This window comes from Colletotrichum chrysophilum (assembly GCF_026319265.1).
Source record: "Colletotrichum chrysophilum strain AFK26 chromosome Unknown scaffold_134, whole genome shotgun sequence".
NCBI lineage: Eukaryota > Fungi > Ascomycota > Sordariomycetes > Glomerellales > Glomerellaceae > Colletotrichum > Colletotrichum chrysophilum.
Window position 1 is genome coordinate 61,555 of NW_026517421.1, and position 61,758 is coordinate 123,312.

At 51.4% G+C, this 61,758-nt stretch overlaps 13 protein-coding genes and 1 non-coding gene across 14 annotated transcripts; 10 read left to right on the forward strand and 4 right to left on the reverse strand.

Annotated features, from left to right (window-relative positions):
- Window positions 1-7,371: 7,371 nt before the first annotated feature.
- Window positions 7,372-9,762, reverse strand: AKR1 (palmitoyltransferase akr1; the record flags this gene model as incomplete). The annotated part of the gene is made up of 5 exons (XM_053183932.1): window positions 7,372-8,000; window positions 8,051-8,163; window positions 8,214-8,566; window positions 8,614-9,423; window positions 9,502-9,762. 5 exons carry the CDS (start codon window positions 9,760-9,762, stop codon window positions 7,372-7,374), a joined length of 2,166 nt encoding a protein of 721 aa, XP_053032135.1.
- An 855-nt stretch (window positions 9,763-10,617) lies between these two features.
- COL26b_011261 (uncharacterized protein) lies at window positions 10,618-11,505 on the forward strand (the record flags this gene model as incomplete). The annotated part of the gene is made up of 1 exon (XM_053183933.1): window positions 10,618-11,505. One exon carries the CDS (start codon window positions 10,618-10,620, stop codon window positions 11,503-11,505), a length of 888 nt encoding a protein of 295 aa, XP_053032136.1.
- A 368-nt stretch (window positions 11,506-11,873) lies between these two features.
- Window positions 11,874-13,496, reverse strand: COL26b_011262 (uncharacterized protein; the record flags this gene model as incomplete). The annotated part of the gene is made up of 2 exons (XM_053183934.1): window positions 11,874-13,170; window positions 13,231-13,496. The coding sequence occupies 2 exons, from the start codon at window positions 13,494-13,496 to the stop codon at window positions 11,874-11,876; spliced, it is 1,563 nt and encodes a 520-aa protein (XP_053032137.1).
- A 2,815-nt stretch (window positions 13,497-16,311) lies between these two features.
- On the forward strand, window positions 16,312-17,568 carry COL26b_011263 (uncharacterized protein; the record flags this gene model as incomplete). Its single annotated transcript, XM_053183935.1, has 1 exon — window positions 16,312-17,568. One exon carries the CDS (start codon window positions 16,312-16,314, stop codon window positions 17,566-17,568), a length of 1,257 nt encoding a protein of 418 aa, XP_053032138.1.
- A 3,766-nt stretch (window positions 17,569-21,334) lies between these two features.
- COL26b_011264 (uncharacterized protein) lies at window positions 21,335-22,656 on the forward strand (the record flags this gene model as incomplete). Its single annotated transcript, XM_053183936.1, has 4 exons — window positions 21,335-21,895; window positions 21,948-21,956; window positions 22,010-22,435; window positions 22,525-22,656. The coding sequence occupies 4 exons, from the start codon at window positions 21,335-21,337 to the stop codon at window positions 22,654-22,656; spliced, it is 1,128 nt and encodes a 375-aa protein (XP_053032139.1).
- Window positions 22,657-30,388: 7,732 nt separating this feature from the next.
- Window positions 30,389-30,976, forward strand: COL26b_011265 (uncharacterized protein; the record flags this gene model as incomplete). The annotated part of the gene is made up of 1 exon (XM_053183937.1): window positions 30,389-30,976. The coding sequence occupies one exon, from the start codon at window positions 30,389-30,391 to the stop codon at window positions 30,974-30,976; it is 588 nt and encodes a 195-aa protein (XP_053032140.1).
- A 75-nt stretch (window positions 30,977-31,051) lies between these two features.
- On the reverse strand, window positions 31,052-33,157 carry COL26b_011266 (uncharacterized protein; the record flags this gene model as incomplete). The annotated part of the gene is made up of 8 exons (XM_053183938.1): window positions 31,052-31,619; window positions 31,683-31,898; window positions 31,951-32,277; window positions 32,333-32,471; window positions 32,532-32,714; window positions 32,769-32,865; window positions 32,921-32,971; window positions 33,059-33,157. The coding sequence occupies 8 exons, from the start codon at window positions 33,155-33,157 to the stop codon at window positions 31,052-31,054; spliced, it is 1,680 nt and encodes a 559-aa protein (XP_053032141.1).
- Window positions 33,158-45,693: 12,536 nt separating this feature from the next.
- COL26b_011267 (uncharacterized protein) lies at window positions 45,694-46,061 on the forward strand (the record flags this gene model as incomplete). The annotated part of the gene is made up of 2 exons (XM_053183939.1): window positions 45,694-45,763; window positions 45,823-46,061. 2 exons carry the CDS (start codon window positions 45,694-45,696, stop codon window positions 46,059-46,061), a joined length of 309 nt encoding a protein of 102 aa, XP_053032142.1.
- A 1,920-nt stretch (window positions 46,062-47,981) lies between these two features.
- On the forward strand, window positions 47,982-48,563 carry COL26b_011268 (uncharacterized protein; the record flags this gene model as incomplete). The annotated part of the gene is made up of 3 exons (XM_053183940.1): window positions 47,982-48,074; window positions 48,141-48,438; window positions 48,523-48,563. The coding sequence occupies 3 exons, from the start codon at window positions 47,982-47,984 to the stop codon at window positions 48,561-48,563; spliced, it is 432 nt and encodes a 143-aa protein (XP_053032143.1).
- Window positions 48,564-49,863: 1,300 nt separating this feature from the next.
- On the forward strand, window positions 49,864-50,442 carry COL26b_011269 (uncharacterized protein; the record flags this gene model as incomplete). The annotated part of the gene is made up of 1 exon (XM_053183941.1): window positions 49,864-50,442. One exon carries the CDS (start codon window positions 49,864-49,866, stop codon window positions 50,440-50,442), a length of 579 nt encoding a protein of 192 aa, XP_053032144.1.
- A 2,540-nt stretch (window positions 50,443-52,982) lies between these two features.
- COL26b_011270 lies at window positions 52,983-53,064 on the forward strand. The gene has a single exon. It is a non-coding gene; the product is annotated as a tRNA-Leu (tRNA).
- Window positions 53,065-53,310: 246 nt separating this feature from the next.
- On the reverse strand, window positions 53,311-55,017 carry COL26b_011271 (uncharacterized protein; the record flags this gene model as incomplete). Its single annotated transcript, XM_053183942.1, has 2 exons — window positions 53,311-54,736; window positions 54,806-55,017. 2 exons carry the CDS (start codon window positions 55,015-55,017, stop codon window positions 53,311-53,313), a joined length of 1,638 nt encoding a protein of 545 aa, XP_053032145.1.
- Window positions 55,018-55,870: 853 nt separating this feature from the next.
- Window positions 55,871-56,849, forward strand: COL26b_011272 (uncharacterized protein; the record flags this gene model as incomplete). Its single annotated transcript, XM_053183943.1, has 2 exons — window positions 55,871-56,774; window positions 56,833-56,849. 2 exons carry the CDS (start codon window positions 55,871-55,873, stop codon window positions 56,847-56,849), a joined length of 921 nt encoding a protein of 306 aa, XP_053032146.1.
- Window positions 56,850-61,218: 4,369 nt separating this feature from the next.
- Window positions 61,219-61,629, forward strand: COL26b_011273 (uncharacterized protein; the record flags this gene model as incomplete). Its single annotated transcript, XM_053183944.1, has 2 exons — window positions 61,219-61,331; window positions 61,395-61,629. The coding sequence occupies 2 exons, from the start codon at window positions 61,219-61,221 to the stop codon at window positions 61,627-61,629; spliced, it is 348 nt and encodes a 115-aa protein (XP_053032147.1).
- Between the last annotated feature and the right edge of the window lie 129 nt (window positions 61,630-61,758).

Consider the following 61,758-nt stretch of genomic DNA (forward strand, 5'->3'; position numbering starts at 1 on the left):
AGTTGAGTCAGGTAATTCCAGAAGAATTTCTGTTCTTCGGATGCAGATTGCCCGGAGCCATGATCGAAGTGGCTTGGAGAAGTCCTTGCCTCCTTGCGATAGGGGATCCAAAACGCCTTTCTGGAACGAATTCTTGGTGGGGAACGGTCGCAATTGCAGGAACGCCGCTAACGCAGCAATGTCGTCAAGCTTGTTCTGAATTGGGGTTCCGGTGAGGCACCATCGATTACGAGCCGATAAATTAGCGACCGACTGGAATTGCTTCGATGCCACATTACGAATCCAATGAGCTGCTATTTATTAGTCATCGGAAATGGGTGAGGATATCATGAATGCCTTACCTTCATCCAGAACAATACGAAACCAGCTCAACCGCTGCAAAACCTTCTTTCCCTTCCCTTCAGAAACAATCGTAGCGTAGGTTGTTAAGACGATGTTTGCTGATTTAAGAGCGTCGGGGCCTTGAGGACGGCTTGGCCCATGAAACACCTTCATTTCGAACGCTTTTGGCTCAAAATGGCTAGTTCTTGTGAGATTTGAATTGTGACCATATGTTTGGCACTTTGTCAACTTACTCTTGGATCTCAGACTGCCAGCTCTCAAGTAGCTCTGCACCATTCAATTAGCACTTCCGCCGAGGCCTTGATATGTAGACAGCGAACTCACGGGCCGAGGATACGACAATCAAAGTTGCCCTTGTGCGATTGGTTCTCCCCTCTTGATTGTCAATTTTAGGACCAAATCTCTCGAAAGCTTCGGCGTGGGGAGTAGACTGTAAAATGGATGTGAGCACAGTCAGAGTCTTCCCCAGGCCCATGACATCCGCAAGTATGCCGCCGCAACTCACGGGCAAACGCGTATCATGCCCACGACTACAGAGCACGTAAGAACTTGCTCCATAATCGTTAGCGTGGTCCTCACCTTGACACAGCTTGCTCTTGCTCACGTTGAGCCTCTCGGTGGATTATGAAGCGGACACCCTGCTCTTGATGCCTATCATTCCAAGTCAGGGTACCAAATCTTAGGATGCACGTCGATACGCTGAGACTCACGGCTTAAGCTGTGAAAGTAGTCCTTTCGGGTAGACATAGTCAATGTTCCCGCCATCCGGACCCTCGGCGAGGCAACCAAGGATATTGGAGATTTCATCCGAGATTCTGGCACGTTGTGCCGAGGGTGAGTCGTTGGTTATGCCGATCAGAGCTGTCATATCTTCGCCTTCCGAAAATTTGAAGAAATGCGGGTTGTCGTATTTCTTGTCTTGTGACAGAGCCTTCGGATGCTGTAAAAATGTTGATGCAGTGGACAACCTGCGCCCGACCTCATCTGCAATGGACTGTATTCCATAAACATTGATCGAAAGACTGACAGGGGTAGGTTTGTCGTTTGTACCCCTTTTCCGCTTGCGCAACGCGGACACTTCTACCAAAGCTTCGAACCTGACAGTTTCTAGATGCTCGATCACTTCCAGTCGATTGCTAGACTGAAAGTCCAGTACGGCAAAGTCATCTGTACTGTGTGGCCAGCGAAGAACGTGTTGTGTATCCTTTTTGTGAATCTTGAACACGCCAAAGTCCCGGCAACTGGTGATCACTTCGCGGCCAGCTTGCTCGGAGGATGTACCGGCGACAATGGGAAGCGCAGCGCCATCGTACACCTAGCACTGATGAGACCTGACTTGCCGCGATTTGGGGGTGAGACTTACTGCGCCGAAGCAACATTCAGATTGCGACCCTATGCCCACGTCACGATAGGAAAATGCGTCGTCAAATGATCTTTGCATTGCGTGCCGATTCGTCGAGAGCTCGCGAAAAGTTTCTGTTGAAAGGCTTCGACTTCATGTTTTTGTGCATGGAACCAGGCTGTCGCTCAATGGTTGAAAGATCCTGGTCCAGCTGGCAGCCTAAGCCACCACGCGGCGGCAGGCTCTGCGGCGCAGCAATCTTGTCTCGACATCACCACCAATGATTCGCCCATGACTAACCGCCGACTCTGTAGGCATCTCAAAAGGCATACTTTGAATGGGTCGCATGCGGGCTCCATGCATGGGAGCCTAAGCACTGCTGGCTTCATTTGGCTCCACACGATAACTCTTAACCCCTCCCTTGTCCACAACAATACTCCTCTAGTCCTATGTCTTCTTCACGATATTCTCGTAGCCATGTGTGGGTAATAACGTTTCGAAGCAAACGAGATGGCCTCAAACTCGCAATTGAAAGATGGATACGAGCGTGCGGCGAATAATTTCAAGGATTCGATACCTGCAGACTTAGCGAAAAGATTCGCAAAGCAAACCAACGATATAGCTTCTCTCAGAAAGGAAATCAAGACCATCCAGGATGATCATGGGAAGAAAGGTTCGCTCCGCAACTTGCCGCGGCTTCAGAAGTTCGTCGAAGCTATGAACCAGCTCGGACAGGTGATCGAGGTGTTCGTCAATGCAAATGATCTCGTCTGCTTTATCTGGGTAAGCTTGCTGATCCAAGTAACATTCTGGATGGTGTTTTTGGCTAAATTGATGCCGCATATGATAAGGGTCCAATGAAGTTTTTACTAGGAGTATATATCCGATCAAGCAACGACATTAGCAATGTCATCTTCCAGCTGACAGTTGAATGACCAGATCGCAAAAACTCATCTCGACAATTTCGACAAGCTGCTTGACGTATTTGCCCAGATGGGGGACGTTATGCCTGGTCTTTTATTCTACCAAGACATGTTTATACAGCATGAGCCTCTCAGAGTCGTTCTGCAGGATTACTATTCTGACATCTTGAAATTCCACGAAGCAGCCATCAAGGTCTTTGCCCGTTCGAGTTAAGTTTTCCCTCATCTTGAATGAAGTCCTAGACACTAACACTTAGGAAAGAGTGGAAAGACATCTTCCATGCCACATGGAAGACTTTCAACACGCAGTTCGATCCCATCATGAAGAGTCTGGTGCATCGGGGGGAGCTATTGGAGAGTGTCAAACTCTCCGCTTCACTTGACCAGATCCACATTATTCGGAGGCAAATTAGCGATATGTACCAAGACCAAATCAGGACTGCCAACGAGGAGACACGGGAGAAGCACCTTTCTAGAATGGCGCTGATCAAAGATAAGCTTCGCGCGCCTGAATATTTCCTTGATCAAGAGATTGCAACCCAAAGAAGAAATGGAGATGACAGCGGCCAATGGATCTTTGAAGAACCGGAGTACTTGTCCTGGTCTGATGCAAACGCTCTTAACCACTCAGTTCTATACATCAACGGCATACCTGGAGCTGGTAAGTCGCCAGATGACACCGAACACTCATGGGTGACTTACTGACAACGGATTCATCGTAGGAAAAACGACACTTGTCTCTTTAATCATCAGCAAACTCTTGGAAGTCCACAGCCCCAATCAGTCACCCCCTGCCTCTGTGTCGTACTTTTACTTCAAACACGGAGATGACGAAAGAAGCAGTCATGAAAGCTTTCTAAGAGCCATTCTGACTCAGCTGATCAGCCAGAACATGACGTCTTCGCAGGAGTTCTTCGAAGATTTCTCAAAGCAGGCTGATGTCACTATTCGGTCGAGGGAGTCTCTAGAGGCACTAACTGAGAGATCTTTAGAAGAATATCGAGTCTCCTACTTGATTCTTGACGGCTTGGATGAATGTGACCGTGAACAAGCTACGCGTACGGTGGCGTGGCTGCTTTCGCTTCTCGGGCATGACAAGTACGTTGACAAGACCAGTCTACGAATAATTTTCTCTGGCCAACGAGATGGTCTCTTGGACAATGTTCTGTCCGATTTTCCGAACATTCGTCTGGAATCTACAAAGCATAATGCAGACATCGAGAGGTACTGTTTGCAGTACGCTTCGAAACGGCAGAAGAGGTTCCGGCTTAAAAAGGATCTCGAAGCCCACATTGCCTTTTTAGTCACAAAAGGCGCTCAAGGTACTAAATGCAATGACATCCCCGTCGTCAATACCTATGCTGACTTCATGTAGGAATGTTTTTATACGCTCGAGTCGTCTTGGACTATTATTTTCGCCAGGTGAGCCTCATAGAACTCAAAAACGCAATTAGTCCCGACGTATTTCCGGACAAACTGGAAACTGCGTAAGATACCTCATTCCACGATGTATCATTCTCTATAACTGACGCAGCTCAGATACCAAAGAATCGCCACATCTGTACTGGAAGCAGGGTACGAGTCGGAAACTGTCGCTGCCAGGAAGGTCATCTCTCTCATTGTTGCAGCAAAACGCGACTTGAGATGGAGAGAAATACAGGCATTTTTCTGTATTGACAGCAAGGAAGGGACGATCGACCCTAACAAGCAGCTATTAGTCGGTGCTAAAGAGCTGTGTGGATCGCTCGTAGACCTCCATCAAGTAAATGGACGGATGAGCGAGCCTGAGAGTGTCGTCCGAATTGTTCATTATACGGCTCAAAGGTAAGAGCTGAATGGAAAGCATAGGAGGACTTGATGCTAATGGCATTTGACAGATATCTCATCCAGAAGAAGCTCATCAATGACTGTTTGGAGAACGCAAGACTCCTATCGTTCTGCGCAGAGTATCTGATTTCTTCACCCTTTTGCCAAAGTAATCAGTCGGAGGTAGTTTTGACATATGCTAAACAAGCATGTTATTCACTGCAAGACTATACGGTTGCACACTGGTATGACCATCTTCGATACCTGGGAAACGTGGTGCAGACGACTCAGGCACTACACCCTCAAATCACACAAGAGCTGAGCAGGGCAACGCGTCTAACCCGAGCCTTCTTCGAAGAATACGCCACCTCTGTAGAGATTACGGAGCAAGACGAATCGCAATTATGTCTGAAAACGTTGGCAGACATACTTCCGCGAGACGGCTATGAGCGAACATCGATGCTTAATATTGAGCAGCGAACGTCTTGGATCCGACAAGAGATCGAAGATCTGCATGATCTTACAGATGAAGAGAGGGATATTTTGGACAGTCTGCATGGGCCCATTAATCGATACAAATGCCCCAAACCCGACTGCGACATGTTTTCAGAAGGCTTCATGACAAAACGAGACAGGACAAACCATATCAATCACCACAACCGGCCTTTTTACTGCAACGAGGAAGACTGCGTCAGGCATACCTTCGGGTTTGAATCTCACGCAGCACTCGACAGAAATCTGAAAGATCATCACTCAAATCTGCCGATCAAATTCCGCTTTCCACGGCAAAAGAGGCTTGATACGCCTTCGACTACTAGCCAAGCCCAAGAGCTTAGGGACGCAGCAAGTGCCGGGGACTTGAATGTTGTCAAAAAACTGCTCGATGACGGAGCTGACATCGATAACAATCAGCCAGATTACCCATCCTACTATCGCATCCCTTTGTGGCTGGCGGCAGATGGCGACCACTACGAAGTATGCAAATTCCTCATACAGCGGGGCGCAACCGTTGGGAAGCTGGCATCATTCCGGCTAAAAACCAAAAACTTTGCTTCAGTTGATTTCATGTCTTCTTGCACTCCACTAGCCCGGGCCTGTGCCAAGGGCAATATCAAGATAACAAACTTGATTCTTGAGACATATGTCAAAGCGTCAGACTTTACTGATTCGGGTATTCGGATTGGTATGATGAAGGCAGTGGCAAAAGGTCAGTTGGAGATTGCATAGCTTCTCGTCAACTCTTACGATTTCAATCAAGAGACAGACATGGAAGACGGCCCAAGTGATCCATTGATGGAAGCGTGTGACCGGCAAAACGCTTCCATGTTGGACCTTCTGCTTCAAAACGGGTTTGATTTTAAAGAAGGCAGCGATTACGTCTACAACTGCGTTGTAAAGACCTCTCCAACAGGCTTGCCAGAATTGTGGCAGAACGCTGAACAGACATTGAAAATCTTGCTTGCGACTGGCAGGCTGTAGATCACTTCGCATCTTGCATGCAACCTGGCAATGCAACGTCATCAGCAGCCAATTGCCCTCTTGATCCTGTCATACCCAAAAACAAATCTTGGGATAGAAAGCCTTATACAGTTAAGAAGTGCCGGAGAGAAGAAATCTTATACAGATATCGTCAAGCTCGCAGATAAGCTCCTCGCCGCCGCTATGGACAAAAAGGTACGTTTGCTTCGCCCAGCCTCTAAGATTAGCACTAACGTCGACTAGAGCCTTAATGATACTTCAGTTGAAGATGCGATGGCATATGCTCTCGAACCTTATGCTCTTGAACCTTATGCTCTTGGATCCAACAGAGGTTCACCCGACGTGGACTCACATCGTTCGGGGAACAATGTCCCCGACGATTACCCTGATCTGGGTTGGGAATGGCGTGAGCCCTATTGAACGGGAATTTCGTATCGATTGGCTGTACTTTCTGCATATACGCAGCTCATTCTCACTCTCTTTGGCGCCTGTAGCGTCTGTTTCCTTTCCATCTCGTCAGGGTTTAGCCTCCATCGCTGGCCATTCCACCTAGGCAGGCGTCTTAGGCTGTCAATAATCTTAACTTGGCAAAGACACGTTCGGTCTCAGTCTCTACACCATCTCTTCTCTAATCTGGAACTCTAAATGACCATACCACCCATATTCAGTAGAGAAATTGTGTGAAACCATGTCATAAAACATACGATCAATGAATCGTGGCAAATAACTCATTTGTGTTTTGATCCATGCATCTCACGGCAATCCAAACGTTCCATCTCTTGCATCCCGAAACCAAGCCAACATGAACCATCATTGAACATAGGTATTCGTTATCGCAAAGACAGAAACACGAACCTGAGGCAAAGCCCAATATATTGAAATCTACCCGCCCCATCATTACACCCCTCCCCTCATCCCCATGAAAACTCAGAAAGGGGGAAATGATACATACACCGACTACGCTTTACAGATATGGGTTAGAGAGATGCATAGACCACGCACCGCGATATACAGTGACTGGTCCATCCATCTCCAACCCATATCTGTAAAGCGTAATCGCATATATCCTTCCCTCCTTCCCTCAGTTTTACTAGAAATCTCCATCGCCCGAGACTCGTTACACCTCACCACTACCACCACCAGAAAACAAGTCGAAAGCCCTTCAACACCTATAACAGCATAGAATAAAAAACAAAGTCATACCTTCTACATGTACCCAATAATACACATTTCGCAAAGGAAGCCATGCAGCAGTGCCATTACGCCGCGTCTTCTTTCTTTTCGTGGGGAACATTTGTCTCACTCTTCTCCTTTGATCATCATCAATCCGTCTTTTCGTCCCGGCTCGCTTCTGAAAATGAACTCTCAACACCATATAAACCCCCCTCAACCCATGGGAATAATGGATTTGTTTATCCACCTTCTCTGAACTCAAATTTCGCGCGCTGGCCAATCTTTGAAAACGAGCAAGCAATTCTATTACACCTCCTCGCCGGCGACTGACTCGTAACCACCCGCTCTGCGTCGTCCACGGCTCATGTTCATGAGAGATGGGCTCTCGTACATTGCCGTGTAGTTGATGGGCTCACCAGCCAGCATAGCCGAACCGTTCTCGCGAGGACCAAAGGTAGGCGCAGGATCGCACCAGAAGTCGCGGCAGTTGACCATGCAGCCGTTGGAGTAGGGGTTCTTCTTTCTGCGCTTGTTGCCGGTGGCGGCGCCACGACCGCGGATGGTCTCGATGAAGGGGTCGACGCCGAGAAGACGGGCCCATTGCTGGAGGCGACCGCCCTTGTGCTTGTGGGCGTGGCCATGGCCATGGGTCTCGGGGGTTGCGAGGGACGGGTGGTTCGGGTCGAGGGGAGTGCCAGTCGAGGTGAAGGCGGAGGTGACGGAGCCGTCCTGAATACCGAACATGTTCTCGTAGGTAGTCATCGCGCGGGAGACTTGGACGAACTGAACGAAGAGCAGCATGCCGACCCAGGTGAGTTGGAGGGAGACCCAGACGGTGAGGATCGCGGTGTAGCCATCCGCGTTGACGACCTTGCAGAGGCCAGGGCTAAGGAAGTTGCAGCTGTCGGAAGCCTTGGCTGAGATGTCGGAAAGGTCTGTGCGAGAGTTAGATCGCGGATCTGAGGGTGAGGCATGAGCCACTTACAGTAGTAGACAAGGAAGTCAAAGGAGATGATGCCCAAGGTCAAGCTGATGAGGTACAAGAAGAAGTGGCGATGGTTGTTGACGCCAACACAGTTGTAGACCCAAGGGCAGTGACTAAGGAAGTCAGTAAGCAGTTTTACTACAAGACATATGGATAAACTCACTGGTCGTGCTTCGCGACACACTTCTGGCAACGCTTGCAGTGCTTGCTGCGGAGAGGGGTCCTGATCATGCACGTAACACAGAAGTTGGACTCATCGAACTTCCACAGCTTAAGCAGCTCATCAATCACGGCCTTCTGCTCGGCGATGCCATTCATCTTGGGGACGAAGCCGGGGTCGTAGCGCATAGCGGCGGCATAAAAGTAGGCAGTAAGGCCGAGGAAAGTTCCAAAGAGCAAGTTCAACCACCAGTGAGACTGAGTGGCGGCAGATCCAGTGGTGCCAGGCAAGACGGTCGTCAGCCATCTAAGGCCAGTCCAGAACACGGAAGCGGCAAAGATACCTGCCAACCAGGGCTGCAATCGTCAGCATTAATCTCGCATGAGAGACCAAAGACACTCACAGTCTTATGGAAGTGCTTCATATCAGGCGGCGCAAACTCAATGACCTGTTGCGCGCACCATTGGATGCTGTATCCCACTATCACCGCGAAGAACACGCCCGCATACACCGGCATGCTCCCCAGTATGGTGATGATAGACCACACCAGCACGAACGGCCAGAGGAACAGGAACTTGGTGACGAATCCCCTCTTATCCTGGCGGAGGAAGCGCGCACCAGGGAAATGCGGCTCGATCGGCTGCGCGTCCTCGTCATATCCACACTCCTTCAAGGCGCGATGCCACGCGTTGGTCGTGTTAAGCTCCTTCGCCGTCACGGCAGGCGTCTTGCCGGTCTGCGTCTTTGCGAATCGGTCGGCGCCGTACTCGAGTAGTCTCTGTATACACGCGGGGGAGCCCTTGACGAGCGCCCAGTGCAGCGCGGTGAAGCCCTGCTCGTCGGTCGTGTGGACGCTCGCGCCCCAGCGCAGGAAGAGGTCGACGCATTGCGGGAAGCCCTTGTAGGCAGACCACATCAAGGCCGTGTGCCCATAACTGTCGAGGACGTCGACGGGGATGCCCTGGTGGAGGAGGAGGACGAGCAGCAGCGTGTTGCCGTTGAAGGTCGAGATGTGGAGGGTGTTGTAGCCCTGGGCGTCGGTGATGAGGGGGTCGGCGCCATGCTGGAGGAGGAGGTTGACGGTGTAGTAGTGACATCTCTGGGCGGCCCACTGGAGGGGAGTGGCTACTGACTCTCCCCCCTTCCTGTTGATCTCGGCGCCGTTGTCGATGAGGAACTTGCACATGGCATACTGGTTGTTGATTGCTGCCCACTAGGAGCCGTTAGCGCCATGTGATGCGGTCAAAGGTGGCACAAAGAGTGGACGCTGGGAGGCTGCATGGAAACGTACATGGAGGGGGGTGATGCCCTCGTCGTCTGAGAAAGTCGCATCGTACTCGCCGGCCTCAAAGAGCTTCTCCATGGCCGGGACGTCTCCAACTCTGGCAATCTGCATGATGTCGTTCTCTGCGTTTGGCGCATCGCCGCCCATGTTTCCCATCTCGACCTCGTTGTTTAATGTCGGCGCGACGGCACTGGTCTTGTTGGCGGGCTGGTTTGGGGCGACAGAGGCAGCTGCGGCGCCGCCTCCTGGTGTCGTTGACTTGTCCATCGAGGTCGGGGGCCAAGCTTGGCGCGATTGTGTGGTTGTGGGCTCGGAAGGACGGGGAGATTATCGAAGGAGTGGACGCTGGTTTATGCGACGGGAGGACGGGGGGAGGTATCTATTCGGCAGACGGAAGCTTTTCGGATCGATCTTAGCGTCGCATTGCTCGTTAAGGTTGATGGTCCAGGCGACGACGGTAGTAAAAAAAAAGATACAAGGCCAGGGGTCTCGAAGGTGGGAATAAAAAAGAGACACAACGCAAGACGCACAACGGTCGAGGCGAAAAGAAACGACGGAGCGGAAAAGGCACCGAAGCCAAGGGGACGAGATTGCGTGTCGTCAGCTCCAGCAACACTTCACTCGGCAGCAGCGTTGAAGACTGGGGGCGCTTTCCACTAAGAAAGAGGTCAGAAGGAGATCGCCGGGGACCCTCCCCCTAAATCGGACTAGCGAGGCTGAGCTGACAAAGGAGGCGGCCCACCCGTCACCTGCCGTCGTAGCCGTCATTGGATGGCAGGGTGACAGCGCCCCAAAGCTTGGCATCGGTCACGCATGAGGGCCCTGGTTGGTCGGGTTCCTCGGCCACCCTCAGCCTCGTCACTCAGGCGCGCAAGTGTGGCTGGAGAAGACAGCTCAACGGGTCTAACCCAAAGGGGGACGTGGACAGAGACAAGCTCCACCAGACGCCTTCCACTCCACCGACGGCATGGCATTGGCACGCGATTCCTTCTGGAAATCTGTCAACGACCACGACTAAAACATCGTCAATCTTCCCCCAACAGTCGGCCGTTCGCGCGCCTCGTACTCGATACGATCCCCCTCCCCACGCCTCCTGTCCCCAGAGGCCAAACGACCGCAATCATGGCAGCCAACACGGGCTCCTTCGTCGAGTTCTTCGAACACATCATGACGCCCTCCGCCCCCGTCATCCTCATCGGCGTCGCCATCGTCCTCCTCTTCCCCATCCTGCTGCACTTCATCCTCGTCAAGTCGACGCCCTACACCACCCTCCCCTCCGTGCTCCTCCTCGGCCCCTCCGGCGCCGGCAAGACCGCCCTCCTCACCCTCTTCGAGCGCGGCGACACCCCCGCGGCGACCCACACCTCCCAGCGCCCCAAGACCGTCGAGCTCACGGCCTCCCGCGACAGCAAGACCAAGACCAGCTTCCGCAACCACGACGACACCAGCGGCACCCATACAAAGTTCCTCCTCGTCGACACCCCCGGCCACGGCAAGCTGCGCAACTTCGCCATGGCGAAGCTCGCCGGCAGCGCCAACGACAAGTCCAAGCTCAAGTCCATCGTCTACATGGTCGACGCCGCCGCCATCAGCGAGCAGGACGTCCTCGCCCCGTCCGCCAGCTACCTCTACGATGTTCTGCTTGGTCTGCAGAAGCGCGCCTCTTCGAGCAAGACCTCCAAGCCCCCCGCGCCGATCCCCGTCTTGGTGGCCGCGAACAAGGTCGATCTGTTCACTGCGCTGCCCGGCGCGCTTGTCAAGACGAGTCTGGAGGCGGAGATCACCCGCATCCGTGCTTCGCGCAGCAAGGGCCTGTTGGATTCTGGCGTCGGTATTGATGATATTGGTTCTGAGGAGCACGACGACTGGCTGGGCGCATATGGCACTGAGAAGTTCACCTTCGATCAGCTGCGCGAATTCGATGTCGAGGTTGACGTTGTCGCGGGCAACGTGTCTGGAAGCGGACCCGGAGCCGACAAGTGGTGGTCTTGGATCGCCGAGCGGGTATAATAATCATCGCCGAGAGGGGCACATAATAATACAATTACATGATTTTGAGCAAAAAGAGCGTCTTTCAAAAACGTGACAAGCATGATACGGAGAAGAAAGAGCTGGGTTCAAAAATGCGCATACTGTTATTCTATCCATTGATCAGGCTGCCCTGTTGTATGTAGATGTTGAGTCTACCCATCCGAGACTTCCAAGCCAATGCTGCCAAACCGGGGTCAGTTGATGCGACCCAACATTCGCCCCTGCCACCGCGATGCTCGCTTCCAAACGCCGTTAATAAAAACAAAATCCCATCATCCCTCCTCGCGTGTCTTTTGCCCCACTCTATCGAATCCATTTCATCATCATGAAGGGGAAAAAGATAACATCTACGCCTTCTTGTTCACAACCCAGGTGAGCAGGTCGACCTTGGTGACGACCGCCACAGGCTTCGAAAGCGCCTTGTTGCCCTCGCCCTTCTCGGTAACAACCGCCGCGCTGTTCCACTCGAGGAACTTGCTGAGCGTCGACAGCGGCGTGTCGAGCGTGATCTCGACAAACTTGCGCTTCTTGCCCTTCTCCTTGGCCTCGCCGCCGGCGATCTCTCTGGGATCCGTGACGACCTCGTCCAGGCGGCCAAAGTCGAACATGACGTCGCTGACGGGGCTGCTCGCGGACGCGCGGCCGGAAGACACGTAGCTGAGCAGGTTGCCGAGCGTGACCAGACCAACGAGCTTGTTGCCCGTCGCAGAAAGGACGGGAAGCTGATCGAAGCCCTTGTCGCGCATGATCTCGGACGCCTCGGAGACGGGGCTGGACGCGGAGACGGTCATGACGGGCTTCAAGCGCAGCGCGCGGATCGTCGCGCCGTGGTAGGGGTCCGTCGTCTCGGGCTTGTTCGAGGAGGCCTGCGTCTCGAGGCCGTTGACCTCGGGCAGGAGATCGTTCGCGGCCAGCCAGTCGTCGTCGGCGAACTTGGAGAGGTAGCTGCGGATGCTGTCGGGCAGCACGACAACAACGGTATCGCCCTTGCCGAGGCCGAGGTCCTTGACGGCGCGGACCATGGCCGCCATCGCGGAGCCGGAGCTGCCGCCGACCAACAAACCCTCCTCAGCGATCAGGCGGCGCGCGAGCTGGAACGACTCGCGGTCCTCGGTCTTGTACCACTTGTCGACGATCTCGCGGTCCAGCACGTCCGGGATGAAGTCGTAGCCGATGCCCTCGACCTTGTAGCCCTCGTTCACGTGCTCCTGGTTGAGCGACTCAGGCAGCGCGAGGATGCTGCCGTGGGGGTCCGCGGCGATGACCTTGATGTTCTTGTTGTGCTTCTTGAGGCCGCGGGCGATGCCGGTGATGGTGCCGCCGGTGCCGGCGCCGGCGACGACGGCGGTAATGGCGCCGTTGGTCTGGTTCCAGATCTCCTCGGCGGTGCCGAACTCGTGGGCGAGCGGGTTGTCGAGGTTGCCGTACTGGTCGAGGATGTGGGCGTTGGGGATCTCCTTCTCGAGGCGGCGGGCGACGCCGATGTGCGACTCGGGGCTATCCCAGGCGGCCTGGGTCGGGGTGCGGATGATGGTGGCGCCGAGGGCCTTGAGGACGGAGACTTTCTCGGCGGACATCTTCTCGGGGAGGGTGATGATGGTCTTGTAGCCCTTGATGGCGCCGACGAGCGCCAGGCCGATACCACTGGAGAGAAATGTGTGAGCTTTGGAGGGTCAGAGGGAGGGCAATGCTGCGCAGACGTACGTGTTGCCGCTGGTGGGCTCGATGAGGGTGTCGCCGGGCTTGATGCGGCCGCTCTTCTCGGCCTCCTCGATCATGCGCAGGGCTATTCTGTCCTTGACGCTGCCGCCGGCGTTGAAGAGCTCGACCTTGGCGTACACCTCGGCCTCGATTCCCAAGCTCTGGGGGATCTTGTTTAGACGAACGAGCGGCGTGTTGCCAATCAGCTCAGTCGCCGACTGGGCGGTGACGGCCACTCTGGTGGCGTTGATGGACTTGATGTCGCCCATGATTGCGGATTGAGGGATCGTGGGTATTCGGGATGGTTGTTTAGGGTATGAAAGAAAGAAAGTCGCAACAGAGAAAGAGGTAGGAAACGAAAAAGAAGAACACTTTCTCAGCCCACGGACGCAGGTCTGACGAAGCCGAAAAGAGAAACGCAATCCTTGTGGTGGGATGGTGCGAGAATGAAAAATGACCCCGCCAACGCCGAAGATATCCGCCCACCTGCCTCAACCGCCGTGGCCCGACCTGCCTACCAGCGGCCAACCAGCCTGCGACCTGCCGCTTCAGTGCAGCGCGCAACAGCGCTGACGCTCGGCGCAAGACAGGGGCCCCAGCACCGAAACTCCACACCGCCGCCACCCCCTAGCGGGCATAGGAATTTTTTCTGAACCGTTGCCCCTCCAAAGGGAGCGCAGCAGCGGGTTCCCATTACCTCATCGCCCGCTACCTTGACGGGCCACGTCCCCCTCGGCGTTCCCCGAGTCGCCGACTGAACTCAGACACGTGGGTGAGAGCTTTTTCTTGACTGTCATGATCCTGGCAACTTTTGTCGATTCTCCAGTTGTCAACTTGGCTCAGACTTTACAGTCTGGGTTTCGGAGAGTCTGGACTCATGCAGTCTCAAGACTGGCCCACTGACGTCTCACTGAGTCTCAATAGTCGGAGGCTTATGCTTGTAACTTGGCATGACTTTGACAACACCTAAGAAAGATCACTTTCGACTCTGAGCAACTGTTCAGAACTTATATTCCTCAGAAAATGTGTCAAGAAAACCAACTTCTAAAGCAGCCAGGACCTGCAGGTTAACGAGAATAGACAGTCACGTTGAGGGCCCATAGGGCAACGATGAAAGACGGCCAAGAGCTAGAGACAGTAATTACTAGCTCACCAAATAGGAATTCTCAACTTGTGGATTAGACGTAGTGAATGTAGGACTTGTCTGTTAGGATTTCACTTCTCCGAACTATCGTCAAGAGACAATGCACCTAACCCTGTCTGATGAACTAAGTCCTCTCCAGCTTCGGAAGACTTCTGAAACTCTTTAAGATCCGAAATTCGAATGACTCGACTATCTACTTCATCCACATTTTCATACATCCTCCCTTCAAAAGTCTCCAACAACATACTCGCCTTCTCATCCATGTTCCGCGCCATCCTCAAGATCGATCTGCGCTCCAAAATCAGATTTTCCCTCGCAGAAAACTCCTCATGCTCCCCAAAGTCAGGCAGCCGTCGCGGTATCTCAGCAATGCAGACACCGCCCCCAGCAGGCCACGCCACTGACACCCAACGACGCTCCTCAGACGTCGGAACTGATGCAAACCCGCCCTCTATCTCGTCGATGACAAGGTCGTCGTAGTTGATAGCCCCTAGCACGAACCGGAACCGGTCAAGAGACTCCCACCGCCGCGCCCCAAGACGGAGCAAACGCCTGCAGAACTCGTTCTCGGCGTCTTGGTCTGGGAGTCGGACGGGGTCGCTGAAGCGCAAGTAAACGGCCGGACGACTATAAAACGGGTCCTTGTGTGAGGCTTGCCAGATGGAGTTGTTCAGAGGCTCGTATGGGAGAGAAAGAAAGGCCAGGTCAATGGCTGAGACGTCCTCGAGCGCCACGACATTCACCCCGTCACCTTGGTCTGTAGGGTAGCCGAAGACGTGAATGTGCGTTGTGACAATCTCGAAGCGCGGGGCGTTTGGGGAGGTGTGGTCGGGGTCGGGCGGAGGAGGTGCCCGGGCGTTACCACAACGGATTGTGCTGGCCGGGGGGTGAGTAGGTCCGCCTGGATGCGCGACTGGCCGGCGATGCATGATAGTATCCCGTGAAGCTGTTGAGAAATTGATTGAACGAGCAAACACTGGCGATGTTTCGGACGGGTGAACAGCCGAGGAGATGGAATGAGGAGGATGAGGAGACATGCGAATACCCGTTGGCGGCATACCAACTTTCAAATAGTATGCCGTCGACGAACACCAGGCATCAGACAAGGATCTCTGTTGGAACGCGGTCTTGTGGTATCTGTACTGTGGCGGCACAGCAGCAAGCACCGGATGGGTTTCTTGGCGTTGGTCACAATTCATCAACCCTCGACGGAAGAAGGGTTGGCGGTAAGTGTTATTTGCTTTAATAGGGTGAAAACCAGTATGTTTAGACATGATAAAACGCTACTATATCTGGAAGAGAATTACGGTATACCATTGGATTCATCTAGCAGTCGGACCTGGATATATCCACTGTATAAAACAACATTCATTTTATCCTACCTTAATATCCAATCTTTCGCTGTCTACCGCATAGACTTGACAACGACCACCCTTCGAGGGCCCTTTGACTAACAACGCCATAATTCACGAGGTGATAACTCAATTCAGACCATTGATGTAAACTAAACTGATATTAACGATATCCCCCACTAACTTCCTCCACTTGTCTCCAAGCCTCAAATGTCGGAATACACAGCCAATAATACCACCAACAATCTAGACCAAATGATACGTTCTCGAGAATGAGTTGTCATTTCAGTTGTCACAGTCCAGTATTCGACAATGATAGAATATGTAGTGATGTCTGTTCGTCCGGAGCTCGGCCGAACCATGACGGTGGCGCAAGCCACATCAGCAATCCTTCACCACCATGATACCCTCATCCGTCCGAATTGGTCCGCAGGAAATATTAAAGAGTAGTACAAATAGGAAGGGTCTCTTTGGCTCCATTGAATTACAATTATTTGGGTCGGCAGTTTTGCAAACGCTTCATTCCACCCATTCATTTAAAACCCCCGTCATTCCAGCAACTGCATCCCATTTTTGGCACAGCTGAAGATGTCTCGAAACGGCAACTCGCCCAAGCAGAACATCGTCATTCTCGGCGGGTCATACGGCGGCGTCTCAACGGCTCACTATCTTTTGCGACATGTTATTCCGGACCTGGCGGCTGAGGAAGGCTACCAGGTCGTCCTGGTCAGCAGTTCATCCCATGTCATGTGTCGTCCCGCATGTCCGCGCGCCTTGATATCGGACGACATCTTTCCCCAAGACAAGTTATTCGTCTACATCGCAACAGTCTTTCAGCAATACCCAGCTGACAGATTTCATTTCATGTGCGGGACTGCAACGGCGCTGGACCATGTCAACCGCACTGTGTCTGTCTCCGTGGCTGGGAGCCAGGGTATTGAGAACGTCGACTTCAACGCTTTGGTCATTGCAACCGGTGCATCCACACCCTCTCCTCTCCTAGGACTCAACAGCAGCTACGAAGGTCTGCGGCAGAGCTGGGAGGACTTTCGCAAGGCTCTACCGCAAGCGAAGACTATCGTCATTGCAGGGGGCGGCCCGGCTGGAGTCGAAACTGCAGGAGAGCTGGGAGAGTATCTCAATGGTCGGGCGGGCCTCTTCAATTCGACACCGGGGAAGCCGAAGGTGGCTATCACGCTAGTCACGGCCGGGACCAAGATTCTTCCCGCATTGCGCCCAGCACTGGCTCAGAAGGCTGAGCGATATTTGGCACAAGTAGGCGTCACTGTGATCAAGAACACTCGCGTTGAAGGCGTTATCCCAAACGAAGCGGGAGTTGAGAACGTCGGAATGTCTGCGACCATCAACCTTTCAAATGGCCAGACTCTCAGCGCGGACCTGTACATCCCAGCAACAGGCGCTCGCCCAAACACCTCGTTCATCAATCCGTCGCTACTCACCTCTGATGGGCGCGTCGAAACGAACCCGTCGACTCTCCGTGTCGACAAAGCGGGGCCGCGCATCTACGCCATCGGGGATGTGTCCTCGTATGCCCGGCCGGCAGTCCACAATATCCTCGGCGCCGTCCCGGTTCTTTGCGCCAACCTCGAGCGGGACCTGCTGCTTGTTTCGGGGAAGCCGAACGTGGCGATCAGGGATGACCGGGTGTTCAAAGAAGATCTGAGAGAAACGCAAATGGTGCCGATTGGGAAGAGTAAAGGCGTCGGCGCGGCGATGGGATGGCGCTTGCCGGGGTTCCTGGTGTGGTTGATCAAGGGCCGTGACTACTGGCTGTGGACAACGATGAAGCTATGGAGCGGTGAGCAGTGGGCTGTGGCAACCTGACGCTTGCCTCTCAGACAACTTACTTCGTGCATCCACAAGTCCAGCTGAGCTAAGAGTCTTCTTCACCGGAAGCTCGTCAGTCAATATTTTCCCATGCGTCCTTCAAAGAGTAGCCTCGTCGCTTTTACTTGTGTGTCAACTTGTCACGTCCATACCAAGGAGCCCAGGACAGAATGAAAAGGCGGCGGCATTGGAGACCCTGCTTGATGCCGAGAAGTTGCGCGACTTCCTGACTTCCCGGTCGCTGATTATCTCGGTAGCTTCCTGTTTCGGAACCGTGCGAATCAGTTTTTTTCTCGTGCGGAAAATCGAACTCCACGAAATAGGAACCAGCGGTGATGATTTAGAGAAAGATGTTGTTTAGACATGGCGAGAATAATATCATCCGAACTGCCGGTGGGATATTTGAGTTCGAATCCAAGCCGAACGATGACGCGTCTGGTCTGAGTCCACAATTTCGTTGAATTCATCTACCGGAAATATTTAAACTTGTGGTTCGGCTCCCACACTTGCTTCGGCATCATAACGAGGTTCTGCTTCATACCAGTCGCTGGCGGTATGGGAACACGCAAGCAACAATCGTCCTCAAAAACCTATTGTTATGACCTTGCTGTGTGATTCTGTACGCCCAGTGTGCTGCTGGTTGACCGCGCTGCAAAAGATCGATAGAACCATTTCGTATGCGCTGATTCTGGTCGGCTATAACTTGCGCTATTAGCTAGGCAAAATCAATAGCATTGATCGTGTTGGGGAACATCTGGTTGGATGAAACCCATCAGCCCACGTAGGGCAGTCCGCCAGCAGTCGATGGGATCATACGACAGTAAGGTTGCATTTCGATAGCAGACCCGTTAGTTGTTGAGTACAGTTGTCATAACTTACCGGAGATGCAAAAACCAAACTCATGTATACTTTTGAAGAATGCTTGGCACGGAGTTCTGTCCGTCTTGGCTCCAAAATTGACTCGTGTCCCGCTGGCCGCGGAACATAGGAAAGGGGAATAGGAGGAATCGTTCAATCCAATCCACAGCTCACGCCGTTACCTAGTACGAGCCCCGAGCAAGCAGAAGCTCACGATTCACAATTATACTCTCCTAGATTGACGCAGAATGCGGAGCTCCGTTAAGAAGGTGCAGATAGATTGACTCGTGTGCCGCTACCCCCGGAACATGGGATAGGGGAATTGGAGGATTCGTTCAACCCAGTACACAGCTCACGCCGTTACCTAGTACAAGCCGCCCCGGGTAAGCAGCAGCTCACGATTCACAGTTATACGCTCCTAGACTGACGCAGAATGCGGAGCTCCGCTGAGACAGCGCAGATAGACTGGTACAACTGTGAAGATTCTCATCGAGACGTGTAAGCAGCCTACATAAAAATTATTTAAGGCCTAGATGTCGCCGCTGTTGATGTGAATGAACTCTCCTCTTCAACCCAATCGTCTTATCATTACAAGCCAACTATCAAGGTAAACGACGAGTCCTTGATTGATCGGGCAGTCTATGTGGCTAACATCAATTCCTCAGACTCCTCGAAACTACTTTACATACTCTCCGCTTAAGAAGCACTCTCAAGTAATACTCCCGCTCAGGCAAACATTGCTGCTCTAGACGTTGATTGTGCTGATATTCCCTCCAAGCCGAAAATGAAGCTCTTCGCCGTTCTTGCCGCCATTGCGCTCTCGGCTGGTGTCGTCATGGCATCCCCGAATCCAATCGATACATCGGTCGAAGTCCCCGGGCTTCTCGACGCCCGCCAAGATGGCACCTGCTGCGACTGCCCCGATGGCCATAGGGCCTGCGGCGGAGCCTGCTACAAGGAGCCTAAGTGCTCGTAGAAAAAATGCTGGATGCGCAGCACGCCAGCCAACTGGTCATTGTGGCCCTCAATGTTGCTAGACGTCGGATGTCATCTACATAATAGTCCCGGAGGTGCACACTGGATCAAGGTACGGGTGAGAAAATAGCGTTGACCATTTTCGAGATTGTGTAGCTTCGTTGTGCACAAATACTCGAAAGGGAATAAAAAAACTTTCAACGCGACTTGAGAACGACGTGAACTTGAATGAATTATATGGGAATTACAGCAATTTGATGACTAGGTTTGTAGGAAAACTATTTGCGCATGGAGGATTGTAAATAGCAGTAAAAAGCAGGTGATGTCGGTGACGGCGGCACCGCGCAATGCACTGGTGGGCAAGCCAAGCTTCGTTGGGAACTGTTGAATGTGTGCAGAACCTCTGCCTTCCTAACTCTGCCTGCGTACATTCTAGACCTCGGACAATGCTACTCTTGCTGGGGATGTTGCAGTAGATACGTCATCAGCAAGTTGTTGCCGCGCGAAGTCGAGCGAGGCCTCGTAATATCCTAGATTCCAGCTCTGTGGTTGAATATGATTTGCACGGTAACACCCCAGGAATGTACACTTGGGACGAACCACGTACCATTGGTAACAATCCCCGCCCTTGGTGCCAGGTCAGAGCTTAAATCTAGACGGACTTAAATCTGGACGGAAGAACGCCGTCTCGTTTACCTGGCGCCATATTGCGATTGCCAGTTGGCCCATTATCCCAGACTGCAGCCCCTCCAAACATAAGATTTGGGATGCGGCGTACTTGACATTTTCGTTCTGACCTGGAGATCTAGATGATCTTGTCGATCCTGGTAGAGACCTCCACTTTTGTGCGGCAGTCAGTAGCGGGTATATGCTTCGAGAACTTCAATATGAATAGAAGGCTCGCCACTTTGGATTGCAGTCTTTCTGCTGTTTGTAGCTGGTGACTGAAATCCGTCCTAAGGTATCTACTGAATTTGTAGACGATTAATTGCAATGGCTTAAGACTTTGGTGTTAGTAAGAATCGCATGGGCAATGATCAGTATGCGTACTCAAGACCAACTTACTTAGCATTGACAGAACGGGCTTTCATCTATGATGTTTACGCATGATCCCCCATGCGACGACTGGCGAAATTGTTTGCAAGTGGATCTGATGATTTAAGGTTGTTTTTGGGGTTAGAAGTTTGGTTTGTTATGATCCACGCTGGCCTAGAGATATTTTCCCGAATAATTGGTATTTACGAAGGCTTCGTATGGGTTAGTGTGGGGTCCCCTCGCTTTCGCCGAGAAGTGTGTCGGTGACAGTGAGATTGGTTCCATTAAAAGGGCTGAGGTATGACTCGAGTAGCGTATTGCCGTACGGACCCTGGATGGCCTCCGCATCCGCATCCGTATTGCTCGCAAAAGCCCGAAGAAACTGCTTGTTCCCAGATTTCTCTAGACTCATCCAGAGATCCCGAAAAATTGCTTGCAAGTCACTGCAGGTGATGTCAATGACGGAGGCTCTTCCGAATAGCCTCGGGAGAACCGGACGCAAAACAGGGCAGTCTCGGGTGGTCCATCGGGGTCGGAAGACTCGCACCTTCCCGCGTAAAGGCCGTCGTACTTGTCCGCGTATCTGGTGACGGCAGGGATCGCCAAGGCGCTAAACCATCAAAAGGCAGGGTCTCACAGCCATCACCCCTTCCGCTTCCGTCACCTCGTCAGGCACCTAATTAAAGTTTTCCTACTTCCACGGCGGCCGCATCAAAAGAATCTCCTTTCCCGTCCTCGCCGACTTCACTTCATCGACCTACGCGACTCCTAGTACCTATCGATTGAGCGTCATCCATCGCTGCATTGCAGTCACGAATGACACGGCGTTGACGATTGCTGCTGACGCATTGCATTGATACACGCCACCCACAGCCTCCGTCCGACGTCGCCCGCAATGGCCGATCCACCCGCCGCCAACGACGGCATCGTCGGCCGCGTCCGGGGCGCCTCGCTTTCCATCATGAACGCCAACCCCCAGCTCGGAATGTGGCAGGCCGCTGGAACTGCCATCGCACAGGCACCGAACCTCACGGAATTGCGCGACGAAAACTCTGGCGGTGACAACATCGCTTTCAATTCCCAGGGTCACTCAGCCCGTTTCGCGAGACAAGAGCGCGACGGCGAGCTTGCCCTTGTGAGGTCATCGACAAGGAACGGGTCCATCGCCACCGAGGGACAGCCTGCATTCCGGAGTGTCTTCAAGGATAGTGACAAGCCCGATGAGAGACACGAGGGAGAACCCGACGAAGCGAGAGTTCTCATGGGGGACGACCAAGCTAACGGCAGCCCCGACCCAAGGCAGCAATTTCAAAGACGCCAAAGTCTGTATGAGAAGCACATGGCCAAGGAGAAGGCTCCATGGCAAACGACCGTCGTCAATGGCTTGAAGGCTTTTTGGAAGTTTTTCCTGACACCATCGGGCTTCATCATCACCATCTACTGCTTGAACATCGTGGTACGTTCTCACGTCATCTTCTCATCGATGCAGCCGGCTAACTCACTCACAGGCTTGGGGCGTACGTTTCACTCACACAACCCAATCTCATCGCAACTCACTCACAACTCACAGGCTATGCTCTTCTTCCTCCTCATCAACGCTGCTCCCGCCATGAATTACCCTTCCGCCGACGACAATAATTCACCCCGCAAAAAGTGGTTAGAGATCGACAGTCAGATCCTCAACGCTCTCTTCTGCGTCACGGGTTTCGGTCTCGCGCCATGGCGTTTTCGAGACTTGTATTGGTTCATCCGTGCGACGAATTTCAAGGATCGCGAAGCCATGCGGAGGCTAGCTGCGCAAAACAAAGGCTGGTTTCGACCACCAGCGTGGACTTTCGAGGACGAAAAGGGCCGCACGCCGACGTTCACAAATCAGACAGCACCACCAACAGCACTTTGGAAGCTTGGTTTTACGATCTGGATGATGGTGCTCAACACGCTGCTGCAAGCTGTGCTATGCTACTTTATGTGGGGTTACAACCGCATCGACCGCCCTGTGAGTGTTTCCCAGTCGATTTGGCAAGCTCAACCGCAATGTGTCTGAGCTTTCTCCACAAGTGCTAAGTAAACTGATCACCGTCACAGTCATGGGCCACCGGCACTTTCATCGGACTTGGCTGCGGTGTCGCTATGATGGCTGGCGTTATGTCATGGTGGGAAGGCCGAAAGGTGAAGAAAATCGAAGGCCCGCAGGTCGAGGTTGTCGAGGAAGTATGATGCACCTATCACACCACGAACGGATATTGTCGTCAGAGGTCATGATTATTCGACATAGAGCATTGTTTAACGCAAAGGCTTGGCGTTTGGAGTTTGCTGAGAATGCATGCTACAAGAGCAGAAACGGGCTCCGGAACGGGCGCCGAGAATTGTTCTAGATTACTAATTATGTTCATCGGAACAGTAATAATGAGCTTCTTACTACCACTATCGCACATGATGTACATTGTGTCTCAAAGGCTCATCCGCTTTCTGTTTCCCTACGTTCAGTATTGATGTGCTGCATATTAGGTGAAGCGTTGTGAGGCCTGATGTGGAAGCTGTGCTTTACAAGCCCGCCTAGGAACACCGCCAATGCAAATGAAAACATGCGTTACGTTACACGCTGCGAAGGGCAGACACCTAGTACGTCAGGAAAGCGACATGTCTCAGTGCATGAGCTGATGTGTTCCACCTTCAAGGCCGATTTTGTCTTGGCTCACGCCAATTGACCAACGGCCAAGGGAGGCTGAGTTAGAAAAATCTGAGAAGTCTTGGTTGTCGACACTACGCATGTGGTGCACCGTATGTCAGGAATGTGGAACGTAAACGGTGATCAAAGGGATGGACCCTCAGCCTCGATGCTTACAAAAAGGTCGAAACACCCGACAAAATTCAAACTTGATGGGTGGCCATCGCTCGAGACCGCGTCGCCATCTGCCATTTGTCAGTCGACACCTATGATCGTGCGAACACACCATCGAAAGATGCAGCTTCCCCGCTGGGCCAGACTCCCAGCCGGTTGGAGAAGATTGGCAATCGTCAATATGGTGTTGATGTCGGTAGCACTGGTCATCATGATCAGCATCTCACTCGCGGCATTTCTCGTAACCGGAGACTTCAAACAAACCTGGATATTCCAGACGACGAAATGCTTGGACATTTCGACGCCCAACACTCTGGTTCATCTGCTTCTCAACGCTCTCTCAACGATCGTACTCGCTTCCTCGAATTTCTTGATGCAAATCTGTAATGCGCCGTCACGACAGGAAATCGACAAAACCCATGCAAAACAGGACTGGCTAGACATCGGTATCCCATCGTGGCGGAATGCATTTCGACTTTCTTGGTTCAAATTTGTAGCCTGGTCGATATTGTTCTTAACATCGATTCCGATCCACATGATTTTCAACAGTTCCGTTATTCTCCTCGATAATAGGATGGGAGACTATCGGATGACAATTGCAACTCAGGGCTACTTTGAAGGGGCTGCGTATATCCCCCCTGGGGCCAGTCTCGTCAATAGTCCACCACTTACAACATATTTCAATAACTCTGATCAGTATCAACCCCCAGGTCTAGGAAACTCTTCTCTGATACCGGACATTCAACCTCATACAGACAATCAATCCATAACTCATGCCCAGTATCTTGCATCGACGGCGACCAATGCTCAAGGGTGGAAAATGATGGACGTTTCAGCATGCCTTGGAATGTATACCGAGAAGAGTTGCTACGGTTTGCGAGACTATCGCGATGTGGTTATAATTGTCGAAGGCCCCGGATGGGACGACCCGCACCTCTGGAATTCATCCGAAGCCCCCCATCAGATCTCGCAAACAGCTACTTCAGAGAAAAACCCGGTATTCATCTCAACACAATGTCGTATGTTCGGCGAGCTGCAGGATTTCACGCCATACTGCAGAAGCGACTGCAATTCTATAATTCCGAACATGAGTCCGGCGGAGAACAACTGGCTTTTCAACATTAGCAATTGGTCTCAACTAGGAGAACTGAATTGGTTTCGTTGGAAGGCGTCGCTTTACCCGGGTGGCGAAAACCTTCTGGGCTTTGTTTCCGAGCATGGTCTCGAACATTACAATTGGAAACTCGGAAAATCGACTTTCAAAATTTCACACTGCATGGCAGAGCCCAGAATTTCTGATTGTTCATTTGCCGTATCTAAACCGTTATTCCTGGTTTTGATCGTGTCAATCGGTTTGAAGCTCATTGTGTGTGCTATCGTCATCTGGACCCTCGGACCTGAAGAATCGCTTGTGACACCGGGTGATGTCATCGCATCGTTCTTATCCAGCCCAAACAACAACAAATGCGTACGCGGGCCTATGACACAAATGCAAATTCGGACAAACCGCCGCAAAGTTGGCCATCAAAGCTTGTCCAATTAACTGATATTACCCGAACGCCGGATTTTGAAAAGGCATTTGCGATCCATTGCTATTCCAAGATCAGCATGGGCTGTGACCTATTTCATCATAGTACTTGGCGGGTTTGTGTCATTCCTGGCTTTTATCTACTCAGTAGCCTCTTGGGCCCCATTGTGAGTCAACCCTTCTCAGTCTTGATATGCGTATTTACTCACGTCTGAAGACAATTATTCAAGTCAGAAGCTGGTGAACGTAGCAGTATTCTAGGGGGAGTGCCTAGCGGCGCCCCCTCCATCTCTTCGCTTATCGTAGTCAACACACCACAACTATATCTCTCCTTCTTCTATCTTTTGTACAACTCATTACTCACTCGGCTTGAAATGAGCCGAGAATGGGCTTTATTTTCCTCTAACTTCCGACCTTTGCGAGTAACAAAACCAAAGTAAGCCATACTGCCCAAAAGCACCGATGCCGATATTTACATGAATATCGTGCTAACTCCGCGGACAAGAGGACAACAGATTGGAACATATCGGCTTCAGTTACCTTAAAAGTATAGCTTAACCTTAATTTCCCTTAGTACCTTGATGCATTGGCTACTCTCAAATGCTCTCTTCATCGTTGTATATCGAGGAGGTGAGCACACCCGACCACCGAGGTACCGAAGGCTCTATTGACAATCTATTCATCTGAAAGATTATTACCAGGCTTCAAATGGCTACTGGAACGACCCGGTCAGCCTTCCTCCAGATGTCACTTTGATCATGGGAACTGCACCTCTTCCGCTTCTGCTGATCATCATCGTTGGATCTGCCATGAGCTTATTTGCGAGATTGAGGGCTCAAACCTTCCTTCCAGGACACATGCCGATTGCTGGATCAAATTCATTGGCAATAGAAGCCGCGTGTGAGGTCTCGCCATTGGCAAAGGTGCCGGGATTCTCCCGTGAAGATCAGGGAGACATGAAAGAAATGGAACTCTTGGAGTTCGACTTTGGGTCCAATGTACCAGATGAAGATGACGGCTTGGTCATGTCTGACTCCAGGGAGAACATGGCCTTTCGACTCTTGAAATGGGGCGAACTTCGCATGCCTGACGAGTGGCATAGCCAGGCAGCTGTGGAGAACGATGATCTTACGCCGGAGGATATCAGTCATCTTGGATTTGGGACAATTCTCGACGATCCGAAATCCCCAACCGAAGGGCGATATTACATGTAATATGTTGCAGCGGACATTGATGAACTCTTGATTTTCACATTGAATCAGCTATGAGCTTTCCGCTCGTCATATTTTGTGTTGTGGAGGCGGGGTGATTGAAGGCAATAGACTTTGGCAAAGACTCTTAGCCCGGTGTTAACGTCATCTTTCATGTTGAACTGGAAGGTGATGAAAATGTTGCTTGCCTTTTCTGGTGCGTTACATTTGGAATGGGTAGTTCATTGATGTTTTCTAGCAATTATATACGCATCTCGAGTTGGGACTGATACATATGCAGTTCTATGACCAACGACGCAGATAAAACGCACTGTTCCAACGGACCCCAAAGCCCAGAGCACAGCAGAATGGACTTGAAAAGATACACCATGTGCCGTTTATTCGAGATATGCAGATTTGATCCCGATACTGTTAGCTATGAACCGTCCGTGGCATTGTGATGTCGTTTGCTAGTGGGTATAGTGGAGTGGTCCGGAGCGGCGGGATGTGAAGTATGGGAGTGAGTGTCAGGTTCCTTGAGAGGGTGTATTGCAACATACGGCCGGTTGGGCTGCTTGGATTAGGATGAACTGCCAACACGGACAAAACCGACTGCCTCAAAGGAATGGGTGCGAATAATGAGTGCATTCAGCAAATGCCTTGGGGGAAAACACCATTAAGCCGCCGGGTTAATCGAATTCTCAACACCGGGTGTATCATGTGCATCTGGTGCTTCCCGACAGTCCGGCACCTGTTCAAGAGGAACCCGTGGACGGCAATGTCGCGAAGTGACGTCTTGGAGGATCGACCCGTACGCCAAGTCCTGATGCCAAGATCATACGCGGTTCCACCTGCTGAAACGAAACTCATATTGACTTGGAGCATCGCCTCATTCCGGACAAACATGAATCGTGCTTGCCGTGTTTTCAGTATCAAGAATTGAGAAGCGCGGGGACAGTTGGCTCATGGAACTTTCCTCGCCAGTCTGGAATTTGATACTGCGATACTCCAAAGCGGACATTCGCGGCCTTGGGAAAAATCTGGTCTTCGCCAAGGAAACTCACAGCCTGACATCCCGCACCCGCCGGCCGAGCAGACGGCGATGTTCGCGTCGCATCGCGTATTCCTCGTCGTCGGAACGCGCGATAATTGGACCCTGATTCTCGGCGCGGCAGCCCCAGCCGAAACCAAGGCCCCAAACCATAAACAACGCCGCTTTCTTCAGACGATGGCGACGCCTCCAGTCCTAAGCTGGCCATCTGACAATACTGTCGACGCTGCTGCGATGTGTTGTCTGATCCGAACTTTCCGTGACAAATTATGCACAACCGATTGCGACCACGAGGGCAGATACACTACCTGATGGTGCCCGTTTAGGGGAGGAGGTTATGTTTATCGTTAAAGGACTGGACGAAGGACTCTTGCCGTCGCGAACTTTGTGCGAGCTGCCGCCCGAGAGCGGTCCAGTCGGGTGCGTCTCCTTGTTACGAGGCGCTTCGGCCGCTGATCGACGCTGCCGATATGCCAACGCAGCTACATGAACTCACCGCTCGGCCCCTGCCAGACAAGATATTTGGCAGCGGCAACCTTGACATGCACCCGTTCTCGGGAAGGGAGAATCACGCCGTTTGCTCCTCCAAGATTAAAGTGTTGCCGCAGCACGCACCCGTCGCACTACAGCCGGACCATCGACGGAGCAGGTCGAGCCGGGAGGGGGTTCTGGGGTACGGGCAGAGTGCGAACTGGGTTGGGTTTATTTTAGAGTTTATCCTCCGATCTTGGCCTTGAGTGCTGTCGATCCGGAGTGATCCGTGGACTGGGTTGTGTCGATGCGCCCACCCGGCGGAGATATGGGAGGGCCGTCTGGTCCGTGGATTCACTGATTATATCGCGGGAGCCAAAAAGCCAAGCCTGCAAATCGAGCCTCAGCCGCCAAGACCCCGAATCGAACTCTTTGTTGGAAGACGACTGCCGCGCCCCGTTAGACTAGAAGATGAGGGTTTTCATGCTGGAAGAGTATGATCGTGAACATGATCGTTGGTGATCCGAGCAAGCCGACAAGGCAGACTGATAGCACAATTCTCTCTTGAATTCACCAATAGGCTTAGAAGCTTGCGAGTTAAGTGAGGCTTTCCAGCAGGCCAAGGCGAAGAAGTCTCCCGCCGGCAACCACACGCTCCAGTGATGTCACGGAACTCGCCTGCCTCTCCGACTGGGGAATGGTGCCGCTCTCTTCAAACGCGAACAAAATTCCAGATACGATCTTGTTGCGCTTTTGCGACAAAACAACCCCGTTCTTCAAGCTTATTCTTCCATCCCGCCTTTCAACAGGGGCTACTGCAAGCTGCACGCGTCGGGTATCGACGAACCTCACATCCACCAAACATGCTCAATAAAATCGCACGTGTCGCAGGTTGCTGGCCAATTACAGATAGCGCCTTGGCAGGGAAAATAAATCTCTACGACGCGCGCGCGGGGTTGAGGCTGTAAAGACGCATACTTTTCCCCCTAGAGCCTTTGCCCCGTGGTAGCGGTAGGGTTAAGCTTCATCACTGCCGCCGTCTCAAATGCGAAACCGAATAAGGTGGTCCAATCAGGTTTGCGAGATCTGATGTCTTGTTTACCCAAACCGGCCAGCTGCGGGCTAGGGTGAAAATCATTGGACGAGGCCAAGATCGTGGGCAAGCTTCGAGTTCGGGGACCAGAGAGGACGCGTATCTTGAATTTGGCGAGAATTATGCCAAGATCGTGAGCGAGTGATATAAATTGGACTGATTGCTCCATCATCACTTCCTCCATTGCCACCCACCATCAATTCAAGAACACTTCTCTCAGTAAACATTATCAACGCTACACAGATAGATCTCCTCAAGGACATCAACAAGTAGGTGCACCATCACTCAACCAAGAATCCTATGCTAACAGTCACGCAGTGAAGTTCACCCTTCTCTTCTGGTTCTTCCTCCTTGGAGCTGCCAGCGTATACGCGAGCACTTGCACTGCCTCGCCTCAAGGAAACCTCGATCGCCGCTTTGATCAAAGTTTCGCGCGCCAGGCACAGCGAGAGTGTCGTTCTGCCGGTGGTAGCCCGAAGGGCAGCAACAACCGGCCTGCTTGCGATTTCAGAGGCGATCCCCCGAGGAACTTCAACAATAGGAGGTTTCAAGTCACGGTGTCAGACAATGGGCGCAACAGGAACGTGAACGCGAGATGGTCCTGTAGACGCTGATGGCGGGGCTCACACGTTGATGATGAGGAACAATGATGACGACGACGGAGTAAAGGGGATGTAAGCGCACACAGCCACGGAAATGAGATTGGCAATAAGGAGTCTGGAGCAGAGGGCATCGACGATCGTTGGAGTTAGCGAGAGACAGAAGTTGTCGCACTTTGGCTGGCATTGAAAAGCACGAAGAAGTTGTGTCACAATGGAGCGTGTAGGGGGCATTGGAATAAGTTGATGCATGTTGAGGCTGTGGGTATGGTTGTGGATGTGGATGGTTGTGGATGGGGAAGGATGTGGATGTGGATGAGGAAAAAGGTTGTTAAGGATGGCGTGAGAGAGACAATTGTTCTACCACTCGAATCAATACAAATGTTTCATTTAGACTACAATCGATGTCACTTAGATTGGGACGTGAAGATGCGGATAAGATTTCAGATGTACATAACAAAAATTACGTGATGCAACGAGGACCACAACCCTGTTCTCGCCCGCTGAGAAATCCGTACGACGGCGCCGACGTCGAAATACGATAATGTTGAGTTCATTCAGTCGGTCATGAAAGAGCGGTCTCAGATCATCTATCGTGAAGAGATGTAGTTGCAGTTACACCAATCGCGGGCGAGACCGGCTTGGCAAACAAGCGTTCTGCCGCTAATTCAGCCGCCTACGCGAGAACGACAGGGGTCGCATTTCCCTAATTCAGCATCCCGGTGGACAGTTGGCGCAGTGTAAGCGACATATCTCAAGCAAACATGCCAACTCAGCGGCGAAGCACCAACAAGTCGGTTGAAAATTCATGTTTGCATCACAGTCGCATCATGTCTTTTCTTCTCCCTTTGCGCTAATTCTCCAGGGTTCCCAGCTGTTGAATCGACTAGCGCGGGCCGCTAAAAGTGGCCCGTGCCATCGCCACCAAACGTCACTAAGCTTCCTCCGACTTCAAATCCCCGCCACCGTCCTCTTCCAAATCAATAACCTCAACATCTCATTTCACATCACCAAAGGCAGAGCAGTCGTTCACGATGAGCTTCTCACAATTATCCCTGGCTGCGGCCTACGTAGCCTCAACCTACGGCACCTATATCGCCCTCTCCCCTCCAAACCCGCGACCCGCCGACGCCCCTCCAACGACCGACCAAAAGGGCCAACCAATCCGCGACTCAATGCACATGTGGAAGTTCACCCACAACCACTTCGCCAAGTTCATGATCATCCCCTTTGCCCTCCTTTCTTCTCACGCTGCGTCCCTCGCCTACAAATACCCCAACGTGCCGCCAGCCCTGCTCGGTCACGGCGCGCAGAACCTCAACAAAGACCTCATCACATGGTCCCCCTCCACGGCCATCCCGCTTGCGCTGCTCTTCTTCGTTGGTGTCCCACTGCGTCTCATCCCGTACCGCCACCTCGGCAAGAATTTTACGTTCGCGCTGACCAAGCCGAGCGGGCTGCGGACCACGGGGATTTATGCGTACATGCAGCACCCCAGTTACACTGCCGTTGTAGTGCTTGTGCTGTGCAACATTGCCCTGCTTGCGAGATTGGATGGAGTGCTTGGATGCTGGATCCGGCCGGACATGGTGAGGACCTTGACGGGGGTTGAGATTGCGGGCCTGGCTATTGGGGGTTGCTTGTTTTTGACTGGGGTTGGAACGAGAGTCGTGGAGGAGGAGGCCATGTTGAAGGAGGAGTTTAAGGAGGATTGGGTGCAGTGGCATGCGAAGACGGCGAGGTTTATTCCCTGGGTCATTTGAGGTCGAGTCGAAATCATATGACATGAATTACTAGACAATGAAATCTACTTGCTACCACTAGTACACTACACTAGTTCAATGGGCCCCCTCCTCGAATGTAGTCTTGTCCGGCGGCGGCGTCGGAAGAGATGAAGTGGGAACAGGAGCAGTAGCAAGAGACCTAGCATCGTCATCTTTCGAGCTTCGGTCGCGCAAAGCCGCAGCACAATCCTCAATCTTGTTGAATTGATTTTTTCCGTCTGCGTTCATGTATTTCATAGCTTCGTCCGCTATCTCGCGTTTCTTACCTGAGTCATCCAGGGCGATGTCGAACGGCTTCGGATCCGAATCCGATTGCGCTACCCACGAGTCGTTCTTCTTCACCAAATCAACCCATCCGTCGCCAACGTTGAACCGCCAATACTTCTTGATACCGCTTTGAGGAGCAAAATTGTTGATCAGCGATCGAAATAGAACGTTGGTGATCTCCGTGTTGGTGGTCAGGGCTGACAGAGCGTCCAGGAACGCGGCCTTGATTTTCAAGAGGTCCCAGTTGAGTCCTATGGTAGGAATCGCTTTTGCTTCGGCTGCGCCTGTGCCAATGCTCAAGAAACAGCTAGTCGTGCGTGCAGGCCCGAAGGTAGTCATAACCTCATTCCATGCCCTGTCAACTACTAGTTAGCACTTTGGTCTATTGACGGCAGGCAGGTTAGAACCTCCGACTTACCATCCCAGCGGGTTGTTGGCCTGCAGTCCACCGTCCACGAGAGTGTATTCTCCAACAGTTACATGTTTGAAGTACAAGGGCGCCGCGGCTGTAGCTCGAGCTGCTTCCCATAATTTAATGGTGGGCAATTCGTTTTTCTCGACTGGGTTCACATCGGACCGCAACAAGACAGGGGCGGTGCTGTTGGCGTTCTGCTTCCGGGTAGCTGTGACGAACCTGTCTCTAGACGTTAGCTGAATCCCCAAGGTCGGTATTTTCTTCTTCTTACACTTTGCATTTCGCCTTATCGTCGTCTTTCAGCAAAACCTGCTCCGGATCCGCTGGCTTGCCTTCCTGATCTTGCATATATGTCCGCATCGCTGTCTTGATGGAATTCTCCAATTCATCAGACGCCCATTTCTCACCTTTGGAAATTTCGTTGAATGTCTCTCGTACCCATGACAACCCCGACAATAAGTACCCAACACCGGGGATATCGTTCAGAAACTTGTTGTCCAATATGCCGCGCGGGAAAACCTTGTCCATGAAGTTCTTGTACTCCTTGATGCAATCACTAACTTTCATTTCCATCCGGCCGAGCATGATGGCAATGAGCCTGTGGAACAGTGTCTGAGCCTTCAGTTCACTAGGGACCTCATTGAATGACTTACCCTCCAGTACTGGTACCGCAAATCATGTCAAATACATCACAGGGCTTGATGTTCTTTGCGTCATAGTCCTCGCCGTGCGCCCTGATCATTATCTTGTTCAGGATGTGGAGTGCAGCGAGGCCTCTAACGCCCCCACCATCTATGAGGTGATCAGAACAATTCACTCTTGCAGCCAAATGTGATGAATAATCTGACATACCTATGACGAGAACACGTAGTTGATGCGTTTCACTCGTATCGATACGTGAAGCGTTGAATACAATATCGGGAAGACGACGTTGTTCCATGCCAGGATACAGTACCTCGTTCATTTCCATGATGGCGTGCTGGAAGTTTTTCGTGCGCGACACCACATTTTCGAAGTTTACGGGGGTGTGGTCCGCTAACAAAGGGTTCAAAATCTTGAAAGTCGTGATTGAGACACAGGATTACTTACTAGGATTCCCAAGTTCAATGGCCAGATAGCCTTCCTCGGCATAAATAGCCCACTCGGGGTATTGAGCACAAATTTGTACCGCAAGAACGTTCCCCTCCTATTTCAACATTAGTTTGCCATCCCATTAGAGATTTCGCATCTAATCGGCTTACCTCAAGAGCTCCAAATATCTTTTCTCCTGTTTCAAACTCTCGGCCGGCTCTCTGCAATATTTAGTTCCATTCATGATTCTTCCTATGGGACTTTTGATGACGCATGGGCTGATGAGTAGGAAGAGCATGTGGACATACCTCTTCAGGGACCGATTGTGCTTGAACGTTGAGATGGCTCTCCCACGTGAGCTTGATACCGTCCTTGATTCTTGGGGTTTCTGCTTGTTCGTCTGCCATGATGGCGATCTCGAACCATGTCCAGGTCCCAGCTTCCTTGTCAAGGCAATTCCCTTGATCGCTAGACTTGGTGTGAAGCTGAATTCGATTGATTCGCTTGATGGTATCGGCACCCAATCGCTGAAGGAGAACGTATGAATTAGACTACCTCCAATGTGAATTATGGGAGGGACATATCTCACCGGACTTCGGAACCAGACTTTTGATTTCACCTCAGCGTCAACGGCCGCGATTTCTGCTTCACTATCGGAGTGAATGACATAATCCCCGTTTTCAGCTGTGGCAGCATCCGTCAGGGGAAAGGCAGGGTACTTCTTCCACTTTTGATCATGATTGCCTTCCATAATATAGAAGAGACTTCCGGAGATGCACTGCAGCGGAGCCCTTTAAGATTGTCGAGGACGAAAATTGCCATCATCATGGAGGGCGACAGGCCCAGATGTTATAAGTTACATACGTTTTATGGTGCGATGGATCTGACCAATTCGCGTCTGTTGATATTCTTTTCTGCGCGAGCAGATTGTGAATGTGATTCAGCCAGCCATGTCGCAAACTCTTGACTAACAGCAGTAAGGCGGCAGTTGCTTGTGGTGCCTCATCATACGGTTCTGGATCAAAATTGCCGTTCCCATACTTGTGGAGATTTATCCGAGACATGGCTGCGGTCTGGAACTAGCCTTGGTTGATACGCAAAATAAGAATAACTGGCTAGGAATAGTACCCGGGACTAGAATTCCTTTGAGGAAGTGCCGACGGGCCATGGACTAAGGGTCTTGGATCCATATACCGTTGGAGAGGAATGGTATGTACCACTCATCTGCCGTCTGCTTGACAAGCGCGTGTCTCCTGCAGTGGCCAAAACAAAAAGCATCGGTCGTATATTTGAAGCCTGACATGAAATCACATGCTGGTGTCACAAGAGATTTTGATCTAGTCTCCCATGCTGCGGGCGTGCGCCTCGTCACTCCCGCATCAGGCGGTGCATCAACCATCACCCGCTGTCAAGGGCTCGCGGTATATCCTTTTAAGCCCCGCCCCCCACTCCTCTATTGAACCAAAAGACAACAATACAATTTCTGCATCCACCGTCGAGTTCACAGTGAGGATGAAAAGAGTAAAGCTCTGGTATCCTTTTACAAAAGTCGAGTGCCATATTTGGCGTCAATTACAACCAAGTTGGTTACAGAGTTTACTATTAATGTTTCTATTCCTTCCGCGTATCCCAATCCGTTGTACTGGCTTTTGGAACAATAGCCTCTTCACTATCATTAGTTGGTGGAACCTCGTTTCGTGCTTCAGACCCTTCACGGGTGTCAACTGCCGTGATCGTAGTTCTTCGTCCCGTGTGCCGGCCGGATAAGTTCTGCATGGGGAACGATGAAGCCGTCATCCTCACATTCCCATTCTTGCCGCTGCTTCCGAGAACATATCTTGTCTTTGAAGCTAAGGAGCCCAATAGCGATGGGAAATGCTTCCTGAGGAAGACTTTGAAGGCAGAGGTGCACCCGCAGAAGATGGCGAGATAAATCTCCAGTGAGTACCAGATAAGTGACTCAGCGAATTGCTGGTAGATTTCTTTCGTCGATGCCAGTTTTCGCACGTAATAGAACCGCGTGCAGGCAGCTTTGGATCGTCAGCAGGATGAAAGAAAAGGGCAAAGGAAGATGGTTTGCTTGAGACATACCTGCAACGGAAACTATCCCAAGGGCAAATACGGCAGAAACCGCGATTTTCTGTCGCTGTGGTCGCAACTTTCAGTAACTTAACACAACTCAAAGGTAGAAAGTCTCTTACTATGGGCAGCTGCAACGACCACACCATGGGTAAGGGGCACAGCCACAAGCACAGGTCTGTCACGACAACAATAGCTCCGGTCGCGTCCCAGAACTTTTGTTGCGTAGCCGCCGTCATGCAGTGTTCTCCGAATATCTTAAAGTTTCCTTCAAATGTCCAGAATATGGCAGGCGGGCTGCACTCGAAGATGGAAATGCCGGCGTGGGCAATCCCCGTCGCGATGACGACCGCCATCAATCCAAAGACTACCCATCGCATTCGTGGTCGGTGATCGAGACGTAGGTAAAACAGCAGCAGGGCTATCTTTACTAGCATCAAAGCAAAGGCGTAGAAGACTCGGGAGATCCAGAAGGACTATGCCATGTTAGAGTCTTGAATGGTTTGGCATACGATAACGCGAGGGACATGGGCGGGAAAACACGAACCAGTAACATGGGCTTCCAACTTTCTGGTGGAATGTCGGCAACTAAACACCAAGTCAGTTATGCTCGGGCATCCGCAGGACATCCCTTCTCCTACTAATGAGTCCGAGGCCATTGGAGACAGAAATAATGATGCATATTGACATGATGATTGTCGCGATCTGCGAGACGGTGTCAAGATAGTGTTCCTCGAATGAAGATCATAGTGCCTACGGTGCCAGCAACCATGACGACTATCACGATACATCAGCTATCGAACTTGGCTATGAAGGCACGTACTCGGCACACACTATCATCTGGGCCTCCCGACTTGGTGATGCCGTATCTGGAGTAAAGTCTGATCCCAATGACGAAGACAATGAAGATGATAAAGGAAGCATTGAATCCGATACAAGCCCTTTGAGTCATGTTGAATGCTGGCATGGGCGTACTCCTCGCCAGCTGACGACCGTGTGGGCTTTCATCCATGGTCGCGGCTTGACTGTGGATTAACGAACCTGCGATCGATGGAGCCAAGACATTGGTTGAACTCAAGAAAGAGCGAACCCCAGAAAACTCTGGGGTCCATGTTTTTATATATCCCATCTTGCTATTCGGACGAATACAGGTTTTCTCTTTCCGATGTCCCCGAACTGCCCAGGCGGGCGTGCTTCAGGATCATGAATCAAATGGTTACAGTGCTTACCTAGAAGAGAGCTGACAGCCGGCAGATTGTATGTACCCCTGCAGATCAGCAGAGAGGTAGGCATCTTTCGCCTATGAAGAGTGAAGATGCGAGTCATTCCAGCGGGTATTGGCTGATAAACGTGGTGGCTTGGGTCACTTGCATCATCTGGACTGAAGGCTCTCGTCTATCTGACCATGACATGGGGGACTCGTCCAATATAACGGATTCTCCTGAGATCCGACTTCTTTGTCTAAGAACAGAGCCGTTGGAAGCGCACCTTTCAATCACGAGTCTATCATATCCTCAGTCATGTGGTGATTTCGACCATTTCTTCAGCCCGCCGGCTCAACACCCTCGGTATCTTCAAAAACAGGATACGATCAATCAATCGTCGCACAGACCGACTCTTGGCGCCCAGGGTCAGCTCCTGTCGATACGACCCTACACGGGCAAAACAATATGGCATCTGTCCGCAGCGGGGCCTCTCCCGCGCGCCTGTCGCATTCCGGCCAGAAGGTTTTCCGTCACGAGTGATCTCCCGTAATCATATCAAGTGGAGGTGAGCTCGGGGTAATACTGCTGCATAGAGATTTCTTATCGAGCCTGTCTTCTGTGCATATTTGCATTGCATCCCGGGCGTCGGGTACGTGCAGCCAAACCCTAACAGTTCGTAGGGATGAACTGAGATATACTTCGATGTTAAATCACGTCAGACTGTACACGGATCAACACCCCCACTGACCGAAGCCGCTTTTCCCGCTGCGGTCCGCAAATAAGCAAGGTTTGGCTACTATGACTCTGTACATCACCTCACAACCGTGCTCGATCGCTAGGTTGTGATTGTGTACAGCCAAGTTCAAGGGCGGCTTCTGCATGCGTGTCGTAGGCTTGTAGACCCGTCTGCTTCATAATCATGATCGAGTTTGGCGAATGCCAATTTATGAAGATCTCGGGGAATTGGTCCGTGGAAATGGTGGACCGAGATCTTGAGTAGCCGTAGGGAACAAGGGCTCTCCACAAACTACTTAACTACTTGCTACAATGCAGTCATATTTCTTGGATGAGTTTGCGGCGCGCAAGACTCAAACCCCGGAATCTCCAGCGGAAATATCAGAAATATTTTTAGAAAAGAACTAAAGTTACACTTGCATTCTGTAATGGCGAGTGAGCGCGGCTTTGCTGTTGCCCGTAATGTCTTTCGTCAACTAAGCTCACGGGGTTGGAATAATTAGATGGAAGGATTTCATCGAGGCAGGTGAGCGCTTGCGGGCAAATACGACAAGACCTCTTTACTGGGGATCCGGGCAATGCTTTTCCTAATTTCTGAGAGAAGAGATAAAGTGGTGAATACAAAGCGACAGTAATTGAGGTCATCATGGTATTAAGACCGCGCAGCTTTTCAGAGAGGGTCCAGCCATGCCGAGTGCCCAAAGTCAGTGAGCCTTGTTAATGGGAGTTTTCCTGTCTGACTGCATACTCCCGACTTAAAGATCGAGAGGGTTCAATGGCATATTTTGCTAAATTATTGTCATTGTCGTTCTCTTACCGCCGCCCCTTCGTCTCTGTCGTCCTTCGTGTCCTCGAGGTCCTCAACATCCCTATTGCGACAATCGTCCGTATCGTCTCTATCGGCCAACGGAAAACCTCTTAAGAAAATTGTGACATGCTCTGTGGAGCTTTTGCAATCCATCAGTCATAGCTTCAAGCAAAGATTTAGGCGGTCGCTTGCAGCAGAATGGCTGGCGTCGTCGTGGAAATACCTCAATTGTGCACTGAATGATTTGGCCAGATGGCTGGAAGTTTGCCTTTGCACCTGGTCGGCGTCAATGTCAAAGCAACACTCCTTAGGCGTAAGCCAAGACCAGTATTCCTATTTTTGTTTGGTGTTTTGACCTTACTTCAGACTGGGGGTCTATTTATGAGCACTGAAACACCAAAATCGAGCCAGACGAGCACCCATGCAACTATCTACGACGCGACCGCGACCGATAAGCCCGCTTTTTAATCAACGACCAGAAGTTCGACAATTGTTTCGCCGCCAGCACCTGTACCAAATTCAGACTTGGACCTAAAAATGTCTTCTCCTTATCACAAAGTTACGCATATGGACAAGATAAAAATGGCTACAACGCAAGCATTGAACGACCTCATAATGAAGGCCGACCGCAGTTTTGTTGTCAAATCAATCAAGCACAGTCACTTATTCAGCTATTGCCAAGCTTGCCTCGAGTTTCGTGATGCAAAGTAAGTTACTATCGGCTTTGAGACCAGCAAACCTTTGACCTGCTAATCCCTTGCTTGTAATAGACCCACTGTGCAATCAGCAACCTCAACCGACACGCAACCTCATGAGCATTGACTATACGTCTATCACAAAGCACATCATTTCCAGTCTGGTCCGACGGCCGATTCCCAAGAGACAAACTCCGACTCTGAAAGAAACAGCTGGTATCCCTGGCCCTTGCGCGAAAATGGCTCGCTCAGCAACGCCTAAGCAGAGGTCGAAATCACTCCTACCAGAACGAAGCCAAAAGCGAAGTGCCCCGGCTCGGGTTGACTGGCCAGACCCCAGCGATTATACAGACAAAGGCATATTTTTGCAAGAGGAGGTCCGTGAGATTTCAAACCACGACAAAATGCCCGAGGTCGACATCGGTTACGAGCCCAAAGTCGTCAGACATGGTGTTTCCGAGCACGTGGATCATGAGGATGTTGGCATGATCACATCGAACTGGGTTGTTTTCAAGTCAGAAGTGAACGCCCTGGCGCTGGAAGGTCTATATGGTTGTACCTCAGTAGTTCTCGTCTCCCGACGCGGAGCCTGGATCAGCCACATCTTCGAGGAGGATATGTCGTTCGAGCCGAAGTTCAGATATCGCGTCCTGGAAGACATGCATGAAGGTCTTCCTCCAAATCACCCTTCACACAGGCTTTTCCAATATGGCCTGGATGATCTGATCCGGAAACCGAGAAGGGGTAATGCCGGCGTCATGTTCGGCGATAACGAAGAAACTCCACAGAGCCTTGGAATGCGTGCCTTCATCGTGACACCTCGACCAAGGCCTCAACGGGAGCTCGGTAACGGCGAATTTCTCTCTGACAATGTTTTGATGCATGACACGACCATCAATAGAGGGCACGTCCTGTACCAACGATCCGTACAAAGACTGGCTCATAACCTTGCTCAGACATACGGAGATATTCCCGTGGAAGTCATCGACTACGCTCCGGCAATGGTCCCTAACCGACTTTACCGAAAACTCAACGACCAAAACAGACGGCATCATTCAGAAAGCCAGCGGGTAAAACGAGAGGTGGCAGACTATTTTTCGAAAGCGCTAGCAGTAACACCGCGAGGAAAGATACTGCTCCAATACCGGCCAGCAAGGACATGCTTTCAACGGGCCTCATGGCGCCTTTGGGTCGAAGAACAAGAAATCGGTAGCCGGACCGAGGAATGGACGCCCACATACGACCAAATCTTCCAGTACGGAGGGCTCAATCAAAACCCTGTCCGGACGCAGACGTGCCCGACAACATTCTCGCACAACACGTCTATGGTAGGCGCACGGAGTTCCACCTTCACTTTCAGTGGCACTTCAGCAAGATGTCCCCCACATGATACGATAGGGGTGCGTTAGGAAAGTGAAAGATTACAAATTATGGGCGGGGAAAGAAAGATGGTACTCTTGCTTAACGGTCTTGCCGTTGTGGTAAGAGGTTGAGGCAAGTGAGGTCTAGTCAGTATCAAACGCAGCTAGTAGTGAAGGACAAGAGCGTACCGAATGACTCTGTCCAATTGCGTGCCGGCTCAGGCAGACTCTTCCTCAGAGACTCCATGTAGGTAAATCTCCTTGCATCTCAAGGATGTCAAAGTCTGTGATGATTGAAAGTTCCAAATTCTCTTCTATTCTATCATGCAAGATATTGCCGCATCACTTTGACCATATGTAACACCGGCTGATCTACAGTCAACCACACCAGGCTCGCAAGGCAAAGCAGTGTGCATGTCTCGATAATGCAAACAAGCGCTGTAATTGGCCAAGGAGCCCCGGACCATGAACGAGCCAAAGGCCAACCCCAGACCTGCAGAAGGGGTTCGTGGACAAGATACAGAGAAAATGAGATGCGTCCAAGAAATTGCACCACGGTGAATGACGAAAGAAAGTGTCGAATTGGCCTTATCCTCCGTATCGCCCAGAGCATTAGGATAGCCCCGGTTGTGTGCCATAGATACCTGTCGGACGAAATGCTGGAGAGAATGCCGAAACCCCAAGCCTCGTGACCACCAGAATCGGGGTAAGAGCATAGCCAGAGAGAAGCAAATAGAGAGACAGATGGCGTAATACGACGCAGTATCGTCATCATAAGTCCTGCTCCATCAATCCCGGGTACATTCGCGTTTTGCCATTGGCCGCCTTCTAGACGACCTGCATCATCCTGCTGCGTTTCGATCTCGTTGTCGTTGGCATCTCCCACAGCCAAGCCAAGCCCGGCGAGAAAGGCTACCATATCCCACCTCCCCCATGTGGCGCAAAACGCCAGTAAGCCTAGCAACAAGCCAGCTCTCACAAGAGGCCTCGGACAGGGGGCCAGCATAGCAAGCACGGCAAAGAGAACCATGGAGCACCGGAGCTCGGCCCCAATCGTCCACAGATGAAGGCCGTATGCCGATACGGGTCGCAGCCCGGCCTCCCAGTTCCAAGGGTTCGCCAGCTCGCGTGCCACGAAGCCAAACCAGTCAGCTATCTGGGCACTCAGACTCGCAAGATGCGGCGGGGTGACAGGGTGAAAGTCACATCTTTGTGGTGAAGAAGATGTTACAGATGAAGCGTCAGAAGATGGAGAACACATCCCTTGCGCAGCGCGCTCGTAATAGCCCAACCAGGCAAGCACAAGGCTTGCTACGGTCAGGAGGATACTCGGCGCCAGGAGCCTTACCGGACGTGTCAGGGCAGCGCCGGAAAGATACACCAGCAGCTTATCCCATTGCCGCCAGCGGGCATGGCGCAGAGGGCCCACGCTGAGAACGTAGCCTGAGATGGCAAAGAAGATGGACACCATGGCTGGACCCGAATGCCGAATCAGTCGTATGACTGGGAGGGAGATCAACGACGAGTTTTGTGGTCCGTAGCCATTCAGTAGCGGCTTGCCCTCGAGCGCCATGGAGTAGTGATAGGTGTAGACGAGAATGGCGGCGATGCCACGCAGGCCATCCAGGTATGAGGTGGCTATGCGTGAATTGCCAGACCGCAGTTGGGCCGGCTGTGTAGCCCGCGACGCGCCCGGAGGCATTTCCATAGAAATTTCGGGCTCATACATGAGCGTTGCTAGCAAAAATTTCCTAGAAGTTTGAGAAAAGTGCTATGAAAGGTGTATGGTGAGGAGGTGCTCAAGATGCTGATCACATTCGCCGGGAGGCTTGTCAGCAGGTTTAGATTCAACTAAACTTTTGACACTGTTTTAATCATGACGAAACATCCTTCGATGGAGCAGCCTTTCAGCTCCACGCAGGTTTTCGCCGGAATCATTGCTATCGCGGCTATCTAAGGGGGCGCCGCGATCATGGATCAATGAGACATCTAATGCCGACAGAAAAGCAGAGACTAGCCTACGTAGAAAGCAACCCTGAACAGCCTTCTTCTGCTCACCGAATCATGTCAAAGTCGCCATGGCCAACGCCTGACCTGGGAGAGCTCGGACAACCGGACAATATCTCCGACCTGCCCAACACATCACTTGTATCCCCGGTCGCCACAAATCGCCCACGGCGGCTAAAAGGCATCTTGCATTCTGTCATCCCATGGTCTTTGAGTATGTTCCAGCGTTTTGCTCGTTGCTCATCGTGTACAATATGTCAGGAGGCATAGTAGGTTCGAGTAGTGTGCAAGAGACATGGGAAGCACGTGTGCGGGGCTTTTACTTTCTGACGCGCGGTACTACGGGGAGATAGATGAGAAATCAACGCCAGTACCTCGGCCTTAATGTTAGCAAGAGGGATTAATGCGTTCATGGGCCCTGGTTAGACGTTCAAGCTTCTGAAGTTGAGGTTGAGGTTGAGGTTGACTCTAATGCAGGTACGAGTAAGAAAGTGCCTGCTGATAGAGTCGTGCAGCACTCGCGCTTATTCTCGCCAACTAGTTTGAGCTAGCTGTAGGTATGTATACATCAAGGAGTGATGAATCCCCGAAAACAGCTCCATTGTGAACTGAAGGCTAGAATAAGATTAATATCGGTTGATTTTGAACTTCAACGAAGTACTAGTACATACCAGAATGTCCCCGGGAGCTTGGATGCGTAATGGAAAGCTAATGCCATCGCCATTGCCAACCTTGCCCTTGCTCGGAATTATTCCCCGCAGGTTTGACGCGTTTCTCCGCACGTTCGACATAGGGCCCCTGCAAGATGATGACTAGGTAGTTGAGCATGCCTCCCCTTATCTTGCTGCCTCATATGGGAGTGGGTGAAGGGTGATACGGAATACCCACTAGAAGCTGCGGTTGTTTTTGCAAACTGGAATGATTCAGAGTATCACTTCGCTTTCTGATTCACATTTCTTCTGCGAAACCAGTAGCCAAAATGTCACTAAGCAACAAGAACGAGCGAGACGGCGATCAATTCGACGAGGCTTCTTCTGACCGACTATCAGACGTTGACATGGCCAGCGAATCTTTGTTGCCGCACATGTTCCAAGGACACAAGAAAGGACGTCAACCATGGCAAAAGCAAAAACGCTTTTGCATGCCGTTCTTGTGGCTTCTTGCTGGCGCGGCCTTGGGTGCGCTAGTGCCATGGCTCATTGGACTGCATCAGTCTCGAAGAGGTCAAGATCATGGATTTCATTTCGTGCCGCAGACCGATCCGATTGGGTTCTTCCCGCCCATCTCCCACAAGATTCAGTATTTTGAGAAGACATCGGAATACATTTCCAATCACTCGTCGCCGGAATCACTCCAAAAGGTCAAGAAGCTATGGGAGAAACTTATACCACGTCAGTATTGGTGCCTGCCGCTATGTTCAGTTAACGTTCCATGGATCTGTCCCAAAGTTGACATCGGGTCGCACAAAAACAGCCGGAGAAGGATTCCTCTACATCTCAGATGAAGAAGCGACCAAATATGACTTTCCTACGCTCATCAATTATAAGGTGCCACCTGAGCACGGTGTGCCTGGAAAGCCACTGCGCGGGAAAGCCTTAGGAACTACGGTGGCGCATTCTTTGCATTGCCTAGTAAGAATATTTTCCAAGTTACCGCCTTCGTTGGGTTATATGATTCGATGTTTGAGGAAGAATTCACCTTTACTAATGCCCACAGTATCTTATCATGGCTGAGTACGACCGCCTCTATCAGGGCCTTTCGCCCGGTGACGACTTTACACACGTGGACCATTGCATCGACTGGATTCGACAGTCTCTCATGTGTGCTGGCGATGTGGCACTCTCTGGGAACATGGGACCGGTGACCGGCCATTGGTACCAGTTCCCCCATGTCTGTAAGAATTGGGACGAGGTATACGACTTCATGGAACGCCGTCATGTCGATAACAGACATAAGCTAAATCATGCCGTACCCGAGCATCGGCCTGTGAGTGAAGCATGACAGGCAGTACTTGTCACGGGTCTCGTAGATAGTGGCGAGGAGAGTCTCTACTGACTAGTTGGCAAGACTTTGCCTCACCTCTAGGCGTGTTTGATTGATTAGAACATGTCAAAACGTTACACATATCTGCCTCTTGTCTACTTTACAAATGCATTGTGAACGATGAACCCAAAAACCTGAGGTAGAGAAGAAACACATGTATCAGTCGTCGCCTACTGCTTAGCTACCGTAACCACCGATCCCATGTCCATGTGTACCATGGCCCTGCGTTACAAAGCGCGGGCGCGATTTCACAGCATGCGTCTTCATCCATTCACTAACAGCATTCTATTTGAGAAGACTTCAGTATTAGCGCGCTCACATCTTGGTTGAAATCCGACGACTGGGAGTCACGTACCATGTCTCTGCACTGATGTGCAGCTCCGTAACCATTGATCTTCGGCGGTTCATCCATTACCTCTGGTGCGCGCCCTTCGAACGTCACGTCACCTGCGCACAGGATAGCTTGTTGCAGGTAGTCAAAACAGTGCTGCAAGTGATCCAGATAATGACCTTTAGGGTCTGTCTTGCTTTTTGTAAGAGAAGCAGATGGGGAAGGATCCAGAAACTCGTTTCGCTGCCTGAAGACGTCCCAGAATCCCTGTCTGATCATCCCCTGCGTAACCTCATGAGCGTTCTCATTCAGCGCGACTACAATAGGTGTGACGACGGCGTTGAATACGTTTATCAGGACACAACTTACCAAGCAATGCAGCTGATGCGTCCAACTTACACCATAAAGCTCAGTGGCCGGATTGGTGGTTGGTAGTCCGTCCCCAATATACATGGTTTGCGCCTCGCTCTTATTGAGCTCAACGAGGCTGTGGCCCATTGACAGTGCATGCCAAGCTTCATTGCTTTCTGGACTGGGCTCGGCTTTAAACGCCGGCATCTCTGTGAATCTGACGAGCTTCAAAGGAACTGCAATGACGCATTAACATCTGCTCCATAATACCTACATAGGGTTTCTTACAATTTTCTGTGATTCCTTGATGTTTCGCCTGATGGGTAAATGTGCACCACCGTTGGAGAGGTTCCATGCTAACTGTCACCGCGCCTCCCCACCAAGTTAAAGTGCTGAGCCCTACAAGGCTGCTGCACAGTAACGCGAGTGCATACACTCTCCAGGCCCTACTAGGTCTTCCTAACTGCAATGGTGACAACCGCGTCTGCCGCTGTGCGCAACCCATTTTTTGATACGATCTGGAAATACTGTGAAGGACGCTTGTGGGTAAAGCTTCGGCAGCAGGAGAGGGCTCCAGGAAATGCGGCGAATCAGTTGTTCGAGCTGCGGGATATCAGCAGTACCCGATTTTCATGGGTTTAGACCTATCGTGGCGAAAGCCCTTGAGTTCCTCTGATCGAAGTGAGAGCACGTGTGCGCCTGCACGAAGGATGAGGGTGCTAACTAGTGCGTTTCGTACGCCGTCTAAACTCTACCCCAACATGCAACATGCCGCCTCTACTGCATATTACAGTCAACTGAAGTTTGACTAACGAAACCTTGCCCTATGATACTAACTTCATTTGTCGATTCCGGATTATATCCAATGACTAAAGTCGGATAACACCCGCGAGATGTTGCCGGCTTGAGTTCTCTGCGGAAACAGTACCCAGTCTCGGAGATAGTACATTGGCAACATTTGAACCTTGCTGATCTATCCACATGCAATCCATCGATCACGATACTTTCCACATATCCTCCGAAGTCTCTTTGTGAATAAATCTGTCGAAACTCGAAACAGGCGTTCGCATTGCATTGCCACCATTCCTCAACTCCACCGGGCAGAGCGATTGAATCGCATTCAATTCCTGCTGGGTGCACAAGGATGACCTCATTGCGCCGGAGTAAAAGGAGGATATTCCAATGAACCAGCATATAAGCGTACTTAAATGATAAGTTCTCTCGCCTTGCGGCCACATCTAATATTTACATTGCACCGTCATCTGAGAAATCGAGATATCTCATTCAAGCCAATACTTTTAGCCCTCCGCCCGAACCTCAACATCAAAATGCTTGCTCGTGGTGTACTGGCATCTCTTGTCTTCCTGGGCTTCACCTTGGCCAGTCCTACGCCCAACAGTAACTAATTTCTTCCCTTTCGTTCACGGCTATGTGGGTGTTCTGACAATACCCAACAGCAGCAGATGGCGTTACTTGGTCTGTCAGTGGCCCTAAGGAAGCTGTGAAAGCTCTTGGAGATCCTGGAGAGGCCTTGCAGGCTCTCGGCAAGGCTATGCAGGCAAAGCCTGGAACCACGGCTGATCAGCCTGCTGTTCGGGTTCGCGAGGAGGCTGAGGAGCCTGTAACTGAGGCTGATCAGCCCGCTATTGAGGTTCGCGAGACGGCTGATGATCTCTTGATGTACTACAACGCTTGATAGTACTCCATGAATTACTCTAGAAACTCGAGATTGGGATGGCACTCGAAGATTGATGAAAGGAAGGAAGACATTCCGGTCATTCTGTTGTTTCAAGAGCTCAATTAGTTGCGAGATCAATGGTCAGTGAACTGCAAAGAACGTGAATGACACCATGAGTTACTGACGAACTACTGTTGTGACTCTTTGCGTCTGTTTCCTTCCTGTGATACTGCGTGAAATGGCAACGTCGTACAACAATCTGTAGTTCTTCAACGCCAAGCATTGGTCATGCCCATGCGGTCTGAGTTGTTACGAAATCCTCGTCATATCCAGTCCTGCTACAGGCTCCAATGACGATTACACGCAACTGGACTTAGAACCAATCGGGTCTGGAACACACTCTCAGTACAAAACTATCGCTGTTCACTTGCTGTTGGTATTATTAGCATAGATCACCTTGTTCATCTAGCTCTGCGCCTATGAAGTCAAGTTCAGCGTCCATGTCTGTTCTACAGACGGCGAGTTAATCCTTGGCATGGGGGAACTTTAGCCCCAAGCTCACAAACATGAACCATGTTCTTCCATAAAAGTCAGTTTTCATCTGGTATTTCCAATAGCTTGGTAAAGGTACATGGGGTTCTTCACGACAAACCCAGCGGAGCTCCGCTGCCATTTCTTTGAGCAGCGCCTCTTTACACATAAGTTACCCCTCTTTCGCACCCCGCCTTCTACGACCCCTAGAATGCCTCAACACCGACACTACTAACTTTTGATCTACGCGATGTGCATAAAGTTTGACTCGACTACTATGTAAATTCCGCAATCTAACAAAATAAAGTTCCCGATGTGAACATGCCGCCCCATCACAACTTCTGGGGCCGCATAGCCGCCTGGCCCGGCGAATTACTGCGCAACCATAACTTTCTACGGTGAAATTTAGGGCCGCTAAGCCAGACATAGCAAACGTCTAGGTCAGCATTGGCAAATATGTAGGCATTTATCATCACAGTAAGCGGGGCAAATGCGAGTCTCGCAGCTGAACTGACTCTAGTAAGCTTGCCTGGGAACCAGGATGCATGACCCGAAGATTTTAGTCTCCATGAGTAGGTTTCACCCTCCTTGTCTTATTGCTGGATGCTGATTATGTGTTTGGCTTCCAATGACTGATTGACTCACGGCCACCCGGAATGTCTCTGCTGGACATACACTTGCTGAAAGCCCCCCTGCGCTTCCGTACCGTCTTGATTAGTCCGAAACATAGGCGTTTCCCTTGTCAATCTACGGTGTCAAGCAACAACGAGACCAGCAACAAGAAGATGTTTCCTCTGCCAGCCTTGAAAATGTTCAACAGCAGCCACAGAAAGAATGAAAACAATGACAACGGACACGGCCTCCCGTTCTCTCCCATTGACGAGGAACAAGCGGCATCGTCATATTCGACAACGAGCTCGTTGTTAGCGGAGCACGCCACCGAAAAGTTGAAACTAACGAATCGGCGTCACAGATGGCAGCAGTGGAACTTGTTTCGATGGCTTCATTTTGGCACAAAAGACGTGGTTTACATCGGTTTAATCGCAGCCGTCGTCATACTCTTCGCCTCAGCAGAAGACCGCTATATCAGTAGTCGTTGCGGCGGTCTCACCTACAGTTCGTGTCTCCCCGCGCGTCAGCAAGTGGTCCATAAAGCTAACCTGCGTGTAACATCATTTAAGCCCCCGCGAAAGAGGCTGTGGTATTGGAAAAAGCCAAGTTTCACGCAGGGCTGAACGACACGACCCGGTTCAGAGGTGACCCAAGACCCGAACTCGAAGACGCCTGGGATGAATTGCTGAGCGGTAAGAATACTCATTATTCAGCGGAAATAACGAAGGGACATCAGTGCTGATTTGACGTCCGGCAGCGATAAATATTCGCGTCGACGATGACGAACTTACCAAGATGGGTAGGGATGCAAGTACAGCCGTGAAGATCAATGACGGCAAGGGAGGCTACGCCGGCATGCTCGACATTTTCCATCACCTGCACTGCTTGGTAAGAACATTCCGTCTTTCAAATCTTCCTTCATTTTAAATGGCTGACCCTGACATGCCCTCGCAGAGAATGATACGGATCGGCTACACGCTGGACCTCTACCCGGCGTACCAGCCCATGCTGTCATCGCAGATGGGCGAGCTAGTGCCCATGCACATTGACCACTGCATCGATGAGCTACGCCAGGCTGTCATGTGTCGTGCCGACGTGACGGTCCTCACCTCGGACTGGATTGATTGGCACCCAAAGCCGTGGCTAAATTTCAATGTCGAGCACGAGTGTGTCAACTGGGACAACGTTTTCCAGTGGTCAAAGGAGCACTGGTATGACATCAAAAAGGCAAACTTAGTTCATCCCCATTTTGGTAGGTTCTCGAACCCTATGGCTCCCACATGTTCCTCAAAGTCAATTTAAAACTTGACGTTTGCTGACGTTCGCAATGCTATAGGTCCTGTTGACTGGTCTACAAGTCCCGGCCCGCACCACTAAACCGGAGGAAAGCTGTTTGCGTGAGACGGAGTCGTCAGATATCGCAGTATTCTTCTTGTAGATCACAAGACTAGTTTACCTTGAGTATTCATAGCAATGCACTGTGAGAGATTCAACTTGACTATTCCAAAATAATGTCCCCAGCCAATTAGAATGCTGTGCCACCTTTTAACTTCGAGCCGAATGCCAGGCTGGGGAATGCGGTAACCCATTAGACAGGCGGCCCATGTTGTCATGGAATCCGAAAGAATTGAGGAGCATGCCTACAAGCTTATTCCGAGGCCTCGGTGCTTCCTTGCGACAGGTGCAAGCAGAAGAGTTGCAAACATACCTAGTAATGAGCTCGCATCAGTTGTATCACTAAACACTGATGTTTACGCGTTCTTTGTTTCTTCTCACCGTTCCACTAGAGGGGACATCCCATTCACTGCGGAGGTCGGGATATACTTTAGCTCTACACGGTCCGATGTCCGATCGGACGTTTTTTCCTTCACTCGACCCCAGCATCCATGTACGTAGTACTAGACCCGAATACCCGGACGGCTCGTTCCATCGCTTGCTAAGACCGAGACCGAAGAGCCCAATGGGACGTCATTTTTGCTATAATACAGACTCGACACTAATGCAGGTTGGTTGATAGTTCAAAGTATGACCGGCACGACGATTACACTTCCGTAACGGCAACTTCCATTCAGATCTTCTACCAACAGAAGCGAATCATCCACAGTTTACAAAGGCAAGGTGCAAAATGCGACTCAAACAATGGTTCGAGAGAAGGCAAGAAACCCCTCGCACCGGCTATCAGCCTTGATGCACTCCTCGACCACTGAGGTATTGGGAAGTTGTATCTGTACTTCAACTAGCTTGATCAGATGATTTGTCAGCACATCTACTTCTTTCCAGTTCTTTTCCCCTTGTGATATGTATCAACCCTGCCGTGACCCATCCCCGCAAGTCCTCTCACCCCAAACAACCTACAGAAGCTCTGCTCATCTCCATTTTACCAAACACCTGTACACCTGTTGCCTTCGCCCAACCCTTCTCTACTACGATGAGTCAGATAGCTAAGATGGCAGGCGTCGTGAGAGACATGCAAGCCGCGACCACAGGAAAGACACGATATGATAGGGTCCCCTCGCAGCAGATGCCGCTTTATGATGATCCTCATCCGTCAGCTGAAGATTCGCGACTCGAAAACAACGAATGCGCAGAGAAAGATAATGATGGCGATGATAGAGATTATGATAGCCGGCTTCGGCGAAAGAGAAGATGGCCTGGCCCTCTGAGACTTGTGGGCATCATGACGGTTGCCATTCTCGCCGCTATCGGAGTGGCAGACCTCTTCGGCCGCGCTTCCCATGCGGTCCAGCAGCAACGGACAGCCAACGACCCAGTCCAGACCGTACACGACTGCTTCCGCTCCTGTGGCTACACGGCTGCAGATGCCATTGAGCGCGGTTGTCTGTTTGAGGAGTTTGATATGCGGTGGGAGCACCCCTCATGTATCGACCACGAGCTCGCCGCTGAGTACCGCCGTATGGGACCCGAGCCGGACGGGTCGTGGACATACATGGTCGACGATGAAACTGCCACCGATGGTGTCCCCATCAACGAGCTTCGCAGACGTCCCGTAAACGCGACGGAACTCAGCATGCTTGTCTGGCCCGGGAAGGTCGTCTACGCCAATATGCGCCACCACTTGACGCACTGCATCTTCCGTTGGCGCAAACAGTTCCGCGCGCCCTTCAAGGGCACAAGATGGCCGAGCCAGCCTGGGTGGGAGGAGAACCACATCAAGCATTGCATGGATGTGATCCTCAATAAGAGGGATGTGCCGCTGGAGAAGTTTATAACTAGGGTTGTTTTCGAGTCGCCATAGGCTATGCATATTTTCGTGATGAGGCTAGTTTCTTGGAGTTCCAATTGGGTCTAGTCACAAACAAGGCCATCACTCTTCATTATACTGCTTCAATCATTGCTACTGATGCTGTTCGATATTACGGTTCATAAACACCTTTGATATCCCAAGAGGCTGTGCCGTCCGTGAACTAGAAGTTTGACTTTACATATCCCTAGGTAGCGTAGCACCGTCAGGAAGACCTTTGTTCTCAAATTGACCGTCGTGATCCTGCCCAGGGTTTGCCTCCTCATAATGAATGAACTTGACAAAGCGATAATACAATGCTCCAAGAACACCGCCCATGGCAGGTCCAACCCAATAGATCCAGTGATAGCCTGGGAAGCTTCTGCCGGCTACAGCCGAGCCAAGACTACGAGCTGGGTTGATAGAAGCCCCAGTATAATAGCCACCTATCCAATGTGTTAGCAAGATGTGCTTCAATTAGAAATAAGGCCCTCAACGGCGATGCACTCACCGCATATCATGATTCCAAAAACTGCTATTCCGATTGCAATCGGAGCCAGATATGTCGCCTTCTGCTTTTCTGCGGCCAACATGAGTACCACAAACATCAGTTGAGATGCTAGAAACATCTCAATGAAGACGCCTTGTGATATCGACACGTTTGTGGCAAGGATAGTGTTCGTTTCGCCCACATCCCAGGGAAACATGCACTGCACCAGCCCACCAGCTGCCAGAGCGGCTAGAACCTGTGCGGGGAACAAAAAGATCGCTCGGTCCCAAGGAAGTTGACCAGCAGCCACAAGTCCAAGTGTGATCTGTGGGCATCTTCAATTAGCTCGTTGTTTTATATGCAACAAGGTTCGATGAATGTCTTACCGCGGGGTTGAAGAGGCCGCCACTGATGCGGTAGAATGCCCAGATATTCGCAAGCAGTGGAAACGCATATGCTAGAGCGGTTGAAGTGAGAGTCGTGTTAAGCATTCCACCTTCCGGCGCTTCTCCGGGTGCTTGATGCCTTGCCATCAGGTGGCCAGCGTAGCTAGTCCAAAGCCAAAGAAAGGTGCCGACGAATTCACCGCTGGCTGCGACCAGGTGCGCCTCCAAGTTCGAAAGTTCGCCGTGATGGGTTGCCATGATCTGGTCGCCAATTTTCACACTGCCGCGCGAGTTGTGCGAGCGTCTTGATTCTCTTGAGGTCCGGCCTGAGAGGGGCCCTCCAGTTTCTAGATCGTTTTGCGTCATTGCTTCTGAAATGGCGCTGCTTCGGCGAGGATGATGGTTGATGTGTTTGTTACTTGGTCTTCACATTTGAGGGGACGAGTTTGCTCTTTTATCCATTGAATTCGAATAACGTTCGTCATCATGACTATCGGGCAGTTTGGTGGATGGCCCACAACTCCAGAGGGGCAAGTGTGATGTAAATCAGAAATGGGTCATCGACTGCGTCGAACGGGATGTGCCATTACAAAGACCTTCTCGATTGTTTTTCTCTGAAGATAGGAGAATGGCTTGCAGATCAAGTCAGTGTTGAGGCTCACCGATGAGCCACATTATTTTGGTGAGTGACGCAAGGATATCCGTCCAGTCGGAGCGTTTTCATCAACTGGAAAATCTTGACCTTGCGATAGAGGCACAGTGAACTGTGGGCCTTTAACAGGGGCTTGCCTGGGCACAAGCGCTGATCGAGATCCGGTTGTGGAGCAGTCTGGTCGTGTCAGGAGAAAATGCTACGAGAAAGACAGAACCTCCCGGGGGGAAAGGGGTCTCCAGTTGCTGAATGATAGAGAGGGTCAAACAGCACCCAAATTGGAGATACCTCATAGTGGAGGACATGGGGTCTGACGCCCGTTGGCCACGGCTGACATGTGGCATCACTTGCGTCATGTCTCGCAAAACAAGCGATCTATGCATGTCTTGCTCGGGTCTACCCGTTTGCTACCTGCCTGCCTTGTGGTTCTCGGGCGAAACAAACAAAACATTCTGCTTCAAAGTCACTCGGTCGCCGCCGCCACTTCGGAGATTGTGGTCCGTTCCGCTGGCTGTGGCCCACTGTCGGGGCAAAACCTCCGTCCGAACTGAATGAAGATGGCGGCTGCTGTACCCGTGAGTGTAAAGGCTAGACTTCCGGTCTCTTCTGAACTTTGTTCACATGAATCTTCAAAGGTAACAAACTGTTGTTATATTGAATGTTATCAATCCAATTTGATGATCGGTCATCGACTCGGCCACAGAGACTTTGAGTTTCGCTCTCAATTGGATGAACTATCACAGAGTTCAGACGCATCCTTGAAAATAGGTTACTACGGGATGGGCTTCTTGAGTCGTTGGTTCCAACCTCCATTGTAACCATCTCTTGCTTTTCTTGCTTTTCAGTGGCCGGTTCAATAGTCTTTACCATCCAGGCTGTCACTTACTTGCGGTAGGTCTTGAATGACCATCCCTGCCCCTGGTACCTAGTACCTTGAAGGCAATGCAGCCATTCATACCCTTGTGCCCAACCTAGGGCATCCGCCTCATAACCTCACTTCCGAAGTGTCTCATCAACAACATCAACAGGCAAGATGGCCGAGCGGTCTAAGGCGCTAGCTTCAGGTGCTAGTCAAGTAATTGGCGTGGGTTCGAATCCCACTCTTGTCATCATTTTAGAGCACGTGAGGGCTTCATTTTTGGCGTTTTTGGTGTTTTGTTGCGGCGACTCGTCGTCTCATAGCACTTGGTAAGAGTTGCCACAAGCGGTTGCGTGAAAATTTGCACTGCAACCACGAGAAACACAACACGGCAAATATTAGGGCTTGAAAATGTTTCTGAAACAAAATTGGGTATAAAAAGCGTGTTTGACTATGACAAACTTGCTGCTCCTCATTCGGCGGCCAGAATGGTGCGCTACAACGCAGCAGTGACAGTTTCACGCTCAAGCTTCTCCTTCTCCCTCTTGGCATTCGCAATCTTGATACTTAGCTTAACAGGATTCGTGCCGGGTGTCTCAAAGATGTTGTCAATCTCCTCAAGGTTGAGCTTGCTCGTCTCCGGGAAGAGGTAGTAACTGACAATGACCTGCAGGAAGTTGTACACAATGTACACGGCCCAGATCTTGTATCCAATCTTTCCGACGCCAATTCCGATGCCGTAGCTGTGGATAACAGCAGCGATGGCCTGGAACATGGCGAAGAGACCCATGCCCTTGGCACGGAGCGGCAGAGAGAGCAGCTCGACCGGGTACAGGTTGTGCATCGTGGCGATGAATGAGGCGCTGCAAATCTGGAAACAGTAGATCCAAACGACAGTCAGGATAGCCGTAGACTTCTGGCCGCCGGTCACGTCGAACTGCCAGCTCGTAATGGTGACGGCGATCTGGGCAATGATGATGCTAATCAAGCCGGCGAAAATGAGCGTACGACGCCGGAAGAAGTCAATGATCCAGGCTCCGAAGAGTGTAAAAACAAAGTAGATGGCAGTCAACCCCAGATTGATGCCCAGCTGGTCAAGCTGATCGTTGATGCCGACCGTCTTCAGCGCAGGCGAGAGGTACAGGCCGATGATGCCACCGCCATTCCACTGCTGGAAGACGGCGTATACGGCAAGCACCAGAGTACGGTACCATACGCTGCGCGTGAAGAAGACGCGGAAGTCCCAAGTCGCCCGGAAACCGGCTTTGGAAGTCTCGATAGACTCTTCGATCTGGTTAACCAGGATATCGACGATTTCATGGTTGATGTCGTTATGCGTGGTCATGTACTTCGCAATCATCTCACGGGCCTTCTCTTTCTTGCTCTTCATGATTAGATAACGCGGGGACTCTGGACAGACGGTGTAGAGGCCGATGCAGACAATCAGGGGAAAGACGGCCTGCAGGAAGAAGGCGACACGCCACTGCCAGTCGGCGCCCTCCCAGGAAGTGAGACCCATCATGATGCCGATGATGCCAAGAGAACCGACTTGGAAGAAGGCACCGAACACACCGACAATGCGACCACGAAGATGGACGGGCGCGACCTCGGCGACGTATTGGGGAGCTGTGCACAGCGCAGTACCGAAGCCGAGGACGAGACGGCCGACCATGAGGCAGGCGAGGTTGGGGGCCATGGCTTGCATGATAGCAGCAATCAGAACGAGAGCGTTGCCGACGAAGTTGACGCCACGACGTCCAATGATATCGGCAGTAGCAAGAAACGGGGCACCGACAAAGCTGCCAATTTGCATGAGGGCGTTGATGGTGGAGATGATGGGACCGGCGTCGGGAAATCCGTAGTAATCGTGCCATCGAGGGTTGGAGTTGATACTGCTGATCACACCCCAGTCGATGCCGTAGCTGTTCAGGCCCGATAGTCAGCTTTATCTCTCATCATCATGTCGGTGTCTGTGTTTGATTGTTCCTTACCCAGCCTGGTTCGCGCCCATGATGAGCACATACATCAGGATGCGCAGGCCAGTCTTGGATCGCAGACTCAGAGCTTCGGCAGACTTGCGCATCACATCCTCCTCTGAAATTCGAGTAGCGGTGACATCTTCAACGGCAACCCCAATCTTGTTGGCCTCGGCAACATCATCGTGGTAGACCACGCTGTGGTCCACTTCGTCTCGCGGCGCCATTTTCGGTAAGGCAAGTCAAAGAGAGGGGGTATCTTGACGCGGGGCCGCAGCCTTCACAATCAAGGTTCGGTCGACTTTGGTAGTTGAGTAGCACTGATGAGTAAGAAGCCCGCCTGTCTGGGTCAAGGGATCAGGTTGTAGTGGCGCCCGGCGGATATATAGACTCTCAGAGCCTGCAGTTCAACTCTGGCAAATAGGGTGGCATTCTCGTTTCTGCATGTTCTTTCTGCGTGTCCACGGAATGGCCTTCCGATGGGTGAGTCTCGAACCACGTCGAGGGATGCTCTCCCCAGACTTTTCATTGTCCACATGGTTCACATGAGAAGCTCCCTGCATACCACTAAACTGCCGTTCTCGTCTATCCGCCTCCAGATTCTCCCCAAAGATCCACTCTGGACCGAGCCGGCAGCGGCTTTGATTACACATGATTGGTCCGGCGGCTGTAGGCGACGCATCTCAATCAGACCAGTACCACACCATCCCGGGATGAGGGTGTTCGGGCTGCTTTGACCCGTGATGATTGGCTCCGAGGCGACGGCCGGCCGGTTACCCCACACTCTCCGAGCCAATTTTCCTCAAATGATACGACTTCGAGCTAGGACCCTGGCATGTTCGTGGGTTGTCTGGGGTTAAAATCGTTCATGACCGCTCCAACGCCCATCAACTATGGATGCGGATATCAGACGCTTTGTCTGATCATCAAATCACCAGCTTGACAAACTTTTGTCTCGCATACTGAGGGATCTTTTCCTGGACAAGCCAAGAGCCCAGGCGACCCTAGACCCCTCGCGAACTCGTCAGATCCAGAGACCGGCATAACGGCACGACGTTCCCAGCCAACCACCCAATAATCATGTCCCGTCCAGATGACTCTTCGACATTCGGCTCCGGCCAGAGCCAACAGCAACCCCAACCCCTGCTCCTCCACTACGCGTCCCCCGCATCTGAATGGTCTGAGGCCCTACCAATCGGCAACGGGCGGCTTGGCGCGATGGTCCATGGGCGAACTCAGACCGAGCTTCTCCAACTGAACGAAGACTCGGTCTGGTACGGCGGTCCGCAGGACAGGACCCCAAAAGACGCCCTCCACCACCTGCCGAAGCTCCGACAACTCATCCGAGATGAAAAGCACGCCGAGGCCGAGTCGCTGGTGCGCGAGGCGTTCTTTGCGACGCCTGCGAGCATGCGTCATTATGAACCTCTCGGCACTTGCACCGTCGAGTTCGGCCACGCCGTCGAGGATGTGACTGATTATCGCCGATACCTGTGTCTCGAAACAGCTCAGACGACCGTTGAATATCGATGCCGAGGGGTTTCGTACCGTCGAGATGCCATTGCAAGTTTCCCGGACAATGTACTGGCGTTCAGAGTGGTCGCGTCCGAGGCTACTCGTTTTGTCGTACGACTGAACCGTCTTAGCGAGATTGAGTATGAGACGAACGAGTTCCTTGACAGCATTGACGCGACGGATGGACGTATTGTTCTCAAGGCGACTCCTGGTGGTCATAATAGCAACCGCTTGGCGATAGCGTTGGGTGTGTCTTGCAACGATGCAAAGGGTTCCGTGGAGGCCATTGGCAATGCACTGATAGTCAATTCGATTTCATGCACCATTGTTATTGGTGCTCAAACAACCTTTCGAACTGAGGACCCCGAGACCGCCGCTGTGGACGATGTACTCAAAGCGTTGAGCCACCAATGGAGTGACTTAGTTGAACGCCACCAACAGGACTATGCCGGCCTCTTCAATCGGACAAGTTTGCGGATGTCGCCCGACGCATGTCATCTTCCCACCGATGAACGAATCAACAACAGTCGAGACCCGGGACTAGTTGCGTTATACCACAACTATGGAAGGTATCTACTTATATCATGCAGCCGAAACTTCAAGAAGGCTTTACCAGCAACCTTGCAGGGTATCTGGAACCCATCTTTTGCACCGCCATGGGGCTCGAAATACACCATCAACATCAACCTACAGATGAACTATTGGCCAGCGGGGCCATGTAATCTCGTCGAATGCGCCATTCCCGTTCTCGGGCTTCTAGAAAAAATGGCCGAGAGGGGAAAGAAGACGGCGAGAGTCATGTATGGATGCGAAGGATGGTGTGCTCATCACAACACCGACATATGGGCCGACACAGACCCTCACGATCGGTGGATGCCCTCGACGATCTGGCCTCTAGGTGGTGTTTGGGTATGTATCGACATCTTCGAAATGCTGCAGTACCAGTATGATGAAAACCTTCACAAAAGAGCAGCAGTGGTCTTGGAGGGAGCAATCATGTTTTTGCTCGAATACCTGATACCCTCAGCCTGTGGGAGGTATTTGGTCACCAACCCATCTCTGTCTCCTGAGAACACATTTCTCTCGGTTTCGGGAGAGCCAGGTATCTTATGCGAGGGATCTGTTATAGACATGACCATCATTCGCATCGCATTCGAGAAGTACCTCTGGAGCACTAAGATTCTAGGTGGAGACAATCCGCTGAGGGCTAAAGTGGAAGAGGCCCTTAAAACGCTCCCGCCTCTGGTGATCAATTCAGATGGTTTGATTCAAGAGTGGGGATTGAAGGATTATAAAGAGCAGGAGCCAGGCCATCGCCATGTGTCTCATCTGTTCGGACTCTACCCCGGAGAGAGCATCAGCGCCTCCAGGTCGCCAGACTTGGCTGCAGCGGCAAAGAACGTCCTCGAACGAAGGGCTGCTCATGGAGGTGGACACACAGGTTGGAGCAGAGCATGGTTATTGAATCTACATGCTAGGCTCCTAGATGCAGAAGGCTGTGGACAACACATGGATCTTCTACTAAAAGGTTCTACATTGCCTAACATGCTAGACAGCCACCCGCCGTTCCAGATTGATGGCAATTTTGGTGGGTGTGCTGGCATTCTCGAATGCTTGGTTCAGTCGTCCATCATTGATGCCAATACAGTTGAGATCCGGCTTCTGCCCTCGTGTTCAAAGGACTGGGCTCAGGGGCAGCTCACAGGCGTCAGGACGAAAGGTGGCTGGCTCGTTTCGTTTAGTTGGCAAGATGGTGTGATTGAAGAGCCAGTTGTGGTTGAAACCACGGCAACTACGGTTTCCGAAGTTCAACTTATTTTCCCGGGAGGCTTCCGGTGTCTCGTACAAGCCGACCCTTCTAAGTCTACACAGAAGGTCTTCGCAGCCAAAGAATAGAGAAACTAAAGAAGCACCAAATATTACCATCATCCATGAAGAGTTACACAATAAGATTTGAGTCCTGTGTGATATCTATCACACACGATGACCCCCGCCCATCTACGGGATTGCATCTGGTAACCCGGATCTCTCATGGTGCTTCGCCTCAAATAGAGGCTCCCATACAGTACAAGCCCTTTTAGTCGTCGCACCATTGGCCAGCTCCGGTACAGGCAGGACGACAGTCTTGTCACCCGAACATTCAATTAGTTGGCCATTCAACTTCGAGTCGTCCAGGCATAGATTGTATGCTGATACAACTGTCTCGATTGGGGTGATGCTGTGTTTCTGGTAAGTCTCTACTCCTCGGATTTCAAGGATGCCTTACTGCTCTAGCTTTGTTGCGTTGATAGATGCTTGCGGAACGGCACCTGTTATTACAATACCCGGAAGCACGGCATTCATGGCGATATTCTCTTTCTACGAAATATCAGCTACTAAGATGCTTCAAGCACCCATGGCGAGATAGGAAAGGGGACCAAACCAGTTCCAGAAGCGGCGCTGCTGTTCGAACAAATTGGTTGATCTTTCAAGATGTAGTTAGAAGGGTGGTTGCTAGCAGAGGAGACATTGAACCTACCGCGGCTTTGGCTCCGCAGTACTCAGGGAACGTTTGATGCGGATGAACCGACGCGATGGTTGAAGTCGCAATAATCTGTCCTCCAGGCACTACATTTCTTCGCATGAAATGGATGGCAAGCTGAACACCATACAAGAAGCTCTCGTAGCACGCCTTGATAGACTTCAGGGCAGGCTTTGGCGGTATTTCGTCTTTGCCTCTGTGATCGAAAATGTAAATCGAGCCACGATCGGAGTGCCCTGCATTAGCCAGCAAGGCGTTCAGCCTACCCCATCTATGCCAAACTTGGCTGAAGACTTTCGCCTGGGCGTCATAATCACAAACATCTAGCTGGTAAAACACAGCGTTGTCGCCAAGCTCGCTAGCGACAGCAGTGCCGGCTCCTTTTTGGAGATCGCAACATGCAACGCGCCATCCTTTGGCAATGAGGTCCGTCGCGAGAGCTTTCCCAATGCCGGACTGTAATACTGTCATCGCAAGAATCGTCAGGGTTTGTATCTACGATCATACTCACAGCTGCACCGGTAACGATGGCGACTTTTCCAGTCACAATGTTGTGATCCATGAGAAGGGTCGAATGATGCGTGTGGATCTTCGAAATCCAAGGAAGAAAAGACGAAGAAAAGCCGACTTTCAAAAGACCAGGAGTAAAAGAAGATACAAATTCTCACATTTCGCGGCCTCGCACCGCATCGATACTACGCTATCGAAGGGCAAGCCGACGTGATACGTAATGCGCGGTTATTTCCGACAGCATTTTCCACCAAGTAAATCATAACACTTCAAATTCGGAGCACAACGTAATGGATATAGGCACTTGGATTCATTTGCTTTATCCTACGAAAATCACAGATTCCCACCATTTACTGGCAAACATTGGCCAGTAATGAAGCTAGACCAGTCTGACAACAGAAATATGATTGCTTCCGCAACATCAGTCGCAAACGCCATACGGCCTTTTGGTATGGACGCAATTTGCGCTTTCCCAACGACGACGGTTGGATCGTCCTGCGGAGCGCCAGCAACAGTAGCTTCGGCTAAAGGAGTATCAGTTGCACCTGGAGATTTTCAATAACTCTTATGCAAACTCTCTGTAGGTTGAGCACTAAGCTGCTTACCAGGAGCAACCATATTCACACGCATCTTGGGGAAGTCTCGTGCCCATGCACGCGTTAGGCCGAGAACAGCATGCTTTGAGGCAGTATACGCCGCCAGCCCAGATACCCCACGAAGAGAAGCACCGCTTCCGACGTTGACTATAGAGCCTTGGCCTACGCTGCGAACTGACCCCGGAATGGTGCCTGGCGCTTCGATGTTTTCTTGAGTCATCATTTTTCGCATCGCTTCAGTTGCCATGTTCCAAGTTCCGGTGACGTTGACGTCCATGGTTCGCTGATACATCGCGTCGGTTCCAATTTTGCCCTCCCAGCCCGAAACGCCCGCAGAGTTTACCAGCCCATCGAGTCGGCCAGGTATGGAATCCAAGAATGACTTGCAATCCTCTCGATTTGTCACATCACATCCAAGTGTTACATGGCAGTTTTCTTCGCTGTTTGATTCATCTGAATTTTGCGAAGAGATATCGGCGACATAGACGGTCGCTCCAAGTGCGAGCAGTGTCTTGGCAACCGCCAGCCCAATGCCGGAACAACCTCCCTTCAAGACCATCTTAGCAGGACTACTAGGTGTTAGGATAGGAGACGAACCGTGATAGCGATCTGACGTCCGCCAAAAGAGAAACCGCCTTGCATGGTGTGTTGATGGTGATCTTGGTACCTCTTGCAGTCCTGTGAGATGAACTTTGTTGTCAAGGCATGATATCTACATCATGAGACGATCGGCAAAGGTCATTCCCGTCACCTGCGATTGCAGATCCTATCTTGAATACAGGGTTCGGAGGTATACAATCCGACGGAGGGTTTGGGGAACATCTCGGGCATGAGGATGTCGGACTAAACCGCCCAAGCCCCACCCAGCAACCCCGCTGGTTGTGACGCACTCACGCGCGCAACTCCGACGGCTATCGGCCCCTTGTCCGTGGATTGCCAGTCAGAGTGACTAATATAGAAATTGAGAAACAGCATGTGACAGAATATGCATTCGTCCTATACGTATTTAGCAATCTCTCTTATCTTGTCGACGGGCATCAACGTTTTCTCAAACTTCTCTACACCGTCTGTTCACTGTTTAACATCATGCCTCCTAAAAGAGCTTTAGTTACATACGCTGTGGATGTTGACGCATGCGCGAACTGGTATGCATTTTGCAACTTCAGAGATGACAGTATTCGGCTGACTAGAGATGACTTCATAGGATCAATACCAGGGACGGAACTAAGATCGGCGCAACCGATGTATCCAGGGGTATTTATGGGGCAAATGTCGGTACCGACCGCATGCTCAAGCTGTTTGCCGACAACAACATCAAGGCTTCCTGGTACATGCCCAGTCACACCATCCTGTCATTCCCTGATCAGATGGCGAAAGTCAGAGATGCTGGACATGAAATGTATGGCCTTCTTCGCAAGCTCGCTCTTTGAGTCCCAGCAATAGTCTGACACGCTAGATCCAGTGGCTTGCATGGCTACACGCACGAGTTCGTGCGGTTTCTGACCGAAGAGCAAGAGAGAAAGGTCATGGCCAAGTCCATCGAGGTCTACCAGAAGTTCACCGGCAAGTATCCCAAGGGATGGGTGGCCCCGGCTTGGGAGGTCAGTCCCAAGACCATGTCCATCTTGGAGGACTTTGGCATCGAGTATGACCATTCCATGTTGCATCATGACTGCCAGCCTGTCACGACCCGTTAGGCATAACACGTTGGAACAACCCCGCCCGGGATCTCGGCGGCTAATGCGGAGCATATGGAAGCAGTAACACAGGTGTAACCAGGAACCATCGGGAAAGGAAGAACTATGGTACAGGTCACGTGACTTCGG